The 66377-nt window shown below is 31.8% G+C and overlaps 6 protein-coding genes across 6 annotated transcripts; 2 read left to right on the top strand and 4 right to left on the bottom strand.

Moving 5' to 3' along the window:
* Positions 1 to 11356: 11356 nt before the first annotated feature.
* LOC108330635 (protein TIFY 10A) lies at positions 11357 to 13867 on the bottom strand. Its single transcript, XM_017565126.2, has 5 exons — positions 13462 to 13867; positions 12797 to 12953; positions 12266 to 12564; positions 12106 to 12163; positions 11357 to 11741 (listed from the first exon to the last, which is right to left on the bottom strand). Exons 1-5 carry the CDS (start codon positions 13625 to 13627, stop codon positions 11648 to 11650), a joined length of 774 nt encoding a protein of 257 aa, XP_017420615.2. The 5' UTR covers positions 13628 to 13867; the 3' UTR covers positions 11357 to 11647.
* A 9452-nt stretch (positions 13868 to 23319) lies between these two features.
* LOC128196131 (uncharacterized) lies at positions 23320 to 27620 on the bottom strand. Its single transcript, XM_052876001.1, has 5 exons — positions 27586 to 27620; positions 26639 to 26740; positions 26358 to 26451; positions 25520 to 25817; positions 23320 to 23594 (listed from the first exon to the last, which is right to left on the bottom strand). Exons 1-5 carry the CDS (start codon positions 27618 to 27620, stop codon positions 23536 to 23538), a joined length of 588 nt encoding a protein of 195 aa, XP_052731961.1. The 3' UTR covers positions 23320 to 23535.
* A 1464-nt stretch (positions 27621 to 29084) lies between these two features.
* On the bottom strand, positions 29085 to 35003 carry LOC128196130 (uncharacterized). The gene is made up of 3 exons (XM_052876000.1): positions 34812 to 35003; positions 31165 to 31462; positions 29085 to 29239 (listed from the first exon to the last, which is right to left on the bottom strand). Exons 1-3 carry the CDS (start codon positions 35001 to 35003, stop codon positions 29181 to 29183), a joined length of 549 nt encoding a protein of 182 aa, XP_052731960.1. The 3' UTR covers positions 29085 to 29180.
* A 14094-nt stretch (positions 35004 to 49097) lies between these two features.
* On the bottom strand, positions 49098 to 52217 carry LOC108330878 (probable polygalacturonase). The gene is made up of 5 exons (XM_017565462.2): positions 51544 to 52217; positions 50890 to 51010; positions 50306 to 50554; positions 50007 to 50160; positions 49098 to 49869 (listed from the first exon to the last, which is right to left on the bottom strand). The coding sequence occupies exons 1-5, from the start codon at positions 51952 to 51954 to the stop codon at positions 49344 to 49346; spliced, it is 1461 nt and encodes a 486-aa protein (XP_017420951.2). The 5' UTR covers positions 51955 to 52217; the 3' UTR covers positions 49098 to 49343.
* A 5865-nt stretch (positions 52218 to 58082) lies between these two features.
* Positions 58083 to 59467, top strand: LOC108331146 (photosystem I chlorophyll a/b-binding protein 6, chloroplastic). Its single transcript, XM_017565776.2, has 5 exons — positions 58083 to 58228; positions 58303 to 58473; positions 58548 to 58585; positions 58671 to 59185; positions 59291 to 59467. Exons 1-5 carry the CDS (start codon positions 58182 to 58184, stop codon positions 59303 to 59305), a joined length of 786 nt encoding a protein of 261 aa, XP_017421265.1. The 5' UTR covers positions 58083 to 58181; the 3' UTR covers positions 59306 to 59467.
* Positions 59468 to 61087: 1620 nt separating this feature from the next.
* Positions 61088 to 63051, top strand: LOC108330153 (pollen receptor-like kinase 3). Its single transcript, XM_017564663.2, has one exon. The coding sequence runs from the start codon at positions 61180 to 61182 to the stop codon at positions 62998 to 63000; it is 1821 nt and encodes a 606-aa protein (XP_017420152.1). The 5' UTR covers positions 61088 to 61179; the 3' UTR covers positions 63001 to 63051.
* The last annotated feature ends 3326 nt before the right edge of the window (positions 63052 to 66377 follow it).

The following is a 66377-nucleotide window of genomic DNA, read 5'->3' as shown; positions in this document are numbered from 1 at the left end:
TAGTTACATGATTCTCACATTAAATGACGTATCTACTCTGTTTGTATGGAATAATTTTTTTTGAATGAATTCTTAGACTTTGAACCAGCTTTGAAAACTTTTATGAATTATTTGGGCATAGACTGCATGAGAGATACATCTGAAGTCAAGCAATGTCATGGTTCACACGTAAAACTAAGTTGATTGAGAGACGTATATAACGAGAACCAACAATAAGAGTATGTCGCACAAGCCTATTTATTGCATTTTGTTGAATGCACAATTTTTATGGATAAGGGTGTCACATAGTACATCTGTGTACTTGATGCTCTTTAGAGATATGTAGTCATGTGGCAGATAGGTTTGGGGAATTACTGCACTTACTCACTTGAACGGGCAACTTGGAAATGCTAGCTTTGCAAAAACAAAACAATGAGCTGGATATCTGACTCATTTACAGGTACACATATATCTTGCACTTTGATTTCCTTTATTGTTTCATTATTGAAATACATTTGCATATTTTTGAAGAGTTGGATATATGAGTACTTTCTTGGGATGGAAGGAAGAAGCTGTTGGCTAGTTATGATGAGGCTAGACTTCGAGTCACATGTTTTGTGATGGAGAGGTAGATTTCCAATCTACAAGAGGTTAGGGCACGATTAGATACCTTGACATAAGATGGGGTGATCTAGGCCCCATATGGATCACATCAAATTACTTGTCTGCATATGACAATCAGTTTGTTCTCAGGCTTCGTCAGGGTCGGTGGGATTGTTCACCGTCATTTACCAGAATGTGTGTTAAGACAATTTTTGTATGAGAAGCCAATCACGTGGTCGCCAAATGTTGTTCTAGAGGTTGACTTGACAACCATTGATAATTGTTAGTTACATTTCACCGAGCATGTGTTGGTCAATGTCACAATAACTTCATCTATACTTTCATGTGTTCAGGGATACCTACAATGGTTCTAAAGCGTATCCCATGCTTATGTTATTCGTTCTGTTGAAGGCGACCGACAAATTCTTGTACCCCGACTTCATCCTAGATGACATTCCAGAAGGCAAGAGTTCAAACTCAGGACTTGATTGATTGTTATGTAACCAAACAATGTTTATGTATTTATGTTATGAAACAATGTTAATTAATTAGTTATTTTCATCATTGTAGGGTGTTATCAGACGTGTTGTGATTATCTTTCAAAGAATGATTGATAATCGTGATGTGAGTAAGGACATTGTAGCTTGAGACTAGATGTGGCTAACAGCGTGTTCATTTAATGGTCTTTTAACCTATGTTGATTTACGTGTAATACCAGCGTTTTTATTATGTCTTTTGTTTTGAACTTCAAAGTAATGTTTATAACTAAAGAACTTCATATTTATTATTTCCATATATATAATCTATTTACAATATACAAATATCAGTTCTAATGCAAGTTTACATAACTGGTATTCACGTCCATCAACATTACAAATGTTTGCATCCTTTTGACATAAAAAGATGATCGTGCCCGAGCCTCCAGATAAAAATTAGTATACGATATGATATCCACCATTAGTAAAGGACAATTGTCGTGTAGGTGAACTTGTAAAGATAAAATTATTAAATGAAAATTATTTTATATTAGTACAAAATACTAATCACTTTACATATACAAAATGAAAACAATGAATATGTCTTATACTTATTAGTCGATGTTGTCTTATATTAGAAGATAGTCTAGTATGTAATAGGAAGATTGTGATATTTTGAACCGAGGAAAAACAAACCAAGATGACATTATATAGATAGAAATAATATAGCCTATGTATGGTATAGTCATTCATTTCTCCATATTAACCTATAATTAATGAAACAAAATGTTATGGAAGAAAAATGTAAGACATAATAAGTAAAGTGTAAAGCATAGCAACACGTACCCTTGATTATGTGTCGAATAAAAAAGACTTCCTTAGTTCTTCTAGTTGATCATAGCTTCCCACTAATCTTGCATATTAATCATGTCATTCATTAAGTTCTTTAAAAAATCATATCGGATAAAGGGTAATGACTTTTCATCCATCCCCAATAAACAACAATGCATCTATGTCTACAATGACCATTAACAACGACATCAATAACATCGATAATGCAAGAGTGACAAATTGAATGGAACTGATCTAACATGGATATTTAACTTTGTTGCATAAATCCAAATCTTGCATTAGATTTAGCCTTATATTGAATGTCATAATTAACTGAAGAACTATCATGTTGGGAATGAGAGACATCTATATGCTCGATAATGATGGCTCGTGCTTTGGAGACCTTTGAGATTGATGAAATTTAGTCTTATATGCACCCTACATTTTATCTTCATGTGTTTGAGGTGTCACTGATGTCATTATAAGATAAGCAATATCAAGTAACTTTTGTTTGATTGTCACTTTTCCTATAGTGTCAACTTCTTTAAAACTATTAAGCATCAAATCAAATTCCTTTTGAATGCATAATTTTTTGGATGATTCATTTGTGAACTATTTGAAAAACTCAATTTAATCCGCATTATTGAATTTCAGATAGAGGAATCACCCAAAGTTATACTATGCTAATTCACAAGCACATGATAGACTATATGTTTGTCTCACAACACAACTACAACTTTCACTATCAAATCCTATATGCTAAACTCGATCGAACTCCTGAGAAATAAGTCTTAAAACATATTTTGATACATATCCAACCAATTTTTTTATACTTATTTGGCCTAAAAGCGTCACTCATAAGATTTATATTTTTTTTCAAACGACGCCTTTATTTCATTATACTGCAGGATGATGACGTTATGAATTGCATCCCAACACGAAAAAATGTCTCTTATCCTACTTTCCAATACTTTCTTCAGGCTCTAGTAAGTAAACTCAACCTTGATACAAATGACATGAAGAATATCATAAAACATCTAATAGAAAAAACTAAATAAAATAACATGCAGACATACATGTTTGATGTTGTGTTTCCTAAATACATTAATCGATTTATCCATGCCTTTACAAAATATTTCTTATACGAAATTATCTAAGAGTCATCATATTCATATAATAAAGGCCATGAATTACAAACATGATGAAGGCAATAAACACAATCACTAAAGGTTGAATCATGTTCACAACCCATGACATTTTCTCATGATTCCATGAAAACATACAATGCCTTAACAAAATTGACTAATATTTTGCACTCACAATTTTTTTAATGTGGAAACGACATAGGAGATGATAAAATTCAAGAAATACAATGTCAATGACATTCATCAAAGTTAGGTCTTTGTCGCTAATAATAACTTGTGGACCATTCTCATATGTCATAAATAATCCTCTTATTCTTTCGAAAGTCCAAGTGAAGTTAGTTTGTCATTCACTTGATAAGAATACAAAGGCAGCTAAGAAAGTCACCCTTATTGATGTGACCCCAATATCTCAAGTTATAGCAACTGATATTTGTTGGTTTTGTAGGTGTTATCCATCAAGAAAATAATATTAATTGCACTCAACAACTTTATTGCATTAAGATGTGTCCAAATGATGTCACTTACCACGTCAAATTTGTCTATACATCTACTTTAGTTGATGTATTTATCAGAGTCTAATATTATCATCAGCGACTATAATTAAGTTTTTGAAGTTCTCAATAATCGTTTGTAATTGTATGTTGGATTATATACTTGTTTGACTATTATCACATTACACTCATTATTTTCTTTAAGAATAAGAAGAATGTTTGCAAGTTTAACTTGACTCTTAGTCATATCAACAAGTAATGATTGTTCAGTGGATTTTAACCTCCCAATGAAAGGGTGACCAACTAAAGTCCGTAACAAATCATGGTTATTATATCCACATATCATCATCAATGCACACACTTCTCCATTAGAAATTGGTTTGTCTCTCAATTTAAAAGAACAATTGCATTTTCTTGTGCCGGATAAACTATGTTAAATATCATATTTATATTTCTTGTACTTTCCACCCTTTTAACATCCTAACAATACATACGTCTTTCTCCCAAGTTGATCATTAGCTTTATTAGATCTTATGATGACAAAAACAAAATCAAGGTCAAAAGCAATCTCCCAAACCCACTGAATTAACTCATCACATGTGGGAAAAATCTAATCAGCTGTAAAGTTATTTGTGTAATCTCTCACACACATTTCATTTATAAAAGAAAAGAAATCTAACATGAAAGTATAATTTACTTGTGATTTCATAAAATTTAAAAGACAATTTTCATCTTATATACGAAGACTCGAATCATCTATAACATAACATCATTATAGAATACCTTATTTTTTTCAATAATAATAACTTGAGATCGACAAATTCATTAAACAAAACATACACAAGAAACTTTAAAAAAAAAACAATAAAAAGTAGGCAAAATAAATTTAAAAAATAAATAAAAAGAAAACACGACAAAAATGAAGAAATTTTAAAACAAAGATGAACAAAAGTGAATGAAGAAACACACTATAACGTCGTTGAGAGAAGAAGAAAGATGAAGTTGAAGAAGAGAGAAACACTTTTAGAGTTGGTTGGAGGTGTAAGATAAGTAAATATAGCATACACATGGTTTGGGGGTGTTAGGATCATTAAATATAGCATACAGAGTAAATACGTTTGATAAGTAGTAATTACTGCTTTCCTAATTAATTTAATATTTTATATATTTATATTAGGAAAGACATATTCGGCATCACAGTAAAACTTAAGAGTTCGGAAAGAAATATGGTAGGTGCAAGAAGAAAGCCCTTGCGTAAAACACTCGGAGGATTTGAGGCGAAGTAACACCTAGCCCAAGACGTGGTATGGATTGAGCTGACTACTTAATAGGCCCATCTATTGTTTGATATGGTGCTTCGGCATCAATTTTGTAACACAATAAAACACTCAAGGAAAAACAACTAAATTAAAAGATAAGAAAATAGGTTTTGATATTAATGGCCCCTCTGTAATTAGGAAAATCAAATTATCCTAATGTTCAAATCTATTATCAAGAACAAAATGAAAGTGCACTTGTACAAACACATCAAATTGAGTTTTGCTTCTTTCAACAAAGTTTTCAACAAACGTAAAATAAAAAATTAAACTTCTTATAACATGCTACCAAAACCTACTTATCTAAAGTATGTTGAATATTGCTAATTTATCAATAAAGGGTAGAAGAGATTTCAAGAATTTAAAAAAGAAAAAATGAAATATGTTGTGCAGGTTGGAATCAGTTTATTTAATATTATTAGATTTGCGCATATTCACAAGTTTTCAAATATATAAGCATTCACAACCACTCCAATTAGGCAATATTTACTTTGAATAATCTTATTTATTAAAGTATTTTCTTAAAATATTATTTCAATAAAATGCACATAATCTTAAAAATATTTATTGTATTTGATTGATAATCTATAATTTCTATCTTTAAAAAACTTTTCCAATAATTGGTAAATGAATGAATATGTAAGGTTTGAACACTTTGGATAGTTTTATCATTCAATTTGGTAGATTATGTATTAATAAGTAAGGTTTTGATCCCTTTGACCAATCTCATTGCTGATAAGCCACAAATCTATAAATATTATATTTAACCATGTAACCGAAAAGTATTAGTAACATATAGAGTTGATTTTTACCCTAATTATAAAGGAAATAGCATTCAAATTTAAAATTTATGTAATTTCCCCCGTAATCAAGCAATCATAATTTTTGTTTTATTGTTTGTATTTTCTTTGAATAATTTTGAAGTCATCTTATTTTCTTTAATCAATAATTTTTCAATTTTAATATTCTATTTCGAATCATTCAACTACTAATGAGTAGTACCTCTATGTGGTTCTATTCTATTATCATTATTAATTGATGGTCTAGGTTGGTTATAACTATCATCGTATCCTTTGTTCCTATTTGATAGGGTTGGAGGGGGCAATACAACTATTAAACTAGCATCATAACATTCTTATATAGTTTTGTAGTAAACATGTAGCATGATCATGTCTCATGATGTTGACTAAATTTTGATTAATAAATAAGGGTTCAAAGCAATATTTTCGAAATCATTCAACACAAGCTAGTCAAGAAGGACGTATATGAAAGTGTTTTGGTTGATGATAAGGTATCAACTTTTGATTGTTTAGCTCTTTAAATTTTCCTCCTCAAACATGGTGTACAAATATAAATACCCTTTTGTATCCACTTTTTCACGGAAAAGCTCTACAATTTGATCATCATAAGGGTGTAAGGCATCTTTTTGGAATTTTCAACTTTTTCACATCTTCTAGTAAAAAATCTCAATTTAACTTCCTTGATATACCAAGGTCTTTATGATCACAAAGTTTTCATCCTCTACAGTAATCACCATGGGATCATCTTATAAGGGGTTGATGACCTTGAAGTCTTTATTAGTGAAGGTAGATGAGGATGTTATTCTTTTTAGAGTTGTTGTCATTGTGTGAACTCACTCTATCATTCGTAAACACTTTTTTCAGGCTGAGACAAATGAATCTTCACTTTTAAAACCCCAACAATAGTATTGATCACATCTTAAAGTGGTACATCACATGTTTGCGCTTCTCAAGATGTTTGATATGTTTGTCATGTCACACCTCTTCTCAACTATCATGATTTTCTAACTTCTTTTTGTTTGGTAATCCATCCTCGATGTCTTGATTATCTTTTTATGAATCTTTGTAGGAGTTTCACTTGATTCAACTCTTATATCTATCCTTTAGTATAGTACATTATTCAATGTTGTAATCAAACTTGTGGTGATATTAGAATTGTTTGTTTGTGTCCATGTTGGGAAGTGTAGGGACTTTTTGTGGGGTGGGAACAATCTCAACATTAAGATCTTTTCCCAAGACATGGGTTCTCTTCTCATTCAAGGACGTGTACTATAAGACTCTTGGGATCTAGGCTATTGGGTTTGTATGATGGGTATGTGTCTTTCTAGTCAGTCCTTCTTATGTTATTACTTCTCTAACACTACAGTTTATGTCGGGTTTTGTTTATGAAGCCCGTCAGTTATTCTAGTTGTATAAACATAGTTGTATAAACATGGCAGCTCATGTTCGCAATTCATTAAGGTCTGAGGTTGACATCTTGTATTGGATGTTTGCAAAGGATCCATGTATGAAAGTTCTAATCATGTGATATTATGTTATTTTGGGATTTAAGTTCTTTATACTCAAAGCTCCTTTTTTCAATTTCTCCTAGAATGTCCTTAGAGGCTTACACTTCTCTTGTTAAATATTGACTAGGATGATGGACATTAAATATTGTTGTTGACTTGTTGCAAACCACATACCAAAATTTCTCACAAGTATGTCAAACCAAATCAATGGAATGAAGTAGGAGTCGTGTAAGCTAGCTTAAAGTTGATTTCTATTAGGAAGTGGGGAACACTCAACAAATCATTACATTTTTTTATGGTGTAGAGATTGACTTGTGAGAGAAATGTTTATATGTTGTTTATGTGTCTGTCTAGGTCAATTATCCTATTATATTGATCAAATTGAGAGACTCTTGTAAGTGTAGAAATCACAATTTCCATCAACAAAAGGATGATGCCAAGTCTTACTGATGGTTAGAGAGGAGTGGATTAAGGCATTATATTGTGACATCATTCTAGATTGACTTAAGACTTTCAAGATTTTATGATTTCAATCAACAGTGAAGATATTAACTACAACTAACTTGGAGTTCTTTTTGTGTCATCCTTTATTTGACATCATTTTGGTGTTCACAAGACATATGGCATCTTACCTCTAATTTCTTTTTCATTAATTTATTTTCTTAAGACATGGATTCCTCCAACATTTTCTATTTTAAGTTAATTAGTTATTTTTATAACTCTACAAGTAATGTTATATGCTACATGAGGTGAGGTGTCCTTGGATGTCTAACAATTGTTACTTTTTACTATTTGTCATGTTTCTTCCTGAAGCACCAAAGTCCTTTGAAGCTAATTCAATTCCACAGTGAAAATGTGTTTATATACTTATAAATTTATAAATATATTGTGTAATAAAAATTATTGAATACAATATTGTACCTATAAATTGTTTATTTATATATATAATAAATTGATGAACCTTTCATTTGAATAACCAAATATTAGCATAATAATCTAATGGTAAATAATTTACATTTAAACTGATAATATATCAACTTATTTAGTGCAGTAGTAATTACTCAAAATCAATATTATTAAAAAATAAAATTAGCATAATAATCTAATGGTAAATAATTTACATTTAAACTGATAATATATCAACTTATTTAGTGCAGTAGTAATTACTCAAAATCAATATTATTAAAAAATAAAAAAATATATCTTCGTATTGTTCATTTTAATCAAGTATACCGTTAACGTTACTATGTGTAACATTCCAAAAATACAATCTAAAACTATATAATAGAATATTAACATTTAATAATAATTCAGATCAATCTTACACTAAAGAGTACGTACGCTTATGGCCGAACGACCTTACAAAGCAAAACGAGAAAGTAAAGCTGTACAAAGGTACACTTCTAACCGAACGGTTTACAAAAGAAACTACCGAACGGTCATACAAATAAAAAAAGGGAAGGTGGTCGAACGATCACCTTACAAATCAACTAAGCTACTAACCGAACGTTCTATTGTTCGGTCTTCACTTCAACCTCGACCAGGTTCTCATCCTCCAGCGTCTCTTCTAGTAGTACGTCTCTTTCTGCTCACATCCACACGGATGATCATTGCAATGACAAAGACGGACGTACACAACATGACAAGACAGGAAACACAGGGTAAGCTTATATAATTTAATTCATGTCCAAACATACATTTCACATAATCAAAGAAACAAGATAAATCATCATAAGTTAATACAAAGCCTAATACTAGACTGACTGTCCGGACTGTATGAAATCTGTGTAGCTACAGGCGTTCGTGCACCCGGTGATGTAGTAACTGGGATGCCCTCAACAGTTGCCACCCGAGGTTAGTCCTATCTATCCAAATTAACCATAAGGACTAGGACCTCCTGCCGTTCCCACACATGACCTATCCTCCTCTACGTGAGGACGAGTACTCACGGAACATCAGGATGAACCGCCAGCTTAGCATGCCCACATTCATACTTTACAAATTTTAATATTCATTCATGAGTCGTTCCTCCCCAGAACGCTCGTCCATAAATCAACACATTTCATCCATATCACATTCTCCTCATCTTTCATTATCAATCATCTCAAGTTAACCATTTGTACAAGGATCACTAAGGGTACTAAATGTCGAACGTTCAACCCTAAACTCAAAACGAGACCAGCACTTGGAGCGAGACCGAGGGGTCTCCAGTTCTAGAACGAATTAAGATCAAAGAGGGTTACCATCGGGTTGAGAAAGAAACGAGTAAGATCAAGAACTACTAGAACGAGCGTTACTTACAAAGTGAGTCAATTAAATGAACTGACTCTTGGAAGATCAAAATGAACACTTCAAAGACAATGTCAATTGCTAAGACTCTAGACCGAAACCAATGAATACAGACACTTCAAAGAATAATACTTATAAGAATTTACATGATGAAACCGAACGTTAATAATTATACTTATCCTTTGAAGGAGCTAAACACCAATAATCATCTGAATGCCAGTCAAAGACTAGAGACTATAGTGAGCAAACCCTATTGGCTTGAACGAACGCTCTTATTATGAAGTTAGCTTAAGGAACTAGAACGAGTGTATGGTGTAAGACCAAACACTTGCTTAGTACGAACACTTGGTATAAGACCAAGTGCTACTAAACTTATAGAGAAGAGGCTTGATAATTATAATCAGATACTAATTGAGTAGTGTTTAAGAATAACTAAAATATACAAATACATATATATATATATATATATATACTTAAGTTTATCACAGAATACCAAGACACAACTATACTTGGCCGAACGCTCAAGCACAGTATTACGACACGAAGACGCTCGTCCTCAACTAGGATTCTTCCCAAATGAAAGAATCCAATTCTAACCAAGTTTATTAGAAAAACCAAACGGTCAAGGACCGTTCAGTTACGAATGTACACTATCATAGGAAAATTTCATATTCAAAATCATTTATCTTCCAACTCATTTCTTAACATATAGTTTCATAACTTTATACATTCATATCATAATCAATTTTCATACTTCATACCATCCAAACATAGAGATTTCATATATTTCATGCATCATAACATATCTCAATTATTTTTCATATCCAATCATCAAGTCAACGAACGTTCATACAGCACATAATCATACAAATTAAATTAATAAACTTCCCTTACCTCTGAGCGTGAACGAACGTTCTAGAGGTAGAATTGAGGTTCGCCTGACTACAACTCCTTCTACCCTTACGTTCAATAATTCTTCAAACTAAGTCAAACAACAGGAGACCACAATGGCTCAGACCATATGAAATCATGCAACCAGAATTTGGTTTGCATGTGCCAGAAAACGAACGTCTAACGAGCAGAAAGACTTATCAGTTCAGACTCCGAAACCGTTCGGTTCAAACTGAAGCTCTGGACGCCGGAAGTGCTTCCACGGTACCTGAACAGTGATCGGAGAAGAGAAAAGGTAAGATTTGGTAGAGAAAAGGGAGAGCTTTTAGAGAGAAGGAGGAGAATTTGAGAATTTCAGAGTTTGGAGAAGAAGGTGCATGCAGAGAGTGTGACGTAAACTTTTCAAAACACAGTTTTGCTTCCCACGTCAAACGAACGTCCACTCATCCTGCCTTCCACTATCTGATTTCTGAATTTTCTTCAATTGACACCTGTCGTCCGTTCAGAGAATTTGGATGCGTTTTAAATGTGCTCTGACACTACGGATAAAACAACCATTTTTTTAATTTAAAGATTAGAAAACAGTTTTCAATTTTAAAGAATAAAAGAAAAAGTAATCCAAATTTTACAAATAAAAGTTTATTTAAGCAAAAGCACAAATGATTTTCTTCTTGATGATGTAATATGATACGATACTTCCCCAAGTCCAATTTTACTCCTTAATATTTCATCTTAATAATTGAATCGTACAGAGGCAATTCAAAACCTTATAATTTTCAACGACTCCCTTTATCTTTAATACTATTGCTCCTGCTTTTACACGTCTCAATGTTTGGTTTAGTTGGTCTTTAATGTTTGGTTTAATTTGACCTAATATTTAATTTTATTCCAAAGACAAAAATAAACTTATAATCATCATGTAAATCTAAATAAAACCGTTTTGAATTAATCACATCAAAGTCGATTGGCCACAAGTTCAAAGATAAATTGATTTAGTATTTCCTGATGAGAAAAATTAGAAAAAAGATTAATCTTAATATAACAATGAATATATTGAATCACTGTAATTAGAGCAGCAACAACTAACAAATAGTTAGATCTAGGACATAGCCCAACAGAGCCGAAATTACTATGACAAACAAAGCAAAAAGCCCATAAAGCATTGTAAAACATTACAAAAAAGAAAAAGTAATAATGCTACCTAGTCAGGAAAAAAACATAACCAGAAACTTAGTGAAAGGTTCTGGCAAAAAACTTCTGACTGGTTAACATTTTCACAACAAAAATATGCTTAAATTTATATATTCTGTAGCTGCTCTCAGATTTTAGGTGAAGTAGCATTCAACCCAAGCCATGGCAAGGACTCAGCTGATGGCCCGTTCGGTACTTGATATGGAGCTTTGGAAGCAATTCTGTAAAACAACAGAAGGAAACATTATTGACTGAACAAAAACAAAAGGGTTGCAATTCCACTAATAATATCTATATTATCAAGACAAAAGAAAAAGAAAAACCAGATCTGCAAAGGGTAAATGGAGATTTCTCTTTTTCAAACAAGGAAAAATGAAAAGAATTCACATCTGGGCTAGCTTGTGAATAAATTTATTTGATTTTAAGTTTGCCCACAACTGCAGGATTGTGTTTTGGTTCAACTTATTTAAAACAAAAATGAATGATTTTTGAAAAAATGGAAAGATTATTGTTTCCCTAAAATATTCCTATACTAAACATGCACAAGATGTTTAAAGTTTTCTTTGTTTGGGTGAAAGTGCATACCTATCCTTTCTCTTCAAAAGAAACCGGTGGAGTGAAGCTTTTCTAGCAATTGGTGGATCTGCTCAAAAAGGAAATTCATGATTAGAAAACAAAATAATCCATATAACAAAATTGAATAAAAATATTCATTTCAAAAGTATTAATGATCTTAAGAAATTACCACAAACAACAGGCCTGGATGATGGTTGAGAGTGTTCAAGGATGGAGTTGGTAATAGTCACAGTGGGAATAATTGGAGCACTTGAATCAGCAGAAGTTCTGACCAAATTAGGAGGAAATGAAGGTTGGCTCTGTGTGTAAGTGAAAACAGAATTGTTCTGGCTCTGTGGCTTCCCTCTAGCATAGGACATGATCTCATTTGCTTTATCAGCAGGAAAATCATCAAACACAACAACTTGTCCTCCATAAAAGATTGTCATCTGAGCAGTCTTAGCAACCTTGCTCACAGACTTAATTGCACTGCACACCATGAGTTAATACAAAAATTGTCACATACTAGTTTAAAGGCAATTTTTCTAGTGAGCAAACAGCCATGAAAGAAATTGGAGATTTAAATAGCATATCTAAAGGGTGGAAGCAGTTATGAATTGGTATGCAGTCATTGCTCATTAATATTCTTCAACACCAAGTTGGAACAAAAGGTTACTGTTAATTGACTTGGCAACAAATTAAAGAAGCAAAAGCAACCAACCTGGAATTAATCAAGGTTGGAATCTCCTCTGAAGGACGATAGGAAGCTTGTGGAGAGAGCAAATCCATAGCTGTCAGGTTCTTTGGTGTAACGTTGTTTTCCTTGGTAGGAAACAAGTTCATAGTTGTAGCAGATTGACAAGAAGTCTCAGGTGACCCTGTAAAAAATTTCACATCAGAAAAGAAAAAAGGAAATCTCCAAAACATGCAAAATCTCTGACAATTAATCTTGTTTTCAAACAAAAGAGAACACTAAAATCAAACCCTTTTTTCACTTTTTCTCATTCAAATAAGTGGGGCAAATTTGGAGTCATGAGTTAGATCTAGGAATTTCAAAAGACATGTAGAGCAATAAATTAGCAACAAAACTAGATACCTGAGAATTGAGAGAGAAATTCAAGCCTAAAACTAAAAAAATGTTTCAATTCATAAAAAAAAATAATAAAAAATATTGAAAGACCGATTCCTAAAGATATATTTATCTCAAAACAAACCAAGATGAAAGGAATAAGCAATTGAGTACCCATCAAGATTCCAAATGTTTCTCTTCCTACACTTTCTACAGAACTAAGCAACACCCAAAACTTTCGCTGAAATTGCACATAGAAAAACCCAAAAGAAAAAAAAAAGAAAAAAAAAACATTTCCATAGTTTAAGGAGGCGTACCACATGGTTCAGCGTTGCATGTCATACCGAGGGTGAGATCTCCAAAGCTACCCTTCTCCTTGATGTATTGACTCAACAGACTGCAAGTTTGAGAGAAGCTTGACTTCTCCGGCGACTTGGCCGATTTCTGGCCGGAAAATTCAGAGTACTCCGACGAGCTGGACATGATTAATTGAATCTACTCAGAAAGAGAAACACAAGTTTTCGGTGAGAGAGAGAGAGAGAGAGAGAAAGAGAAGCAGAGAACGCGTGGTTTGACGGTGAGGGTCGTTGGATTACGAAGGAAGAGTCCGAAAATGTAATGATAATCTTTGTCTCCGCCCCTTCATCTTATATATATAAATCAATGATAACCAATTTCAATAGCTCCAATAAAATAATAATAGTATTATTATTATTTAAATTTTGAATAAGGAGGTGGAAGATTGGAGCACGAGGAATATGTGGGGTTTTTCGAAAGCGGTTCTTTTCTTTTCTTGCCGCTGTCTGCTACCATGTCATGCGGTTCCATTTGTTTTGATTTTCCCAAAGTCTCCCTCATAATTTTTTTTTTATTCTTGTCCATAATTATTTATTTACTTGTTTATTATTATTATTATTATTAATATTATTAATGTGGTTTTGTATTTTTCTTTCCACCACGTGTTGTTTGCGTCGGTAAACTAAACGGCGACGAAACGGTTACGTTTGCGCTCCGTTTAGATTTGTTTTTTACGACTGCGTTTTTCACTACCTTAAATGCGCCCACGTTTTTGGTTTTATCTTTTCACGTTTAACTCATTCATTCTTTTACGAACTGTTCATACCATTGATAATTAATGCTTTTGCTTAAATATCACGCGCTTTGGATCATTTACATATCTAAAACACTAATATGGATCTTCTTTTTACATATCTTTTTATTATATTTATAACTAACTTATTAATTTAACTATATATAATAAATTATCTGGCTGTTACTTTCATGAAAGTTACAAAATACGCTGGTTATTATATTATAATATTAATACACAAAATTCAGTTTTTCACTGATTTTTATTGTTTCAATATAAAATTTTATTAATTATTTTTATTTTATTGATTGTTATAATTATTAAATTATTAATTTAGTTTTCTTATTATTGTAAAAAAGTGGACACACAGCACCTGTTTTTACCAATTGTTTTACAAATAGTATTGTTGTATACTGACAAAAATCTATTCATTATCGCGTTTGTCTGTTATTTTATTTTATTAAAATAATATAGAATTTAAAATACGTAACGTTGCAAGAATAAATTAAAAATATTTTTTAAAAGTATTTTATTCATATTTTTATTATATATATAATTATCTTAGCCTCGCAATTGCATGACGAGTTTAATTATTTTACTTTTGTGTATTTAAGTTGGGTGTAGAGAGACATAAAAAAGAAAAACAAATTAGACAACAAACTTAGGAGTAAACATATACATGATTATTCTACAACCAAACATGTGAAGAAGTTGGTGCTAACATTAGATTCAAAATGAAATAATAAACAAGAGTTCTTTATGAATAAATACTTTAAAATATAAATATGTAGTTTTTAAAATAAATATGTAATTTTATTAAAAATTATATATTATCATGTATGAAATATTTTTTTGTTATATATGTGTATGTGTCAATAAAAAATATGATATAGGAATGACCTTTTAATTTTTGGGAAAAAAATGAAACTTAATTAGCTTTATAAATCTTTGATATAAGTTAAAATTTAGGAATTCAAACAGATTTGATGAAACCTACAAAATCAGTTTGTATTTATAGAATCGTGGCAGATCCCAAACGTGAAAGACGTGTCACCAGAACGCAGAGGGATATCATCATGAACACAACTTCGTGATTAGACTAATTCCATTTCGAGAAAAATTATAAGTTTTCACGATTAAAATTTGTTGATGATAGTGCTGGATTATTAATGATCTGTTTTGTAAATGGTAAAAATTGTTATTTTTGTTTGTGTTACGCACAGGATAAATATTTCTAAATATGTAAATTATAGGGATTAATATTTGAGTCTATAATTGTTTTTGAACTTTTAGTTTTGAATCTTTTACTTGTTAACTCTTTTAATATTTATCATGCCAATGTTAAGAGATTATATAACAATAAATTAACATTCCGATAACTTAAGTGATTCAGTAGTTTCACTTTAGTTACGTGTAATTTTTTTACAAAAACATGTTAAATCACTAGTAAAAAAAGTAGGGTATAATCGCGTTTAAGTCCAATCACTGGAAAATCAAAATAAAAAATGAGCGCTGATATTTTTGTAAATAAATGCAATTATTAAAAGTCATTTAAAATTGTAATTCGACATAAAAAGATATAAAACATCAAATGAATTTTAAATTCGACGTCAAAAGGTTAGTGAATTCAATCAAAATTTGAGCGGGAGATTGAAAATTCATTCACTTTATCTTAACGCGCGATAGCCTCTCCTCTTCTCAAACTTTTCTCGAACGAAGTTTGACAGCACATGTAATACAAATGCATGTTAATTAATTACTTTATGTATGATTTTTGTTTGTTTTAACCAATTACTTTCGTGTTCTTGTCCTTCAAAGGCGCATTCTACTTTCTTTCTGTGACGAAACTTTGTTCCGACAAACCTTCATCTTGAAGGTTAGTTTTCGTTTTCGTTTTCGTTTTGAAGAACTTATTTGTTGAACTTGTTTGTTGTTTTTTTGTTGAACTTGTTTGTTGTTGTTGTTTAGTTGAACTTGTTTGTTGTTGTTTGATTGAACTTTTTTGTTGTTGGTTATTATTGTTTGCGGTTGATACTACACTACACGTTCATAGTTGATGCTTTATAAAATACGAAACACTGAAGTTTTTTGTGTTTTGCTTTTCAGGTCTCGTAGAGTTGTAAAAAATTATTAGAATTAATTAAAAAAAACAAAAAAAATTATTAACGTCGAATATTGACAAAATTTGACGTTAAGTTAACGTCGAATTTTTTAAATTCGACGTAAATTTAACATCTCCTGATATGACGTCGTTGGCGAATTCGCCATTAAAAGCTCAAAATATTTGACGTTGTGCGCGATTTTTGTACTAGTGGATAACAAGTTAATATGAAAGTAGTGTCAAAATTATATGTGATATTAAAGTTTTTAGTTTGTTTTAATGGTCGACTTAGACGGTTGTGATAACTTTAATACCATAGCTATAACAATGATGGTTAAGTAAAGGTCAATGTATAAGGGAAAATATATTATATGTAAAATACTTATTCTTGAGGTGGTGTTAAGCTATCTCAAAAACATAATTAAGGGGTGTTAAGTTTACTTAAAAATATGAATTAAAAAAAGACATCCAATTAATAATTTGAGAGACCAAATTAAATCAATATATCTTAGAAACCATATATCAAAATTTAAGGTTAATCTAATGGTTAACAAGGTGGGAATTGAAGATGACTCAAAAATAGAACTAAGGTTATGTTGAGCTCTCTAAAAAATACGAAACTAAATTTTCTAATCACATTAAATTTTCTAAATTTCCCATTAATAATTCAAGCAGTCAAGTTGAATTAATATATCTTAGGAAGCATATCTCAAAAATTTAGGTTAGTCAAACGGTTAAGTAGGTTGGAATTGAGATTTTACCAAAATGACTTGGAAATCAAGTTAAGGTGGTGTTGAGCTTCCTGAAAAATATGAAGTTAATTTCTCTAATCACATACGTCCAATTAATAATCTAAGTAGTCAAATTGAATCAATATATATTAGGAACCATATATCAAAATTTTAGGTTAATCTAAAGACTAACTAGGTGGCATTTGGGATTTTACCGAGTTGATTCAAAAACATAAATAAAGTGGTGATAAGTTCATTCGAAAATGAGAAATTTATTTCTTTAAACATAGACATCCAATTAATAATTTGAGTGATCAAAGCAAATTAATATATCTTATGAACCATCTATCAAAATTTCAGGTTAATATAACGGTTAATTAGGTGAAATTTAAGATTTTACCGATATTACTCAAAAACAGAAATAAAGATGTGATTCATTCACTAAAAAATGCAAAATTAATTTTTCTAAGCACAAACATCAAATTAATAATTTTTATCAATTATGAACCACATATCAAAATTTCTGGTTAATCTAACAGTAAACAAGGTGGACATTGAGGTTTTACCGAGATAACTCAAAAAATAAAAAACAAAAAAAACATAGACAAGAAAATAAAAACTCCATAAGTGGACAAGATAGCTTCCCTTGCTAAAACTTAATATGCTCATATCTCATATATTCAAATTTGTCATCCTAAAACATATAATTATCATGCATAAAGAAAAGAGTTAGCTCCCCTATCTCTTTTTTTTTTTGAGTATTTTCCTTCAATTTCCAAGACAAACTCCAAGCTCTCCTTCACTTCCCTTGTTTCCTTGCTCTTTTCCTATCTTGCACCAAGTATAGTTTGTCCAAAAAGACTCCTTCTCAAAAATTCATGTTGTCTCATTCTATCAAAACTCATGTTGCTGCTTCTCCATTTATAGCCAGGATTCCATTTGTACATGATTTCTATGAGTCCCAGTTTTCCTCATTTTATACATGAATTTATGGAAGGGAAGCTCGCCACACCTTAGTTTTCTGTAGGAGGTCTGGAAAATGTGTTTGTTGGTCTCCAAGGTGCCCTACCAATTCATGGGTCTTATAGTAGGTTTCACTCATTTCACATTTATGTAACTTTAATAGAATTCACCATACTGATTTAAAACATTTCATAATTGATAAAATAAAAATCATTAAACCAACTTATTAATATATAAAATGTATTTACACATCCTTTATGAGAAAAAAAACACTTAAACTTTTGAAAGATAAAAACACTTCATCAACTAGGAGGATCTATATAATACAAAAGTTATATATCTAAGCAACTACTACTCTTTCTTAACAATCATAAACAGGCATATTGCTTTAACTTTTTCATATGTATTATTCTCTACTCATGTATAAGATACAATCATTGTAGATGAACAAACCACAACATAACTTGGGAGTACCTAGCGGTCCGAATGTAGTGTTTGGTGCTCTGAACCTCTTGTGATCACTATCTAGTTTTTACAAATGACATCCAGGAGTTATGTGGTATCACTCAATACTATATCAAATTTTTAACTCTCAATTTGATTTGAGTAGGTTGTCCAACTTGACTGTCTATACACACCAGTTCCTTTTTAGTTTAAAATATCTTGTTTTAGTTCAAAATAACCTTGAGATAGATCAAATTAGACCGTCTTAACCAATTCAAACCAGTTGCACAAAAAACAAAAATTAATTCAGCCAAAACATCAAGTCAAAACAATCACAACAATTTAATACACACTTTTAGCTTCTAACCTAACATACTATATGTCCAATCTTATAGAACCACATCATCACATATCAATATACTACACAAATTTTCAATCAATCAAACCAAATCACTCACTTTCATTTGTGTTACATATAACATATCTATTCCAATTTCAATCATCTAAAAATACAATTTTAAAATATTTTCTACACATCCGATTATAACAGTTTAGCAACACATATAGATCACAACTCATTGTACAACAATATATACTTTTAAATTTAAAATTAGATTTCTTTATTTGAATATACACCTAAACTTCAAAAAATGTTCTCCCAATACTCTACTCTCACAAACTCCATAAACTCTATCTCACACAGGTTGTTATATATAAACATAGAAAATTTTGATAAATGATCTTGACATATCCTAACAATTTTAACTAAACTAATATTCACCTTGAACATTTAAACGTGACATGCAAGTTCAAAACATTCCACATGCAATATATTTATTAAAAGATCAAAAAGATGACACAAGATAAACTTATTATATTTAAGATTTTGATCAGATAAAATGATAAACTTCAAGATGAAAGGTTTTATAACATATTCCAATCTTGAAGTACTTCAATATTCAAACAATTGAAAAATAGAGTCACAAATCTAGAAAAAAATATAGATAAGTTTAGTAAAAATTTAAAAATATAATATTTTTATAAATGAATTTTTTAATAGAAAATTTAATTACAATTTCATCCTTTTATTATTAAAATAATTTAATATTAATTTTTTTAAATCATTAATACTCTTAAATCATTTTTCAAGTTTTCACAAAGAAATCCAATTTATGAAAAAACAAAACGTGATTGTAATGTCAAGACTTTAGATGATGTGACAAATCACTGCAATATGAGCATTATTATTGTGTGATTAATTAACATTATTCCTTAATACTAGAAAAGAAAAAAACATAAAAGATTTAAGATTTGTCAAAGAGAACAAATTAATAGGAACTAAAACCAAAAGTCCAAAAAATGTGTAGACTAAAAAGATAGTTAATCTTAAATTATATTATAGATAAAATTTGTGATAAATAAACATATAAATTGCTTTACGCTTACCATAAATAAATTACATGCGATACAAAAAGAAAATTTGCAGAAGATTATGTTAATATTAATGTTTTAAGATTGAATTTATGCTTTTAGCTGATTAAGAATATTTTTTTATCGTAAACTTAGAAAATATTTTTTTAAACATTCATATTTTTCACGCGAGTTTAATTTGTATAAATATTGAAAAAGAAATGTGTGGGATATGATACTTTATTAAAGTATAGCCCCACATAAAGATACTACGATTATTGTAGATTTATATACTTTCACTACATAAAATATCTTATCACCAATTCCAATTATTAGAGGCTTATACATTTTCACTATGTAGAAGACTTTTTTGTTAAAAAAAAAGAAAGAAAGAAATACAGTCAATTTAGGAACATATGCATTTCCCTCGGTACTTTTATTTTGACAGCTTATCGAGAAGTGAAAACTATCCTCAATGTGAATTTTGGGACAATTTTTACCTATGGTTCTTAAAAAAATCCATAAAGATATTGAGAATTAAAATGGTTAAAATAATCAACTCATGAAAAAAAAATTCTTCTTCGAGATAACACTTTAAAAGCTTATAAATTAGTTTGATCAATTTATAAATTATTTTGATAAAAATAATTTTTTAACATTTATTTTAATATAAATCAAATATATGTATGATTGAATATGTTTTTCATATATCATTAATATTTTTCATCTAAATTTCAGGATTTCAGTTATTCAACTCTTAGTTTATATATATATATATATATATATATATATATATTGATGCTTGTGGGGTTCAAAAATGAAGTTTTATGTTAGTGATGAAAACAAATCTATTTCGATATCTACATGCATATAATAAGAGTTTTTTTACATGTTATTTTCCCCTTCTCTGGAATTTTTTGCCACACATAAAAATCAATTAGTACATTTATATTTTATTATTTTATTTTATATAATTATATTAAACATAGCTATAAATTTGATATTATGTTAACACCATAATAATTAAATTATTTATACCACTTTTTATAAACAAAACATTAATATGGTTTCTTATAAATAAAAACTAAATTAATTAACTTATCAACAATAATTTTCCTCACGAAAAATATGCAAAATCCAAACTTCTCATATATATCTTCTTTATAATAGCTTTTAATTAATAATATAATATATACATTAAGAAATCTTTTTAAATTTGAATTATACATAAACATTTATTTGAATATAGGAATCCCAAAGTTTGAAGGCAAATGTGTTCTAGATAAAGAATTAAATAATCCAATTAAGTGTGCTAGCTTTTATTTGCAAACTCATATATTGTCCACATTCAATCCATACAATTGTTTCAATGGAAGTTAGGTTACAATATACAATTGTTTCAATGTAGTATTATATTGTCACGCGCAATTGACTATTCTTTCTCTTCATTAAATCATGACTATGCACTTGTAATTAGTATTAGTTAATTGTATATAAAAACTATATTATTTCCATTCCAAGATTTCTGACATAAAGTTGTTATTATAATTTTCTTATAAGAATTTTACTATGTTATATTTTTTTTCCGATCTTATGACATTTTCTGCTTATTTTAAACGTCCTTACTTTTAATAATTATTCATTGAACTAATTGATTAAAAGTGACTTCTAAAATAAAAATTATATATTTTTCGTACAAATGGCAATAGTATTGAAATCTTAGACATTAAAATAAAAGAATTTTAAAAAATAATTATCTTAAATTTATAACGTCAATCATGAAAGGACAAACATTATTATTTTACTATTCTGAGTCACGTGTCCACAAATATGCGACAGTGCGTAGAAGGTTACTACACGAAATTTCGCTGTAGCTCTCTGTCTTGACTTCTCGTATTATTCTCATATTTTACTGATAAACAAACAAGACCTAATTTGAGAATGCTTCGTATATAACATCAAAGTTCGACATTTTAAATTGATCAATTCAAAATGGGTCGGCATCTATTATATAGAATGAAAAAGTCAAATATTGTAAAATAAAAAGGTTGGTAAATGCGGTCCAGTGAGACGGATAAGAAAATAGTATAGTATATAAAGAACTTTGACTATTCAACTATCTGCAACACATGTTTAAAACAAGTTCATGTGATAGCTACCACTGAAATAGTTGTAGAATCAAGTTGGACAAACAAGTTCATTTGCTAGAAAAAAAAACAAAGAAATATAGAATGAGAGAGAGAAAAAAAATATGGAAGAAAAGGGAAATAAACCTAAGTAAAAATAAAACTTATTTGGTTGAAGAGAAATAGAAAAAAATATTAAGAAAATAACTTTATTGTTATATTATTTTATTTGTTTTTTATCAATTATTTATTATTATACTACATGATTGTCTGATCATCTCAGGTAGAACAGTCCAAACGATTAAACACTTTGTAAATACAATCATACTGATTATTCCGATATCGAACGATTGAAACATACAAAATAAACGATCACCTTTCAGAATAATTAAACCTAATGTTAATTAATTTACCACAAAATATGATTAATATTAATTGGATCGGACCATCAGTAATTCAAATTCATTTTAAAACCTATGAAATACGAGTTTGATCGAAAGAAATTTCATAATAAACAATATAAAGACAAACATTCACTCAAGACATAATAAACAAATAATATTGACCCATAAGCAAAACAATTATTATTATTATTATTTTATTATGATAAACTATATTTGAAAATTGTTTTGGAAACAAACTCACATAATCAATTATATGATCCGTACTAATTATAAGGTTAAATATAATTTAAAAACATAAAGTAATTAACTGAACCCCTTTTCCCTCCTTTCTTTTCCTCTCCCTTTTGTTTTACTAAGTTACAACTTCGCAGAAAGATGCTCGACAACTTCTCCCCATAATTGCTTAGCTGTTTTTGGTAAACTGTATTTCAATTTATTCAGAACAATTCCTATTGATACGAGTTTAGTTCATTTAATTTAACATTGAACATAATTGATTTAAGTTTAACCGGACTCAAACTAATTTAACTTGATTTAAGTCTAAATTGATTATACTTGACTTTTTAATTTAAATCTGACTTGTTTTAACATTCGATTTTGATTTTTCATAAATTTAAACCTAAACTAATTTATCTCAACCTTTAAAAATATTATTTCAGCTCGACTTTCTCATCGTGCTTATTTTACTGAGCTTCCAATGTGGATCACTCTCTTCATATACTATTAAAAAGAACTACGTTGAAAAGAAAATTAAATGGCTTTTACTTTTATAATTTTAACAGACATGAAGAAAAGATTTTACAATATATATATATATATATATATATATATATATATATATATATATATATATATATATAATACATATCCTATGAACAAATGTTATTATTGTTATGAGAGGAAAATATAAACATTTAACTAAGTATAATTGTAACATCCCGATTATATAATAATCAATATTATATAATAAGAACGTTAGCATTCAAATATAGAGAACAGTCAGAATTTTGACGTGTAATTAAATTACAGTCATTCAGGAACAACAGAAACTGAAAAATTATATACTTGAACAGTTGAAAGGATTAAACACTACAAGTGTTCAATCAAGAAACTCTAAGAAGACTACTCCGCAACATCAGCAACTTCCAGCTCTTGCTCCAAGGGAAACTCCGCGACAACATCTGCTCCCATCCAAGTGGATGATCATCGCCAAAGAAACATACCCCAAATAGCACATAACAAAAACAATGCAAGGGTGAGCTAGATATAGAAGCATGTTATACATATGGCATAGGTAAGTCATATAATCATACTTAGAGCATATTCATTAAACCATAATTCCATCCACTCATATAACATGCAAAAGTCATCCAAACATGGTAAACCAACATTACAATACTTGTTACTTTATACCCCGACTTGTTACGTTATAGACCGACTCGTTACTTCATAGACAGACTCGTCCGGACTAGAATGAATTCTGTGTAGCTTCGATGTTCGTGCACTCGGGTGATGTAGTAACTGGAACTCTCATCAGCTGCCACCCGAGGTTAGTCCTATCTGTCCAGATACCCTAGGACTAGGACCTCCTGCCGTTCCCACACATGATGTACCCCCTCTACGTGAGGACGAGTACTCACGGAACATCAGGATGAACAACCGGCTAAGCTCCCCACATTCATACTTTACAATTCTCAATAATAAAATTCTGAGTCTCTGTGTAGCTTCGGTGTTCGTGCACCCGGGTGATGTAGTAACTGGAACTGTCATCAGCTGCCACCCGAGGTTAGTCCTATCTGTCCAGATACCCTAGGACTAGGACCTCCTGTCGTTCCCACACATGATGTACCCCCTCTACGTGAGGACGAGTACTCACGGAACATCAGGATGAACAACCGGCTAAGCTTCCCACATTATACTTTACAAATCTCAATAGTCAAATTCTGAGTCATTCCTCCTTGGAACGCTCATTTAATCATTCATACTTTCATTTCATCTCATATATAGTTCATCATTCACTTTTGATCATATATTCATAAATTGTAACCGAAATATTTAAATAACATAACTTACTGTTACATTGAACCTTAACCCCAATTATGAATAATCAGATACTACCATATTATCCCAACAATTCCAACATATTTCATACATTCACATAATTCATGTCATAGATAATATTCCAAACATTGGTACACATAATTCAATCTAAAAGCAAAGGAACTTAAAATTCAACATATTTGTAAAATACTATTTGGACGAGCACTATTCACTGGACACTATTGGACGAACGCTCACTCAATTTAAGGACGAACGCTCACTCAATTTAAGGACGAACGATCAAATCAATGTGTTAAGGACGAACGCTCACTTTTTGGACGAACGCTCCACTATTGGACGAACGCCAACTATTTGGACGAACGCTCATATATTCGGACGAACGCTCACTCACTGTTTGGACGAACGCTCAATGCTGATCATTTTGGACGAACGCTCGGTTTGGACAAATGTACGAACGCTCACAGATGAAACCAAGGACGAACGCTAAGAATTGAACTAAGGACGAACGATCACTCACACTCGCTCAAAGGCCGAACGCTCAACACTGAATTTAAGGCCGAACGCTTGGTCAAGCCATTTGGACGAACGCTCACAAGTTGAAGTCATGGACGAACGCTCGTAGTCTGAACGAACGCCAACTAACAGTTTGGACGAACGCTCACACGTACAGAACGAATCACTCAATGTCGAACACTTGGATTTAAGGACGGACGCGCATAGCAAATGGGACGAACGTCCCCTTTTCACTTCACCAACTTTGAACGAGCGTCCACAAACGAACGCTCTCCAACGACTACCGAATAATTTGGACGAACGTCCAAATTCACCTTGACGAACGTTCAACCATTTTGGACGAACGTTAGCTATTTAGGACGAACGTCCAATTTGAAATCAAATTGGACGAACGGTATTTCTGCAGAATTTCTGCAAGTTTTGCAGAAACCCAGAAACTAAACCAGTACCCAAATATTCATCCCATTCTTCCCAGATTTGCATTAAATACAACATACATCATCAACTAAACAAAAGATCTAGCTCCCCTTACCTGGTTTTCTCCAAGCACTATGTCCAGCACCCGCAACCCCATATCCCGGACTAGCACCTTCACCTCTTCCAGCTTCTTCCATCACCATAACCACCCCCTTTTTGCTCCATCTCCGCCAAACCGGCCACCGCGCCACTGAACCATCCACCGCGACCCAACCTCCGATCCTCCTTTCAGCTCTTCTGAATTTGGTGCAACTTCCACGGTGCTCTTTGGTTGGCTGGAAACGGAAGGAAGGAAGGGCTCCCTTCCCCCTGCTGCTCTCCCGCTCCCTCTCCCATGCCAAAATGAAAACCCCCTTTCCTCAGCTTCTTCTCTGCCCTTCAATAATGCTCCCCCAATTTAATGAAAAGGTGGATACCCACCGTGTCCCACCTTCCTAAAATTCACGGGTCTTACATTCTCCCCAACAATAAAAATTTTCGTCCTCGAAAATTAAGCTTACCGGAACAATCCTAGGTAGGTTTCTCCCATATTATCCTTACTTGTTGCACTTGAACGCCGTTTTCTGCACATCATCCGCTTTCACTAAGATTTGATGATAGTCAAACTTCAGATCAATCTTAGAGAATACTGTAGCTCCTTGTAGTTGATCCATCAAATCATCTATTCTCAGCAACGGATACTTATTCTTGATCGTCTGCTAACATAACCTTACCTCTAGATTGCCACTATAACTCAAGACCACAACTCAAATAGTCTCCTTCGCCCATTGACCCACTCTTCTCATTCCAAAGCCATTAACACTTTCTCACTTTAAAGTTGACCCTGTAGCTTGCAACCAAAAGCTCACTTATCTTCCCTGCCTGACACATGTTTCTTTCACCCCTAAACTCACTTCTGGCTCTTGAAGATTACCAAACACCCCCGACTCATGCTCATATAACAACACCAATACTGTTTCAAAGAACTCGCCCCTCACAACCACAAATCTACAATTTTGAAAGTTCTTTATGCATACCTGTTACTGACAATAACATGCTCCCCATCATCCGCTGCGCTACTCTGATACTTATACTTCCTTACTCACCAATTTACTTAAAAGAACACTTCCTTCATGACAACTGTAACCAGCAAAAGATCACCCTCGAAGAACCTGTTTCAGAACTTCTATATAACCTTACAAAACCTTGAAAACTCTTCCCTTGCATAATGGCCTTGTCATTCCATTTCCTCAACACTGTTTTCTTCTCCACAAAGCGACCATGCCCGAAATCACTCCTGATTGATAAGACTTATACTAGACTATGCCAACATGCCCTCTATTTCTCTTCTGCGATTCTTTAACCTTGTAGTTCTCCCTATGATTAAACTGAGTCCAAAATATTATTGCTCTAACTCAACCTTCATCTTCCTCTTGCACTGCACGACTTAAACAGGAACCACTCAAAAATTTCGAACACTGGTGTCGCCTAAGACCCCACTCCAAAGTGAATTCCACTTCTCCAAGTTATAAAATCCCATACTTGTTGCAGAAAACCAACCAGACCTTTACACCATAAAGTTTTATCTTCTTTTTTTTTTTTCACATATCCTTGCTAACCTCTTTTGATTCTCACACCCCTTTTTCTTCACTTTCTAATTTGATCCGCAATTGATATATAACCGGTGCCTTTTCTTCTTGAAATACGAAGCTTCTATTAAAGACTATAAAGCACTAGAGGACTTGTTTGAAACAACAAACCTCCCTTGAATCACACCTCAAACATACGAAAGAACAACATCATCTCTTCTTCATTTGCAATTTACAGACATCTTGAATTCTCATAACACTTGCTTTCATCTTTCGCTCAACTTTACTTGATGCACCACCTTCGTTCTCCTTCCCTATCCAAAAACCACTCCATATAAACTTCAAACTTGAGCCCTTAGATTAACTCCACAAACGCCACATCACTCATAGTTCTTCTTGCACTCATCCCGTCCAGATTAACTTAAAACCTTCTCCTTCAAGAATTGCCCTCTTCAACTCGGAATCGTCAAAATACAAACCATATCTTTAATCCTCTAAACCTCAAGATACTCTTAACCCACAACACCAATCCTCTGACCTTATCTGAACTTACCAACTCACTGCCTTCTGCAATCCATCATTCAACATCCACTTCTCTCTTGATCAAACTCAATCGAACACTGAACATCACCATACAACCATACCCAAAGAAAATTAACTTTATCACAACATGTAACTTCATAACTCTAAACATCTCAACCAACCCAAACTCCTCTGATCATTCTCGATACCCTCTTTAGCAACTTATACTACAGCCACCCTTTATCATCTGTTCTAAAACCCTTCTCCATCCACTGTGCTCTTAATTCTCTGACCTAATACTTTCTTACCAAACTGACATTCTGACGTATTCCTTCCCTCATAATTTGAAATCTCTCATCTCAGTCAATGATCAAACATTTATTCTATACGAACCACTAATCTTGAAACATTCTTCTGAACTTGACTATGCATTATCCAATAGCGATTAATGCTTAACCACTCCATTTGGTTATTCAACTCACAGTCCTATAGTACTCCAATTCTCCTTACACACTTTATGTTCCCTCAACTTGGAGATCCGGCTTCTATTACACCCTCCTTAAATCCGTTCTATGTTTTACACATTGTTCCTACAACCCTTCTTCTTCTATTTCCTATCAAAATAACGATTTCTCGTGGTCCACTTATTTCTTTCTTAACTTAAGCTTCAAACCATCTATCACTTCTCTTATTCAGATTCCAACCATCACTGATATATTGGTCCATGTTACAAATCTCACCCAATGCTACTCCGTCGCTCACCAATACTTCCCTTTCTTCTATCCTCTGACGTTACTGATACACTGGACTAAACTGATCTCTCAAACTTTGTTACACCTGTGCTTACCCAAAGCTCATCTTATTATAACCTTTAAACCCAACTCTTCTTGTGGAATACACGGTATCTGACCTTCTGACTTTGTTTTCTTGAAATTTTCTTCATCCATAACCTTACTCCTAAACTTCAATATCTTCACTCATCCTCCGAAGCTTAACTTTTAGTCTTCAATCTCCTATCTTCAAGGCAAGAACTTGTCTCAAAAGCTTAACCCAATTCCAATAAAGGTACACAACTCAAGTTATCCTCGAATATGCATTCCAATACTACTATAGAGCACATAATGCTACCACAAAACAAGAACAAGACAGGAATTTCTAAGGGAAACAACACTGAAACTCTAACTCTTTCTTACCTCAAACCTTCAGAATTAAGAAAGGAAAATCATCTACGGTAAAAGTCATGAGTGTGCACCCCCATTACTCTTATCAAGACGTTTTCTGTTCTTAAAACTTCTAGTCAGATACACACCTCACAACATAGACTTGAAAGAAATGGTAAATCATACCATCTACACCCAAGTCTTCATAGAGAAGACACGGCCAACCCACAACACAAAGGCCAACCTAAGGACGAACTGCTCTGATACCATTAATGTTACATCCCGATTATATAATAATCAATATTATATAATAAGAACGTTAACATTCAAATATAGAGAACAGTCAGAATTTTGATGTGTAATTAAATTACAGTCATTCAGGAACAACAGAAACTGAAAAATTATATACTTGAACAGTTGAAAGGATTAAACACTACAAGTGTTCAATCAAGAAACTCTAAGAAGACTACTCCGCAACATCAGCAACTTCCAGCTCTTGCTCCAAGGGAAACTCCGCGACAACATCTGCTCCCATACAAGTGGATGATCATCGCCAAAGAAACATACCCCAAATAGCACATAACAAAAACAATGCAAGGGTGAGCTAGATATAGAAGCATGTTATACATATGGCATAGGTAAGTCATATAATCATACTTAGAGCATATTCATTAAACCATAATTCCATCCACTCATATAACATGCAAAAGTCATCCAAACATGGTAAACCAACATTACAATACTTGTTACTTTATACCCCGACTTGTTACGTTATAGACCGACTCGTTACTTCATAGACAGACTCGTCCGGACTAGAATGAATTCTGTGTAGCTTCGATGTTCGTGCACTCGGGTGATGTAGTAACTGGAACTCTCATCAGCTGCCACCCGAGGTTAGTCCTATCTGTCCAGATACCCTAGGACTAGGACCTCCTGCCGTTCCCACACATGATGTACCCCCTCTACGTGAGGACGAGTACTCACGGAACATCAGGATGAACAACCGGCTAAGCTCCCCACATTCATACTTTACAATTCTCAATAATAAAATTCTGAGTCTCTGTGTAGCTTCGGTGTTCGTGCACCCGGGTGATGTAGTAACTGGAACTGTCATCAGCTGCCACCCGAGGTTAGTCCTATCTGTCCAGATACCCTAGGACTAGGACCTCCTGCCGTTCCCACACATGATGTACCCCCTCTACGTGAGGACGAGTACTCACGGAACATCAGGATGAACAACCGGCTAAGCTTCCCACATTATACTTTACAAATCTCAATAGTCAAATTCTGAGTCATTCCTCCTTGGAACGCTCATTTAATCATTCATACTTTCATTTCATCTCATATATAGTTCATCATTCACTTTTGATCATATATTCATAAATTGTAACCGAAATATTTAAATAACATAACTTACTGTTACATTGAACCTTAACCCCAATTATGAATAATCAGATACTACCATATTATCCCAACAATTCCAACATATTTCATACATTCACATAATTCATGTCATAGATAATATTCCAAACATTGGTACACATAATTCAATCTAAAAGCAAAGGAACTTAAAATTCAACATATTTGTAAAATACTATTTGGACGAGCACTATTCACTGGACACTATTGGACGAACGCTCACTCAATTTAAGGACGAACGCTCACTCAATTTAAGGACGAACGATCAAATCAATGTGTTAAGGACGAACGCTCACTTTTTGGACGAACGCTCCACTATTGGACGAACGCCAACTATTTGGACGAACGCTCATATATTCGGACGAACGCTCACTCACTGTTTGGACGAACGCTCAATGCTGATCATTTTGGACGAACGCTCGGTTTGGACAAATGTACGAACGCTCACAGATGAAACCAAGGACGAACGCTAAGAATTGAACTAAGGACGAACGATCACTCACACTCGCTCAAAGGCCGAACGCTCAACACTGAATTTAAGGCCGAACGCTTGGTCAAGCCATTTGGACGAACGCTCACAAGTTGAAGTCATGGACGAACGCTCGTAGTCTGAACGAACGCCAACTAACAGTTTGGACGAACGCTCACACGTACAGAACGAATCACTCAATGTCGAACACTTGGATTTAAGGACGGACGCGCATAGCAAATGGGACGAACGTCCCCTTTTCACTTCACCAACTTTGAACGAGCGTCCACAAACGAACGCTCTCCAACGACTACCGAATAATTTGGACGAACGTCCAAATTCACCTTGACGAACGTTCAACCATTTTGGACGAACGTTAGCTATTTAGGACGAACGTCCAATTTGAAATCAAATTGGACGAACGGTATTTCTGCAGAATTTCTGCAAGTTTTGCAGAAACCCAGAAACTAAACCAGTACCCAAATATTCATCCCATTCTTCCCAGATTTGCATTAAATACAACATACATCATCAACTAAACAAAAGATCTAGCTCCCCTTACCTGGTTTTCTCCAAGCACTATGTCCAGCACCCGCAACCCCATATCCCGGACTAGCACCTTCACCTCTTCCAGCTTCTTCCATCACCATAACCACCCCCTTTTTGCTCCATCTCCGCCAAACCGGCCACCGCGCCACTGAACCATCCACCGCGACCCAACCTCCGATCCTCCTTTCAGCTCTTCTGAATTTGGTGCAACTTCCACGGTGCTCTTTGGTTGGCTGGAAACGGAAGGAAGGAAGGGCTCCCTTCCCCCTGCTGCTCTCCCGCTCCCTCTCCCATGCCAAAATGAAAACCCCCTTTCCTCAGCTTCTTCTCTGCCCTTCAATAATGCTCCCCCAATTTAATGAAAAGGTGGATACCCACCGTGTCCCACCTTCCTAAAATTCACGGGTCTTACAATAATTAATATGAATTATTAATACACAAAAATATCATGTTGAATGTTATCAAGCTCATTCGTTAAAGTTATAAATGATTATTTGATGAAAGAGTCAAATTTAACAAGTGATTTTCATTTTGAAAAGAAACTATAATGTTTTATAAGATGACAATATTTTGTCATCTAATTTTCTGTTAAAATGTGGTTTTATAAAAACTTATATATCCTAATAGTAATTAATTAAGCTAATCAAGAAGGAGTTTGACTTATTCAATACAACTTCAGTATGTCACATATAAGAGAGGATACGAAAAATTCAACCGGAACTAGTTGTTTGACTGATTCAATAGACTGCTTAAATCAAATCATAGTGTATCCATTATTGGAATTTATATCAGAAAATTGTTGAATGAGTGTCCAGTGGCTAAGTGTAGGAAAGAGAAATAAAAAGAAAACGCGGCGTCCCAACAATTAATGAAAAATAAAATTTTAAGATTTTCACAAAAAGAAAAATTGAACTGAAAATGGTTGAGTTGTTTATCCATTATTTCAAATTATTTTTTACGTTACCTTATTTATCAACTCTTTATAATTTTTCATTTCATTATTTATTACTAATATTGGTAGTTTTTAATTTCTTTTCGTAATCCTTTGTTTAACTTTTGCAATATATGTAATATGATGAAATTATTTATTGTATTAGCTATTTTAAAATTAAGATGATTTTAATTTAAATTGTTTCTTAAGAAAATAAATTTAAAGTACTTCAATTAATTAATCTCACTTTGGTAATTTTTTTTACTAGACTATGTTACTATTTTGTTTTGATAAAATAATACATTTGTAATTAAAAATAATTGCATATAAATGTATGTCGTTTTATTAATTAAATTATTATGTTTAAATATTATTTAAAACTGATAAATTTATCATTCAAACTTAATATTTTAAATGATGAGTATGACTATTACTTAATTATGTTATAACTTCTTTGTTATTTTATTTATTTTTTATTTTCTGGTAAATATTTTACACATTATAGAATATTTTTAGTTGATGAAAAAATAAATTTAAATTGAAATTATATATAACAAAATATATATATATATATATATATATATATATATATATATATTATTAAATGATGGCCAAATCATGTAACTTACAAAACAAATTATCAAACATTTTAAAATTAATAACACAATTCATTTAACGAGTCATTCTTTTATCCACTATATTTTTTAACTACTACAATAATCACAATATACAGTGACAAATTCGTTGTGATTAAAACATTTACCAAAAGTTATACATCATAATAAAAAAAATTGTAGTGAAACAAAATTAACAAGTCATTCAATTCAAAACATTTTTAGGGTTTTGATTTCAGGGAGAGAAAATATGTTTATAACATTTTAAATTCAAGTTTTAATTTATTAAAATCTAATCATAAAATGGTTATAATTTTTCAAATATAATATTGTGTTATTTAATTTATACCACAAATTTGGACCAACAATGCAAAAATAAAGACATAATTGATTATATAATATTGCATATTACTTTTCAAGCTTAGTTTGTATGTTCAACTAGATGATCAATTTGTGAGATTTTTAAGCATAAACAATTATGATCCTTAGGTAATAAATTATAGTCTTCTACATGGTTTAATGTATTCCATATTTATGTCTTTTGGTTATCTTGGTTAAGCATATTGAGGACTGAGTATTATTAACACTGCACACCAATTATAGTCATCCAAATAACAACTATAAGTTATTTTTCATTGTGTGAGCCACCTTGTTCTTTAACTATCAGTTAATCTATATAAGTACTTAAAATAACATTTATTTCTTTCACTCTATTACTCGGTTTGTTGTTAATAAATAAACAAATATATATAGGATACATTCATATTTATTTACTAAAATAATTTAACTCTAACATCTCTATCATAGAAATATTTTTCTTTTCATATTTAAAACATTAATAAAAATATACAATGAAATAGAATAAATAGTTAAAGATGGAAATAGATGGTCTTCATCCAATTTAGGATGTGTGAGGTTGGTGTAAAAGAGTTCTTTTAAAGATTTTAGAAAGGGTATTTCTGTAAATGTATAGAGAACTTTGAACTCGGTTCTGACATGTTATCCATATTGCACCGATATGGCATAATCCAAAATCATATTAGGACACCGTTTACCACCGATCACCGATCACCGATAACCATTCATTACAATAATAAAATTAAAAAAAAACAATATTTTCTTTTGTCATAGAAAAAGAAGGAGTAGAAACCCACTTTCCTAGATAAACGAGAAAACAGTATGTCATTATAGGTATATAAATTCGTAAACCTACCAATGCAACTTCTCGTGTTTGATGTTACTGTTTCCTTTATTCATTAAATATGTTCCAAATTTAGCACGTTTTATTTTACTGTCTTTTGAAACTCACAATGCTAGATATAGGTTTAACTACTTCTATTTAATGTGATGAGTTCATAACAAAGTCATGATTACTGTCTTAATTTAATACCCACTTTTCTAAAATAATTATATTAATCATGGATATTATTTTTCAAATATTATTTTTAGGAGATTCCAAAAAATGAAGTTAAACTCATTGATTGAGATTGAATAAAAAAGAGTAAATTCCTACAATTTTTTTTATTACTTGAAATTAAAGTGTGTATTGTTTTAATATTTGATAATGTCATAATTTTAAATTATAATTATTAAATATTCATCACTTACATATGGTAAAGTACATGTATTAGATTGTTAAGATTCTTTGAGTGCACAACCGTGCACATGGTTGAAATACTTGTATAAGTGTATTATTTGAATAAAATAAACAAACACATTTCATACTCAATATTAAGAACAAATACAGAAACAACTTTATACATTTAGAATAAATATACTCAAATACATATTCACGCTCAAGACTTTCCTATTAGTAAATACTATATAACTTACCAAGAGAATAACTTACTTTCAATAATAAGTAGTAAAACTTTTGTATGAATATGAAAAAAATTCAACTGAAAAATGTTAATATCTAAATTGAGACTTCTTTTTCGATGGAAACTTCTTTCTGTTTGCTCTACTTTAACGTACTTCTAAAGGTGACCTATCTCAATTCTTCCATAGTGTGTTCAAGGTTTTGATGGCTTTAACAATGTTTCTTTTCATCAATGTTCCTTAGGGTTGGTTTCTTCTTGATCGGAAGAGGAGATCCGCACTTAACGTCTCATCCACGATTCTTTCCCTTAACGCATTCAAAGGGGTGTACTGGTTAAACTTAGACTCCCAGGAGAGGTCCTTGGGCCTAGACTCGTCCCCTTTATCTCCTCCACCAATCGATTTCTTCTCATCCTTCCTTTCTCCATTAGAGGTTGCAACTTCCTCCTGTTGTCTCTTCCGAAAAGTGTGCACGTCCTCGATGCGCATAAACTTGATGGCCTAACACATAGGCTATCCGCGAACATCCCTCCTTCAAGGTTATCGACAAGTTATTATACCATGAGACTTATAACATGTTAAATATAAATATAAGTGTCCATAGAAAGTAAAATTTTAAGGTTGTTACAAGTATGGAGACGAGGATGAGTGTGTACACACTCTTCCCGTTCCCATTTCTATACCCACTGTAATAATTATCTCGTCTTATTTAAATTAGTAAAGTATCTACAATTTATTTTATATTTATATATATATATATATATATATATATATATATATATATATATATATATATATATATATAACTTTTCTTATTACATTTTTTGTCTTTTAATTGTTTGACTTGTTTTATACTTATGAAATTTACTTACATCTTTAAAATATTTTTCCTCTTATTAAAACAAATTTCATTATCGTAAATAGTTCACTTAAGGACTTTTCATTTTTTTTCATATTTTTAATTATATATATATATTTTTTAAATTTCGTTGTCTAACATCCCAAAAATATAGTGTAAAACCATACAATAGAATAATCACATCTAATAATATTACAGCTCAGTCTTTCAAAAGAGATTCAGTACAGATACGCCGAACGACCTTACAATACAACGGGAAGTTGAAACTGCACACCAGCTACAACTAGGCCGAACGGTTTACAAAAGACCTATACCGAACGGTCCTACAAAAGAAATAGCCAAGAGAGGTACGAACGGTAATACAAAGGAAACCAACAGCTGACCGAACACTTCTACTGTTCGGTCTTAACTTCCACCTCGACCAGATTTTCTTTGGCTAGCGCTCCTTCCAGCAACTCATCTCCTTTTGCTGACATCCACACGGATGATCATTGCAACAGGACAAACAACCGAACATACAAGACAGACAAGACAGAAAAATAGGGTAAGTTTATGTAATTTAATTCATGTATCAGCATATATTACACACAATCAATTAAATCAGATAAAATCATTAACTCTTTCATGCAAAGCCTAATACTAGACTCTGACTATCCGGACTGTATGAATTCTGTGTAGCTACGACGTTCGTGCACCCAGGTGATGTAGTAACTGGGATACCCTCAACAGCTGTCACCCGAGGTTAGTTCTATCTGTCCAAATTAACCATAAGGACTAGGACCTCCTGCCATTCCCACACATGACTTACCTTTCTCTACGTGAGAACGAGTAATAATGGAATATCAGGATGAACCGCCAGTTTAACATGCCCACATTCATACTTTACCAATTCCAATATTCATTCATGAGATATTCCTCCCCGGAATACTCTTTCATAATCAAATACGTCACATCCATCTCATACTCCATCATCTTTCATTGTTAAACCTCAACTGAACCAATTTGAATAAAGATTCCTTAGGATACCAAATACCGAACGTAAATCTTCAACCCCGAACGAGATCGAACACTTGGAGTGAGACCGAGGGGTTTCCAGTTCCAAAACGGATCAAAACCGAGAGAGTGACTATCGGGGTTGGGAAGAGACTGATTACAATAATATTTCACAAGGACTAATAGAAGCGAATGTTATTCACAAAGTGAGCCAATTTAATGAGCTGACTCATGAGCGTTTAGACCGAACACAGTAAAGCCTAGGCCGAGTACTAAGACTCTAGGCCGAAACCAATGGATACAGACACTGTAAAACATCAAATGATAGTACTTAAAGGAATCATATGAAGAAAACGAAAGCTATAAATACTTGGCTTATTTATGAGTTTATCATCAAGAAAACTGAATGTCAGTCGAAGACCGAGCACGATGAAGAGAGAACACTGTTGAGTTTGGACGGACGCTCTTATCATCAAGATAGATTATAGAAAGGAGAACGAGCACTTGGTGTAAGACCTAGCACTTACTTAGTACGAGTACTTGGTGTAAGACCGAGCACTACATAGTACGAGCGCTTGGTGTAAGACCGAGCACTACTTAATTTATAGAATAAAGGCTTGATAAATATAAGATATCATTTAACTAATGTTCAATAACGAATGAACATACAACTACATATAGATATACATAAATTTATAACAGAATACCAAGGAACGAATATCCTTGGTTGAACGCCTATATATAAATATTACTAAACGAAGACGCTCGATCCTCAATTGGAATTCCATCCAAATGAAAGAATCCAGTTCCAACCAAGTCCACGAGAAAACCGAACGGTCAATGACTTTCAGTGACGAACATCAATTTCCACATAGTAATACAGACTTAGAATTCATACTCTTATTAATTCATTCCTCAGCATTATTTATCTTCATACATTCATACAGCCAAAACATGGTACAATCATACTTCATATTTCATCCAACAATCAAACAAGCATGCCAGCATTCAAAAACGAGAAATAAAATCAAATTATATAAGCTTCCCTTACCTCTAACGTGACCGAACGCTCACAGGTATGATTACTGGTTCACCTCTACAAATCCTTATACCCTCAACGCTCAACAAATCTCTAAAACTAAACCAAGTAAAAACCAAAACACTATTAGAACTACTCATTTTTAAAAGAGTGATCAACACATGAAACCAGAACTTGGTTTGCATGTCCAGAAAATCGCACGGCTGAGTGAAAAGAAGAACTTACCAGCTCAGCTTCACAAACCGATCGGTTCAATCGAAAGCCCTTGACACCGGAAGAGTGGAAATGGTGCTTGAGTGATGATCGGAGGAAGAAACGATGAGAATCCTTAGAGAGAAGTAAGAGCTTTTTAGAGATAAGGAGGAGAGAATGAAATTTTCAGAAATCTGGGGAAGAACGGTGCATGCAGAAAGTGGCGTGAAATTTTGAAAACTTAGAGTTTTTCTTCCAACGTCAAAACCGAACGACCACTCAACTGCTCACACCTGCCTTCCACCATCTGATTTTCAGATCCCCTTCCTTGACACATGTAATCCATTAAGACGATTCTTTGATTGGATTTTAATGGTTCTGACACGTTGAATTATATATCAAATTATTTCTAACAAGATACATATTTAATAATTTTTGTTTATTTTATGTTTATTTAGTACTTTAATATGAAATATATACGAATATGAAGATGGATACAATTCATTATCAAACGAGGATAAGATAAAAATGTTTATCTATTAAATATAAATATGTAAATAGGAAGATTGGGATAAGGTTTTTCTTTAAAAATAAATATGAAAGAAATAATGAAATTTTTTACCATCTCGCTGCAATGAAATTCCTCCGTGAAATTTAATGTAAAATGATCATAATCAATTTAAAACAAACAACCAATATAGTATAACGTGTGAAGGAGACAATATTACCATCTTAATGCTAAATAAAATCACTAAGAGGTTAAATGTCTTTTTCTTGAAAATGGGAAAAAGTTATTTATTAGAAACATGAGGACCAAATTCATATTGTTATTTAAAACAAGTTTTGAAATGTTAATTTATCGAATTATTTAAAACCATCATAACTACTCATGATGTTGGGCAATAGCATAACAAAACTCATTTACATTACTAAGAGAAGAGTAGAGTGCTACGAATTTGAAAGTGAAAAGTCGACAATGAAATTCCGTGTGGAAAATGAGGAGACAAGGAAAGTTCTAGGATAGGATGCACGCAGTACACACCACTTCACGCAACCGCAGAATAAAATAACACGTGGCAAGACCAAATGGCTTTTCAGAACGCGCAGTTTTATTTACTTTTTATCGTATCTTCATTATATATTTCATTATAGATGTATATATTTAATAATTTATGTTCTTTTTTAAGAGAATAATCATAATTTATTGAGGAGTGGTTGGAGCATGTGGTTTGCAAGGGGTGTTGAATTTTGTAAAAGAATTATGGAGTCACGGGTTAAGACTGAGTCATTCTAAAGAACAATGAAGAACTTTGTCTCTATTCTCTTTTTAAATTTTTTTTATTTTAAATTATTTTACCTTTTACAAAATTATAACATAAAATAAAACCTTCTATTAAGATGACTAGAAATTAAACATTCTCACCTTTTTATATTGGTAAAAAATGGATTTGATAGAAAATGTTTTGGTTTTCAACGCTTTGTTCCAAGTTGGGACAGGGCAACCTCAATTTAACATTATTAATTCTTGATTTGAATTGGGTGGTGTCCTTTTGTTTACTCTTTTCACCCATCCACGTGAAATTCATGACTTTTTTTTAATATTTTTTTGGTGTTATGCGTGACATTCATAACCACTACAGATGCTCCTTTACTCTTTATAAAACATTGCAACGTCATTACACCCACTTCCATGTTTGTATTTTCTTTTTCACCATTGCTAAACTTCTCATGCTTCTCACCTCTTCAATTTTCTGTTGTGTTAAGCAATATAATATAACATTGAAATAACTAATAAAGAGGCGAGAAACCCGGTTAAGATAGTATAGTATTTGTTCCAAGGAATTTTTACATCTCTCAATATGGCTGCTGTCAAATGATACTCATCATTGTTAGTTAAATTTCAGATCAAGATTACCATTTTCAAAGACTTATAAAACTATATAAATCGTCAAACCACAAAATTTTACTTTCTATATAATATATATATTAATCGAGCTTTATTTTAATTAAAACTTATTCAATTAAGAAAGTAAAGATGTAACATATGAAAGTGAATTTGGAATAAATAAATGTTAATTTTTAATTACATTCATTTTTATTTAAATGTTGTTGTTGTAGTTGACAACACATATAATAAAATAAACATTTAATTATATTTACTTTAAATGAAATTTATTCTTTTACTTAGGTTTAAATCTTATAAATAATAAATCTATAGATTTACTATTATGCCACCGGTCAATTATATACGTTGGGGATTCGTTGGACGGACGTCTATTCGGGGACGTGAAAAGCCGTTTCTGCACTAGTGCTAAAAAGTAAAAATATAGTATTTATACTGTTATTCAACAACAAAAATTCACTTATTACTTGTTCTATTAATTTTCTAATACTCGTTTAAAAAATATTTACATATATTTTAAAACCATAGGTATATGTAGATATACGCATATATTTAAAAAATATTTTATAAATTCTAATATAAAATTATAAAAAAAATATATAATATAATATAAATTAGATATAGATATAAATTTAATTTTAATTAAATTTAATAATTTAATAAAATATAAATTAAATTTTAATAGATTTTAGTAGATACAGGTAATATGATATATGTATCTAATTCATTTATAAACCGAAACTAAAATATCAACTATATGTTACTTACAAATACTAATTATCCATTATGAATTTTATTTGTAAATATTTGTGGACACGAGTATTTTTTTTATTCTTAATATTGTGTGATATTAGAATTGAAAATTTGTGTAAAATCATAATATTTTACGATATTTTGAGTTAAATATATTGGTTTTAATAATAAAGATAGTAATGATATATATTTTCCTTGAATGATGGAAAACGAGAGAGAATGAAAAACAAATTAAGATGATTTAAAGTTTAAAAAAGTGAATTTAAGTTTAATTATTTTTATAAAATTGGATAGAACATTTAATGAAGTAGATAAAATAGACTGAAAATAAATAAGTGTAAAGCAATTTAATTAATAACTTTATTAATTTATTATTATTATTATTGTTATTATTATTAAAAAATAAAAAAATAATCCGTTATGTTATGTATGTAACTAGTCTTTTAAAACAATAATTTTTCAATAATATAATCAATTATATGTGCAATATAATTATACATCTTTACCTATAAGTCATACATTTACATAATTTTTCTTCTTATAAATCTGATTGTTAAGGTTATTATATTTTCACCTATAAGTCATACATTAATTTTTTTTTCTTACCCATAATTTTATTTTTTTAAGGTTTTTTAAGATATTTTTTACTTTGAAGATTATTGACTCTTTCCTAATTTTATCTTATGAAGATACTGAAAGTAAATTGAGAAAGAAAAATGTTTATAAACTATATATTTGACATCAACTGCTCTTAAGTTATGATAATTTAAAATAAACCAAAAGAAATAGTAACTTCAAAACAAATGTACTATAAAACTATTTAGGTTAAATAGCAATTTATTCCTTTTTTATTCATTAGTTATAAGTTTGTATCTTCTTAATTTTTGTGATTTTTTTAACCATAAGAAAATTCCCTAATTTTAGAAATCCATTGTATTGTATGCGTTTTATTTATTTTATTTTGGTGTAATTCAACTTCAAATATAACATATTCAATTGAGACACCATTAAAAACTATTTAATTACTTAAGATGTGAAAAAATAAAAATTGAAAATTGAGAGTTTTCCCTGCTACATCTATAAATGAAAAGTCAAACCTACCACTTAAAACATTATATGCTGCACCATATTAAGTATATAGTTTCACGTCACGTTCACAAAATTTAAATATTATAATATTCAATGCAGTGACCTACATTTCAAATATATAAAGAGGGAGAGAGATTCTCTCAGGTGATTTTTTTTTTAAATAATAATGTATGAATAATAAGTTCTACTTTATCATAACTATTTTAAGAATTAATTTCATAGAAAATTCTTCAAAGTCATTCTATTGATATTTTTTATTGGCCAATTATGCAAAACTACACCTACATATTAGTTTAGCAAAATAAAGTTTTAGAGAATTATTCTCACGTCAGTAAACAACTAAAAAAGAGATATATAATTAAAGGATGCACACATGAATTAAAGAGGTTCTTCAAAACAAGTGTTCGACAAATAATAATTAAATACTCTAATGGTACATGCATGCGTGATTTATGGTTAAGAAATTATTAAACAACAACGCGTCATTTATGGTTAAGAAATTCTTAAAACAACAGGCGTCTTTTGTTTCAATGATAACTTTGTGTTAAGCAATTCTTCTTATAAAAAACTAATTAACCACCGCAAATAAAATTAAACTACAACCACAATACATGTTAAGAAAATTTTTATTAATCATAGTTCTTGATACCAAAATCACATCACCTTTATCTTCAGGAATCACTCTACTATTAAAAAAATAAGATAAAAACAATATAGTAAGAAAATCTTAAAAATGAAAAAAAAATCATGACTGTTATCTAATGATAACAAAATAATAACACTATGTAAAAATTTGTAGAACATATATACCACTCTGTCATATCCTTTAAACTTCAAGTATACTTAGACTTCAAAACAAGAATATAACCAAAATCTCATAGTGAAAGTATAAGAAAAGTCAAATATAAACTTAAAAGTATCTTGATTGATTGGAACAAGAAACGTTATAGACTTATAGTCTATTATACCCTATTATACCGTGATCAACACTCACTTTCTAACTTAACATAAATGATATTTAAGACATTATTTTCATCAGTCACAATTGTACTCACAAACAATAATAAAACATGAAGTACAATATTAATAGTTATTTCTTAAACAGAATCATTCTAGCTTGAATGTATATCTATTTTACAAAATAAATTAACAAACCATGAAGCAAAACATCATAGTTTACTAAGAATTTCAATTGCTATAAGATGTGAGTTTCGTTCATGAGTAGTTTTAGTTTTATTTTGTAATTTTCTAAAAATATGATGAATTATAGAACATAAGATGAATCGAAACATCTATAGCAATATTAGTTCCTATACAAACAACTAATCAAATGACTATAATATATTATGAATAATTACATGTTTTATCCATTCTATTTCCAACATTTTTCTGTAACCTTTTTATTTTATCTAGAACTCTTATAGCTCTTTATATACTTTCTATGCACCTTATTATTACTTTTAAATTATGAGTGTTATAACATGTTTGTGAAGTTTAATTTATAAGTATGTTGAACATAATAGTTTTATTTTCATATTCTCAACTCAACACTTATACATAAGATTAGTTTATTCAATACATACTTCATTTTGAATTAAGTTTATGTATATATTACAATATCCAAAGTTTTAATCTTGAAATTGATAATATGATTTAATGTTTCTAATTTATTATTAATTAAGATTAAAAAATTTTAAAGTATTTTAAACCAGCACATCATTCTCTTTCTTCTTTCTTTTAAGGTGTTTCATTTAAAACAATATATTTTCATTGAGAACACTCTAATTGTGAAATATGAGATCTTGCCGTTAACATATTGTGAATTTCAGAACTGTGCAGACATGTTTTTCTTTTTTTTTTATAACAAATTAATTAAAAATAAGTAATTTTATTTTAATATTGATTTCTTTACGCTAAAGTAATGAATCATAACAAGTACAACTAATACTAATACTAATACTACTACTACTACTACTAATAATAATAATAATAATAATAAACATTCATCTATACACTAGTACAAAATTAGTCTTTTAACACGCTTGATAGGTTTTGTTTAGATAAAACTATAACATAAAATGAGTGATGACATTTTTGTAAATTTCGCAAACATATAGGTCTTATTTCTAAAAAAAATGAAGTCATATATACTTTTTTGACATAGTTAACAAATAACCGAAGCATAAAAGTTCACAAAATTTTCAAAATATTTTAAAACTTTTTTTTTTAAAAAGGAATATGGATTCAGTTATACAACTAACCAAAACTATATGTTGATTTTGCTTTAGTTGTAACATGAACGTCACCGTCACTGCTTCGACGTTGCCAACCTTTTCGTTCGTCATTGTCACCACTGTGCCACACATTCATTTGTTATTCGGTTTCGTCGTTCTTCTTCTTCGTCGTGGTAAGCGTGATGCTTTTCATTTTCTTGTGCATTTTTTACTAACGTTTGTTCCTGAGACTAATATATGTTATTTGTGTCCAAGTACTACATCTTTATGGTGAAATTGTGGACCTTTCCAAAATGCAATTAGTTGCATCCTTCTGCAGTATTGTCTACTTTTCACACTCCTAGATTCTTATTATTATCTTTAAAATTTATTTTTAAAAAGAGCCTATAATTTTATAATAGGTTATTTTTTTTATGTTGAATATGTGATTAATTGTATGCTTAAATATATTGTTGAATTGAGTTAGCCTTAGTTTCCCGTTTGAGATTCAATACAAAAATTATTTATTATCTCTAAATTTGAAGAAATGTAGTTTTTAAAAAATGAATATAAGAGTTTGCAGTACTAACAATTTATAAATATTGAATCTTCAATTGTTAGTTGGGATGTTTAAGAAGATTAATCACTTATCATAGTTTATTACTATATATAAATTTTAATATAAATGTTTTAAAATTCATGAATATTTGCAACTGTGTTTTGTATTGATCTTTGGGTGCATATTTGATTGTGGTTTATAATCACCTTCATTTTGTGTAACGTGAAGACCAATGCGAAATATTGATAAAATTTTGTGAAATTTAAGATATGTTATGTACAATAAACTAAATAAAGTGAATCTTATTGAATGAGACATGATCAAACCTTGAATACAAAAACAATCAAAGTGATCATTCAATATTACTAAAATTGTGTGAACAATTTCAGTATATATACGTATAGATTGAGATTGGACTAATTCATCATGCATCAGTGCTAGGTTATTGAAATGAGTAAGAGAGTTTATATAATTTGTGCAACATAATGAGGGTAAAGTGATGAAGCAAAATTTAGATGTCCTTGTGTCAACTGTTTGAATAGAGAAATTTGAACACAATCAAAATTAGGGAACATATTATATATTGGTATAAGCAAGATGTCTTAGGGCTTATGTCGAAGATAAATGTGTTGAGAGAATATGGTAGTTTTCTTTGTTGGAACAATGGTAAGCATCACAAACATCAATATTATCATTGGTAATGTACTAATATTTAGATCGCAAAACTTGTAATCTATACTATTATATGGATGTCCTAGGTGAGAATGCCATATGTTACGAATAGGAATATTACAAGAATTATTTTAACATAAACAATTGAAGGTGCAGAAAAATGTATAAACTGCCTCGAGGTTTAATCAAACCAATCCTCTCTTTGGTTTGAACATCTTGTGTCTCAAGACCATAAGAAGATAAAATGAGATGACAATTGAAATTGGTGATAGTCTTGGATACTAATAAGATTAAAAATGACAGTACCAAAATAATGAGCTTTGATGATGTGTGCATTATGTGAAGTAATGGAAATAAGATGAATTTTATTAGGGCTGGGCAAACTGAATTGCACTGAATTATATTGATGAAAACTGTACTGAAGTACAAACTATTTCTTTTGAACTGAACTAAACTTAAAAGTAGTTCAGATAAACTGAACTGAACTTCTTAAACTATAGTAAAAACTAAACCGCACTGCTAACTACACAAAATTTAACTGATAAGGTTTAAGTTTTCCTGCATTCCTTACTTTGGATTCTCATTCAAAGCCCTTTGTCGTTGCCTGTCAATTGAACTCAAACAAAGATAACTCTGAAGAAAGAAGAAAGAGTGCTAGTTGTAATACAATAGCTGCCAATGCAAAATTCAGGAAATGAGAGAAATTGGCTTCGGCCCCGTTGGCGGCCTACATTATTGCCTTCAACTTTGACATGTCTGTCCTTGTTGATCTCAACAAATTTGAGGCTGAAATGAGGGGTGAATTTTGGATAGGATCGACTGCACAATCTGGTTCTGTAGATCTCGGGTTGGTTTATTTCATTCCATTTTATCTTTGCGGATTCATAAATAACACTTTCGGACTAAGTTTTAGGCAAAAACGAAACTGAATTATCTTCGCTAATTGTTTTGCAGGAAAGCCGTGCATGTGAATGAAAATTTCAGAGGTAATTTTTTATTATAATTGGTCATGCGTTATAAAGAAATTAGAAATAAACATGATGCAATTTCGCGGTTGTATACAATGGACAAAATCAGTATTAATAAGACAAGCAGTTCATACAATTAACTATACTAAACTGATATAAAGTTCAGTTTTTCTAACTGAACTAAAAAATAGTTTAATTAGTTTTTAGTATACATCAGTTTAGTTTTTTTTAAATATATTATAGTATAGATAACTGTAGTTTAGTACAGTTTATTAAACTATACCCAACCCTAAATTTTATGATATGAAGAGAAATTATCTAAAGAAATGCATATGTGGTCTGTTGTTCTAGAATCTAAAATTTAAAGATTAATCCTAGTTTAAGAAAAATAGAAACAATATTACTTATCGTGGACTGCAAGCTGTCACAAACTCAGCTTGATTGATTTGGGCCTTGGGAACTCGATCATTGGATTATTTGAACAAAGGATTTGATACTGTTGTGAAGTGAGACTTGTGAGTTGAAGTTGATTATGGTGTGAAATCGTTGTTTTCTTACACAACAGTGTTGTGAACATGTCTACTTTGTTGTTGTGAAACTTATGTCTAGGGAGTATCCGTGTTTTTTATAACAGATATTGATAATATGACCATATTTGTTACAATAGGTGCAAACTTTTCGTGATAAGAGATGTGTTGTTGATTTTGAAAGATTTATTTTCTTGATCGACGTGAAACATTCAAAATTAATTACAAAATTTCATTTTCTTTAACACGTGAAGAAATGATAAGATGATGAGATAATAACCATCACAGTATAACCTCAATTGACAAATATAAAACTTGCTATTACTCAAATTTATGAAAAAATTAAATATTAATCAGTGTAGAAAAAGTCTACAAAATTTTATTTATAGAAAAATTAATTTTGAACTTTTATTATTTTTTGAAGATACATAGTTGAGAAGGTGATGTGAAACCCTAGAAGATCCAAAGTAATAGATTATCTGCAAATGGACTGAGTCCACTGCATGGTTGTGTGGAGAGGGAATTTAATTAGGTCAACTTGAAACAAAGCCAGAATAGGGTGCCGTCTAAGTTGGGTTGGTTTAGGTGTTGGCAGCCACAACCACAACGCAACCAAGTCAAAGGCTGTAGTTTCAATCAACATTGCATTTTGCATCACGTGCCAATTATCATCTATTGGCTTTTAACACATGCTATATCAAACCCTTCTTTAATCTTATCTTCAAAACTAATCATAACTCTCACTCAACTACTTCCTTCGATTGGAAGCCACCAGAATATACAAATGCACTTAATGTGTCCAGACCCTCCTAAAAACATTTTCTTACTATGTCTTTCTACAGAACAAGTCCTTACTAGAATCTTGTATCATGTGCAACTTCTTTTATCCCTCATGTCTACCTTTTATAATATTTTATTTGTGGAAAATTTCCTTAATTTTTAAATATGTTTAATGGCAAAAGTATCTTCTTTTAGTTAAATAATTTAACAAATTAATTTTTTTAAAACTTATAAGAATATTTGATTAGTTAAAACTAAAAAAAGGTCAAATTTAATTTTAAAAAATAAAGATTTAAAATTTTCGTAGTTTCTTGTTCCACAAATTTATTTATCTTTTTTACATTTTTTTAGCTCGATCACAGTTAGTATAACATAAATTCAACTTTAGTAATTAAACTAGTTTAAAAAAAATTACAATTAGTCTCTGCATTGACCTCTAATTACGAAATTGGTTTCTAAACATATTTTTAGTCACTAAAATTTATCATTATTTAAGAATTTTCTTGTATATTTTGATAATTATTTTTTAGTTGATATTATTAAGATTATTTACCTAACGATGTATACTAAATGATTTAAAGGTTAGTATTTATTAGAGTTTTCTTAACCAATATTATCTGGTCATCAAGACAAATCATCGACTCTTTACTATTGGGTCTATCAAGAGGACGTTAATTAGGGAGACACAAACACCAATGAGATCTGAGTTCAATCATATAAGGAATTGACATCACTCTCTATCTAAAACCTTAAGACAATGAATTAATAAGTCTTTCATCTGTATAAAGTGTTTTACTTTCTCATTTTTATCCAATATAGAACTTAGACTCACACTTGCATTCCCAACAATTTGCACTACTGAACTATTAAGTTTTCTATTTGGTGTGATAATTAAATCCAAATAAAAAAAAATCAATAAATTTAAACTGTCTTATATAAATTAAAATAAAAAATTCAACTTTAACATATTTTTTTTTTAATTTTAAAATTCTTTACCAAACATAAAATTATTGTTCGTGTTTTAGACATGATTTGATCGTGACTAATACTTCTAAGCAAATGTTCAACTGATCCGTAAAGTGAGAGTATATACCTAACCCATTAGAGATTACCATTTTTTTTTCATATTATTTTTATTCAGTTCTCGTCTGATTTTATATAATTTTCAACATGGCTTCTTGAATTTGGTAGGTGTGTAGTTAAAGATAGGCAAGTAAGGCTTCATCAAGTAGTCAAGAGTTTTTGGTAAGAAAAACATGTTGTCAAAGACATTTATAATTTAGAAGATTTAAAACTAAAATTAATATAAAGTGGTACGTACTATTAGAACTTTTTATATTTAATGAGATTTTTCTTACAAGTCTGTTATAAAAGTTTAAAACAAAAAACATTTTTTTGTTATTTTTCTTAAAAATTTTAATTGATAAATATTTTTTGTTGGATAATTATTTTTCTAAAATTATAAAATTCGTAGGTATTTTCTACAATAAATGAAATATTTGTTTTTTACAAAATAAAGTAGTTTTTGGTAAGTCATTATAAACAAACATGTGGAACAGAATTGATGTTAGGTATGAAAACATTTATTGAAATAAGCAACATTTCTTCAGAGATGAAATGGAGTCTCGTTGGAGGAAAAAACTATGGAGGTATGCAAATAAGGTAGGGTTTGTTTTTTGAAATTCTTCAATAGTAGTTAATCATTGTATAAGAAGATATGTGGAGTGTATTTGGAAAGTATGAGGTGCAAGAAGAAAAAGCCTTTTAAGCATTGGATTGTACGGGTCCAAACACCTGAATTCTTATCTTTCTGTTCTCCTTCAAAGTGTAAAAAAAAAAAGTAGCATGCTAATTATGGTTTCTTTATTCAGAATCATAAGGAAATAATCATATGATTTTGAATATAATTAATTAACATATAATTGTTTAATTTAAAACTGTTCACTGATAAAACATTTTTAAGCTATCGATTATGGTTATAATCTGACTCAAAAAGTTATGATTTAAGAATTAGTTATAACTTTCAATCAAATGCATCCGTCTAACTTCCATGACTTCTGGAAGGTATAATCACTTGCATTTCATAGAACATTATCTCAGAAACGATTTTGAAATTCTGGAAAATTTATATAAGCGTCTGAAAATTTTCCTATATACAACTCATCACCTAAGAAAAGTAACTAACAACTTCCTTCCTCTCATGCTTTCATTGAACAAACTCTTTATATACATGCACGCACACGAGAGGTATGATATTATTTGAGTTTGGAGCTGAAGACACCTCAAATTTCATAATCTATGTCTGTGACATTCTGCGAAGCAGCATGCTTAACAAGCTGCCCTTGCTCATCGTACCGATCAAAGCTGTCACAGGGAGCGGGAGAGATGGTCCCTATTACCTGACCTTGGACAAAGGCACACTGGAAGATATGCTTCTTCTTGTAGGTTGTGCCAACCTTCATGTTCTGGAATGTCACATTTCTTATTGGAATCTGTTCACTGCCTTGAATTCGAACTGGCACACGAACTCCTTGGCCACGGATATTGATGAACCTTACGTCTCTCAGTATTGGAAGTGCTTTTGGATCGTATCCAGCACCAGGGTGTTCATTGTAATCTGTCTTTATCACAATTCCAACACGCACGTTTTTGAAAACTAGGTTCCTGTAAGTTATTTGGCGCACGTAGCCACCTCTTCCTGGTGCTGTCTTGATTCTCATGGCACGTCTTGATTCCCATACCAGAATGTTCTCCACCAGCACGTTTGATACCCCACCAGACATCTCACTGCCTATTGAGATCCCAGCACTGTTGCATTTCACACACAGAATTTTCCAAACTATTTAAATATCAAGACAACATGAGATTCCGAATGACTTGCAATAACACAAGATATGCTATGCTTTGTTTCCTATTTGTTGGCTTGAGTTAGGAATTCACTTTACCTGACATTAGATCGAACAACAAGGTTTCGAATAACTATATTCTTGGAAGGCCTTCCATAAGTAATTCCATATTGATCCCATCCACTTTTTATTGCAATTGCATCATCCCCCACACTTATGTAACAGTCCTCTATCAACATATCCTCACAAGAATCTGTTCATAGAAACCGAGACTTGTGAATATTATTCATACAACAATAAAACAAACTGAACGTGTAATCAAACAGAGGATAGAAATGACCAGCACATCACATGTTAAGATATGAAATATGTTGTAGCTTTTAGTAGAAGACACTTGCCAGGATCTATGCCATCAGTATTTGGAGCGTGATATACAGGAGCCAATATAGTGACATTTTTCACTGTAACATTTTTGCAGTCATACGGATGAAGTGTCCAAAAAGGAGAGTCACGCAAAGTAATATTTGAGATCACAATGTCACTAGACCATAATATCTGAACAAGTGGCCCCCTAGTGTGGTTCAGAAGCTTTTGCCGATATTTTGTCCACCACGTTTGTCCCTGTCCATTTATGGTACCATTATGCCCTGTAAACAACAGAAACATAGAGAGCAAGTATAACAAAAATAAAAGAAATCAGTATTGTATCAGAAAATTTTGTTTATCCTGATCAGTATATGATGAGTTAAAAAACACTAAAACTGGTTTCCCACAATATATCTAAACAGTGTACATTGGTATCCAAAAGCAGAAGTTATAAAATACAGTGATCCATTAACTAAAACCTTCAAACTATTTGGCATCACAAAAAGTTGGACAATATTATTTTCTTATTCTCCTTAACATATAACGATTTGGTTATATTTTGATACTATGTATAAGTGTTGTTCGAAAGAGAAGATGATGACTTGTTTATCCTGACCTGTTATGACAACATCTCTAAGATTTTGACCGTGGATCAAACTGGTATATCGAGGCCCGGGATGCTCCCTTCCATACCCATATGAAGGCAATGCAGGCATCAGTGGCCAATACTTTTCGTCCTGTTAATCATCACACAAAATCACATATATAAAAGTAAGTAAAAAGTTTTAATTTAATCAAGTGAGTGAGGAACAGTAGGACTGAAAAGGTCAATCATAAAAATGCAGCAGAATGTATATCATATGACGAGAATGTGGCTAAACTGCCCTAGTCATAGTAACAGCTTCTATGGTAAAATTACAATTGTATACTCACTTTCTTTTCTATCTCATTTTCAGCTTACTTTCTTTTCCACCTCGTCTCCTTTTTTTCTTTGATCAATTTCTGTCTAATTTTTTTTTTGTTTTCTCCTTTTCAGTCTCAATCCACCACAAAATGGGTGGGGATTTATGACAGTTCTTCTCTTTTTCAGACACAAACCAGTTCGAAACACATTACATCACGCGGATTAACTCTTTCCATCAATATCAAGTATAATTTATCTTGATCTTTAACAAGTACAAAACCGTTTCAGTGTTGTTATCATGGTATCAAGGTTATACTATTACTATTGAATTGAGATTTGAAAGAAAAAGAACATAAAAAACCCCACCTGAATTGCAAGTATAACCGCATCAGGAGCAAGAAAAAGAGTCATGTGACTGGTGAGGTTGAAGGGTGCTGTGAGCCAACGTCCAGGTGGCACAGTGAGTTGGCCGCCACCCTTATTCCCCAACTTGGAAATGGCCCTAACACCTCTCTCAAACGCCTCAGTGTTGAGAGTAACCCCGTCACCGACCCCACCAAACTCAGTCAAACAGAAAACCACCGGCCGCAGCTTCGGCGGTGGCTGCACAGGAACACCACCCAGCACCAGAAAGCCGCTGATGGTGTTCCTCTGCCAGACGAAAAGCGAGGCCAGCGCCGCCACCCAAAGGAACGCGAAGAGGGTCTTGTGAGAAGCGAAAGGTGGCGTTTTGGGGTTGAGGAGGAACCACCCGAGTACCCCTGAATTCTCCACCATTGTTGGCAACTGGTTACGTTACGTGGGTTGCTTCGAAAACTGTCGAGGGCTTTGAATAAGGAAGTGGGGTTCGCGTTAAGTTGCTTACGTGGGTTGGTTTTGGAGGGAAGTTTGTAGAAGTAGTAGTCAGAATTGGGTGATGATAGATGAAGTGCATTCAAAGCCAAGTACTGCACACTGATAGAACAATTGCAACTGAAACTGAAAGATGTTTCTTAGGACAATAATACAACAATTGCAATTTTCTGGTTCAGGATTTTTGAAAGTCATCGTTGTCAAACAATTACGATAATACATACCTTTGTATAAAATTAAAACATCATGCTTCGCAATTAATAATCATAATATAGTATTGATTACTTATTTAGCTAAGATATTAATAACAATTATCTTATTGTTAATAGAAAATGTTGTCACGTTTTAATGATGATGGTACCGGTTATTTAGTAGAATATCAATGACTAGGTTTAACACATTTTTTATATATGTCAATTATAGTTATCACATTAACAATGAGTTAAAACAGCTAATTTTTCTTTCATAAAGTTTAATTTTGCAAAATTAAAAATTTAAGTTACGATTGGCAAATATTTATGTGAAGTAACTGTATGAAATTCTACCGTACATAAATTATATATTAAATGATAAAACAAAATATATCTAGAAAGGAGTTTTAATCAAAATATTAGTTATTTGTTCATAAATTAAAGAAAATAAAAGATTATGTATATATACCATTATCTTCTCCATTTTCTAGGTAGAGGATGTTGGAGAAGTTCGTCCAACACATTTTCATGCAGGTTAGTTCACCAAATTCGTGAATGTCTTGTTCATAAGAAATGTAGTTTATTTTATTTAGAAAGTCAAATCGAGTTTTACATGATGGAATCGTTGGAACCACTTATATAAATACGTCGATATGTACATATATACTGAATATAAAATCTTAAATAAAAGAGTTTTCTTGCAACATGTTATATATAAGACACTTGGTGACATTATAAGAAAACTTCGATGTTGTAATGGTGAAAGTGACAAAGCAACTTGGTTTTCTTAGAGAGCTATTTGTTTGCGTCATGTGATCGAGACCGATTAGTATTATTAGATACATTTTTACAGTTAAACACTTCTTTTGAAGATTCAATTCTTGTAAGCTGAATTTAAGTTAGAACATAAAATATATTTATAATCGCTATTTTAAAATTAATAACTAGTATAGAATAAATTACACTTGTACTTTATAGTACATCTCTATTGTAATCCACATGTATAATTATTTAGCACATTTACACCATGTATTCCTAAGTTCTAAAAAACATCCAAGTCTTTGTGGAAAAAAATGTTTATGATATAGATGTGATGGTTAATGAGTGTTTTCTTCTAAACACGTTTTCATCTACTTTGTTAACCTAACATATTGAGGATGGGAAAAATAATAATAATTGCAACCACTTAATAAGTTCTTTTTGTGCTTTCGTTAGTTTCCGTCTTTTTATCTTCAATTTTGGAATGTTGAGTGAAAATTTCGTGTTGTTAATTGTGTTAGTATAGTGTTTAATTAATGAAATGTGACGATTAAGAGTAATGCCTTCTTCCATTTTCAATGTGAGAAAAATTAGTAAAATAAATATAACGTTGTCATGGAAGGCTAGTAAAAAATATATATAGTGAAAAAACAAAAAATTAAGTGTTTCGGTTGATATTTTGCGGGACTGAGAGACTAACCTGCTGATGTGTTTGAACCGCTCGCTCGCTTCCAAACTCCTGCTATTGGCCGATCGGTGTTAGCATAAACCGATCGGTCTCCTTCTTGATGAGGGAGGATGTACCTGCAAAAGATACTCCGACGCTCAAGTTAGGCGTGTGATTTGAATAGCCTCGGCTCTTGGTTGAATATTTACTGAATGGTTATCACTATTGAGTATTTGAGAGTAACGTAGAGTAAATAATGCGTAAGTGGAACGTACCTCGCTTTCGGCCTTGGCTTTGTATTTATAATTTACTTCATGGATCCTGAGCTGATATAAGCCTGATAAAATATAAACAGAATAAGATATAAACAGATTACCTAGAAATCCGATTGGTTGTTTATAACCACTCGGTCAATATTTTATATGATACATTATGCCCCCCAAGTCCGAGTTAAGCGTTTGGCTTTAGCCGTGGTTAACTATAGGACTTATGAGTTTGAGGGAGGCTGTGTTTGCCGAACTGAGAGCGTTTTACCGCTCGACCTTCAACATTAACCGAGAAGGATTTACCGCTCGTCCTTCAACATTAACCGAGAGGGATTTACCGCTCGTCCTTCAACATGAACCGAGAGGGATTTATCGCTCGTCCGTCAACATGAACCGAGAGCGTTTTACCGCTCGACCTTCAACATTAACCGAGAGGGATTTACCGCTCGTCCTTCAACATGAACCGAGAGGGATTTACCGCTCATCCGTCAACATGAACCGAGAGGGATTTACCTCTCGTCCTTCAACATTAATCGAGAGGGATTTACCGCTCGTCCTTCAATATGAATCGAGAAGGATTTACTGCTCGGTCTTTGACCTAGGAGTGCTTCCTAGGGAACGGGCTTTACCGTTCAGCTTTGAGAGGGTTTTACCTCTCTGCTTTGAGCTAGGAGTGTTTCCTAGTGAACGGGTTTTACCGTTCGGCTTTGAGAGGGCTTTACCTCTCTCCCGAGAGGGATTTACCGCTCGGTCTTTGACCTAGGAGTGCTTCCTAGGGAACGGGCTTTACCGTTCAGCTTTGAGAGGTCTTTACCTCTCTTCTTTGAGCTAGGAGTGTTTCCTAGTGAACGGGATTTACCGTTCGGCTTTGAGAGGGCTTTACCTCTCTCCCGAGAGGGATTTACCGCTCGGTCTTTGACCTAGGAGTGTTTCCTAGGGAACAGGCTTTACCGTTCAGCTTTGAGAGGGCTTTACCTCTCTGCTTTGAGCTAGGAGTGTTTCCTAGTGAACGGGATTTACCGTTCGGCTTTGAGAGGGCTTTACCTCTCTTCCGAGAGGGATTTACCGCTCGGTCTTTGACCTAGGAGTGCTGCCTAGGGAATGGGCTTTACCGTTCAGCTTTGGGTGGGCTTTAGTGTGGACTATGAAATTCTTGATCGAAATTGGTAATCGATGATCGAGCGTGAATTGCTCGGTTTTATTTATTTCATAATGAAAGTTTAAGAAAATAACAAAAGTCTAAATCAAGAATTTAAACATGACATTAAATAGAGATTTGGATTCCTCTCTTCAGTTTATAACTCCGCGAACCGATCGTTCACGATGACGACCAGGATTGCGGCTATGGTTTCGCCTCCGTTCGTTATTCCGATACGTCCGTTCGGGACTTCTTCTTGTTTCCTGTATGTACATACGGAGATGTCCTGCCCGAATGAGACTTTCTATTTCATTTTTCAGCGTTATGCATTCTTCTGTAGTATGTCCATGATTCTGATGGAAATGACAACTCTTCCTTTCATCTGCATTTCTTGGAGATGGTTTCGTTTGGAGTGTGAGAAGTTCAGCATTTAGTGCTTCTTCAAGAACTTCTGCCCTAGGTGCGTTGAGGGTTGTATAATGATTAAACTTAAATGTTCGGGAAAACTCCCCGCTTTTACCATTATGTCCGAATGGTCGTTTACCGTCCTTTCTACCTCCACTTGCCTCAGCTTCTTGTTGTCGCTTTCTTTGTGAGATTCGCATATCCTCCATGCGGATGAATTCAGCTACTCGTTCTTGGAGCTCCTCCATAGTTTTTGGCGGTCGTGCATACAATTTTTCAGCAAAATACCCTGGTTTTAGACATGAAGACAAATTGGTGATGATAAAAGATTGACTTACCTCTTTAACTCGTCGTGCAGTTTCCATATACCTTTTCATAAAGGTCTTCAAAGTTTCTCCCTTTTCCTGTTTAGTATTTACCAATTTCGCTGGTGTTACTTCCTGATTACGATTGGAGGCGTATTGCTTTCTAAAAAGGTTTTCCACAATGGCGAAGCAATCCACTGTGTTTGGGGGAAGAGTGTTATACCACTCTAATGCTTCGTCCTTGAGTGATAAGGAAAAGGCTCTGCATATAACCGGATCACTGTCCGTGTAGAACACCATTGCATTGGTGAAAATCCTGAGATGATTGTCGGGATCTGTCGAGCCATCATACTTATCCAATACAGGAGGGTTCTTCTCTGGCATTGGAGTTTGCATGATGACCCTCGTAAAAGGGAGTAGACTTGAGGGCCGATTGGTTTGCCGGGGTGACGATTCTCTCCTTCCCCGATCGTTCGGGTCAATATGCTGAGATGACTGCCGATTACGACTTCCATCATTATCATTTTGATGGTTGTTATCCCGATCGGTAGTGGACTCTGAGTGTTGAGCTAACCGTTCGGCATGGCCTCGCTCTGCTCTCAATGTTGCAATCTCCTCAGCGTGCCTTCGCTGCATCTCTTGTTGCGCTTGCGTCTGTGCATGTATGGTTCTTGCTTGTGCTTGTATCTGCGCTTGCATCTGCGTTATCAAATCTTTGGTGTTCTGTTCTTCCTCCATGCTCCTCGTGGTCACCATTGGGTTTGACGTTCGACCCCACGGTGGGCGCCAAAATGTTTCGGTTGATATTTTGCGGGACCGAGAGACTAACCTGCTGATGTGTCTGAACCGCTCGCTCGCTTCCAAACTCCTGCTATTGGCCGATCGGTGTTGGCATACACCGATCGGTCTCCTTCTTGACGAGGGAGGATGTACCTGCAAAAGATACTTCGACGCTCAAGTTAGGCGTGTGATTTGAAGAGCCTCGGCTCTTGGTTGAATATTTAGTGAATGGTTATCACTATTGAGTATTTGAGAGTAACGTAGAGTAAATAATGTGAAAGTGGAACGTACCTGGCTTTCAGCCTTGGCTTTGTATTTATAATTTACTTCATGGATCCTGAACTAATATAAGTTCAATAAAATATAAACAGAATAAGATATAAACAGATTACTTGGAAATCTGGTTGATTGTTTATAACCACTCGGTCAATATTTTATACGATACATTAAGTAATCTCTTTTTCATTTGGAGTTTCATCATTAATGATTATTTGAGTGATCTGAAAAAGATGATTGAGAATGAGTATTGAAGATAAACGTAAAAAAGTAGAAGTTGTTAAAACGAATACAAACTTGAAAGTGATGGATAGAATTGCTAGCGATTGAAAAACATATATATCATTCACAATTTTAATTGTACTAATTGTTGTTTAAATTTTATTTCCTGCAATTGTATTTTGTGGGAAGTCAAATGCACAATTCTTATTTTAATTGCACTTGCTATTAATTAACAGACTTACGTATACTTTTTAAATTAAAATATTTAATTTCAACTTGTTTATTTTTTTAAAGTTCAATCAAATCCTTTATATTTTAAAAGTGAATCACTAATATATATGAAGAATGTTCCGTTAATTTATTGTCTTAAAATTTTATATTAGAAATAATATTATGATATCTTGTATGAACATGTTCACATCTTATGTTTTCCCTCCTAAAAACCTCACATATATAGAAATCGATGTTATCATTATTAAGAAGTAAATTTTCTTCCTCTGAATTTAAATAAAAAATTAGAGTTTGTTACCTATGTCTCAATTCTACGAAGATATGGCTGTCTAACTGCTACCCACACCCCCTTTCGTTCAAGTTAGACCCAGCCTTAACCAACAATCAAATCACTCTTCATTGTTCTACCCACTTTTAAGCCCAACACTTCATCCAAATATTGAGGACAAGGTTCAATAATTAAATTCAATAGTTCAGGAATGGGTTGGTCCAATACCTCGCATTATATGAATTTGTCTTGAAATATGTTTATATTATGATATATATGAGTATTATATAGATTTGTTATTAATTAAGTTTGTTTTTGAAAGATTTTTTCATTAATTCTTAGTTTTATTTGATAACTTTAATTATTTGAAATTTAGTTTTAGTTGATATTTTAGTTATATAAATATGTTTTTTGTAGAAAATATCAAGTTAAATAATGAAATATCTGTCTAGAAAATTATAGTTTTATTATCTATCTTACGATGAAACTCTTGTATACGCGCCACGTGTGGGTTTCATATACCATTGGCCATGGTTTCATGTTTTATCCATCATCTGGATATAGCAGATAAAGCCTGAGAAAACAAAACGTGACCCTTGTATTGTATTGTTCCATTTCACACAACACTTTCTCTCATCTGATTCATGGCTTTAGCAGTTTCCTCCACTGCATTGTCAAGTCTTCCAAACAGGTCTTTCCCTTTATGCTCAACCACTCGAACCACCATTCTATTGCTCATGTGTGAGTATTTTTCTTTGGATGCAGAGAAATACGTCAAAAGGTTAATTTGGCCGAAAGAACAGGGACATGGTTGGGTTTGAGCAGAAGAACAGCTGCAAATGCAACAAAAGGAGTGTCAGCTGTGTGTGAGCCACTTCCTCCAGATAGACCATTGTGGTTCCCTGGTAGTTCACCTCCTGAGTGGCTCGATGGCAGGTATGCATACCAAAGTTTCTAATTTCTAATAAATAGAATTTCACTTAATTGCTTCAATTTTCTGTCTGCTGCAGTCTTCCCGGTGATTTCGGTTTTGATCCTCTTGGATTAGGTATGCTCTACAATGTTGTCTTGTGTTTAACTGAAACCCATGTGGTTGTTTTATGTTTGTGTCTGTGTCTGCTGCGTCTTGTCAGGGTCTGATCCAGAGTTGCTAAAGTGGTTCGCTCAAGCGGAACTAGTGCATGGAAGATGGGCGATGCTTGCAGTGTTTGGAATTCTGGTTCCGGAGTTGCTGGAAAGACTTGGTTACGTTGACAACTTCAACTGGTACGATGCTGGAGCGCGAGAGTACTTCACAGACCACACAACGCTGTTCGTGGCGCAAATGGGCCTGATGGGCTGGGTGGAGGGTCGAAGATGGGCCGACATGCTTAACCCAGGATGCGTTGACATTGAGCCCAAAGTGCCTCACATTACGAACCCGAAGCCCGATGTCGGGTACCCGGGTGGGCTGTGGTTTGACCCGATGGACTGGGGTCGTGGGTCACCTGAACCAGTGATGGTGTTGAGGACGAAGGAGATAAAGAATGGAAGACTTGCAATGCTGGCATTTGTAGGGTTCTGGTTTCAAGCTATTTACGTTGGAGCTGATCCCGTTGAAAATTTGATGGCTCACCTTGCTGACCCTGGCCACTGCAACGTTTTCTCGGTAATTTCATTTTCTCTTCCTTTATTAATTTCCTAAAACAAAAGCTAAATACAATTTCCGAGTATTTTATAAGCATTGTAAAATTTGTTTAACTTGAAAATGCAGGCTTTCACGCGGTAATGCTATTATCTATAGTTTGAAGAAAAGAGGATATGGATCTGGATGAACATATGGTATTACATTATCAGTTTACTTTAAATATGTACTTCTTTTTTTTAAATGTAAACTTTACAATTGACACCAAGTTTTTATTCTTTTAAAGAAAGTATTTTTTATTTTTTATTGCTTTTCTGTTTCCTAACTAAATTAAAATTAGTCATTTAAATATTACTATATTGTTTATTATTTTACTTACTACTATCATGTATTGGAAATATCACACAAGAAGAAAGTTTAATGTGTTTAATTTAGTTTATGTTTATAAATATGAGAGAGGAAACATATGAATGAAAAGATCCTTATATAAAAAAGGTAAAATATTACTGAAAAAGAAATAATACAAAGTAATTAATTTTTTAATATTTATATTTTGAATTTGATGTAATATTGATTGTCTTACGTTCTATCACATATTGTGCTATTATATTTCTTTTTATTCTTTTTCAAATAAAAAAGAAAGAAAAGAAAGTTGTTAATGTGCGTAAATTAATTATAAATTCTTTAATAATATGCAAAAAAATTGAATAGAATAAGTTTTTAATTATATTGAAATATGAAAGGAAATTATTATATAGCATTAGATTCTCGTAAGGCAAAACATATGTACTGATAAAAAATTATAAATAAAATTGCAAAATTGATCCCAATCAAATAAACAAAATTAGTTATGTTTATTTTCTTTATATATTTAAATTTAACCAAACTTAATTACATACATGATTTAGAGAAAAGACGAGTATAAATTAATTTAAACTGAGAAAAACATAAATATCCTAAAATTTATCATGGATTTGAATGAATTTTTAAATTGAAACAAACCCTACTAAATGCATTATTAATTTCATCTTGAATGATATTTTCTTCCTTAAATGATGATTTAAACAAGTTTATACAAGACGAGAAGTTAAGAATTATATATATATATATATATATATATATATATATATATATATATATATATATATATATATATATATATATATATATATATATATATATATATATATATATAAAGACATTTATATTTGTTTTTTAATTTTACTTTTTAAATAATTTTTTAAAATTAAAATAATTATTTTACTAATTTGAGTGTTTAAGAAAATGTTTTTAAAAATTTTAATTATTTTTTTACTCAACAGATTTTTCTAAATTTAATTATTATTTTTAATTAAAAATTACGTACAAAATAAATAAAAACTATTTATAACAAAATTATAAAAATTCTTTATGTTCAATTTTGTAATAATAATAATAATTTGTTATCGTAAAAAAAAGTAAACACATAATTCAAACCTTAATATTGTCCCAAAACAATCTAAAATAGAAATTGAAGTTAGAAAGTGTTGTAAATGGTAAATTTCATCCAAGATGTGTTAGAAATCTTGTTTTCTTTTATAAGCCAATGGTTGTTTTTTAATATTATTTTTAAATTTTTAAAAAGTATATTAAGTTAAAATAATATAATTATAGATACCAAACTATTGAAATAAGTTGTAGAGAAAGATATGTGGCAAGTTTGGGTTTCCATGCCCCAAACCAATAGTATATGAACTCCAAACATATCGGAAGGAACCAAAGGAGCACCATGTCCAGTGCAACATCCATCTATTCTTAGAATCTCCGACGGCATTTCTGGCAAAAACACACCATCATCACTCATCCCCCTCTCTTCTCTCTTCTCTCCTCTCTCTCACCCCCAAACACCAAAACAACACTAACCCAACCTCCAACATGACACCCCGCCTCACTTTCCCTTCCCAATACCAACCTCCCTCTCAAAAAACAAACAACCTTAGTCTCTACGAGCAGCGGTCCATTGTTCCGACAACCACCCAATGGCCGCTGTTCGCTTCCACAACCACCTCCTTCTCCTCTTCTTCCACCTCTTCTTCACTCTCTCTTCTTCAACCGAAACCCAATCCCTCCTCCGTCTCAAGCAGTCCCTTGTCAACGGCGATCGCTCTCTCTCCTCATGGATCCCCAACGTATCGCCTTGCTCTGGCACTTGGCTAGGCGTTGTTTGCTTCAACGGAGTCATCACGGGCCTGCATCTCTCCGACTTGGACCTCTCGGGACCAATCGACGTCGACGCCCTGGCGGAGATTCGCGGCCTCAGAACTCTCAGCTTCATCAACAACTCCTTCTCGGGACCAATCCCGGCGTTCAACAAACTGGGCTCAATCAAGTCCCTCCTTTTAACCCAAAACGATTTCTCCGGACCAATCCCAAACGACTTTTTCGCCCCGTTGAACTCCCTCAAGAAACTCTGGCTCTCCGGCAACCGCTTCAACGGCACCATCCCCCAATCCCTAACCCAGCTCGACCTCCTCAAAGAACTCCACCTCGAGTACAACTCCTTCTCGGGCTTGATCCCTAACTTCAGCCAACGGCTAAAATCGCTGGACCTCTCCTTCAACAAACTCGAAGGGCCCATTCCCGAGAGTCTGGCGACGTTCACCGTGGACTCGTTCGTAGGAAACGAAGGTCTGTGCGGTAGGCCGTTGGTGAAGACGTGCGAGGTTTCCGACACGTCGTACTCGATGGCGAGCAGCGTGGGAGAGGAGGAGTACGGGAGCGGGTGGGGGAGGAAGGTGATCGTGGTGCTGGTGGTGGCGTCGGTGGCGGCGTTGTTATTTCTGCTTTTGACGCGGAAGCGGCGGGTGGAGTTCACGGCGGTGAGCAGGAACAGCAACGCGGAGGAGGCTGTGGAGGTGCAGGTGGCGAGCGTGAGGGGGAGCGTGGGCGAGAGGAGGGAGAACAAGAGGGGGGACATAGTGATGGTGAACGAGATGAGGGGGGTGTTTGGGCTGCAGGACATGATGAAGGCGGCAGCGGAGGTGCTGGGGAACGGTGGGCTGGGATCGGCGTACAAGGCGGCGATGACGAACGGACTGTGCGTGGTGGTGAAGAGGATGAGGGAGGTGAATAAGATAGGGAAGGAGGTGTTCGACGCCGAGATGAGGCAGTTCGGCAGGATACGACACCGTAACATCATCACTCCCCTGGCTTACCACTACAGGAGGGAGGAGAAGCTCCTGATCACCGAGTACATGCCGAAAGGAAGCTTGTTCTATGTATTGCATGGTGATAGAGGTCTATCACATTCTGAATTGACATGGCCAATTCGTTTGAGGATTGTGAAGGGAATAGCAAGAGGGTTGGGATTTCTGTACACTGAATTTTCCACATACGATTTGCCTCATGGGAACCTTAAATCTTGCAATGTTCTACTAAGTGATGAGTATGAGCCTCTTTTGAGTGACTATGCATTTCACCCACTGGTGAACCCGAATGTTGCAGTGCAGGCATTGTTTGCCTTCAAAACCCCAGACTATGTGCAAAACCAAAAAGTTTCACAGAAGACAGATGTTTACTGCCTCGGAATCATCATTCTTGAAGTTATCACTGGGAAGTTCCCTGCCCAGTATCACAGCAATGGGAAGGGTGGTACTGATGTTGTGCAATGGGCTCATTCTGCTGTTTCCGAAGGAATGGAAGTAGAGTTGATCGATCCAGAGTTGTCATCAAACGACACAAATTCACGCAATCAGATGCTAAAACTTCTCCGTATTGGTGTTGCTTGCACTGAAAATAACTCTGATGAAAGACCAAAGATGAAGGAAGCTATTAGAAGGATAGAGGAGGTACAGGTTTAAAGATATGCATGCCAATAACCTAGCTTAGTTCAACTTTCTTTTTTAGATGACAAATGCAGGCTTTAGCCTCTTTAAGCCAACATCTGTCCTTGTAAGCTTATACAAATCTCATGCTAAAATAAATTCATTTTTCCTCATTATCCCTCAATTTTCTAATTTCACCCAAATAAAACATAATTTAATATATCAAAACACCTTCATTATGTCACATACCTTGCATATCATCACTCATCAACTTAGAATCCTTCAGATGCCAAACATTGTAATATTAACAAACACAAATACTGAGTTTATTACATCCCTTCAAAGAGATAATCTTTCTTCATCAATCTTTAAGCATTCCTCTTCAGAGCCACTCCATCTTTATCACATGACTGTAAATACATATATATATATATATATATATATATATATATATATATATATATATATATATATTTTTTTTTTTTAATATACATACGTAATTTCAATACAAAAATATTTAAGAAAGATATTATAATCTACATAAGAAGAATCACTTGTTAATACCTCTAAAGCAAACATTTAATCAAATTAATACAATATGGTCAACATAATTTAGAAGAATAGCTGTATATACTATATTTATTCTGACTTTAGGCCCAACTCTTGAGTAATGTTGTTACACATGTATGCATGTTTATTGTGTTTGATACAATAAAATAATTGTTTTTCTGTTTTGAAGTTATTTTTTTCCTCTGTTCTTCACCTTTTTCATATTGTTGTTGTTAGTGGAATTACTATCAATATTGACAATATAATTTAGAAGGATAGCTGAAATAATGGATTAGTTTTGACTTTAGGGACAATCCTCCACTTATGTACGCATGTATTTATATATAACCTTGCATGTTTGTTGTGTCTGATACAAAATACATATATATATTTCCTTTGAAGTTTTTTTTCTCTCTGTTTTTGCCTATTCATCCTGTGCACGTTCTACATTCTTCTTTTTTTTTTTCGCAAAATGTATGAGTTTAGTTGTACTTTGTTTTCTTCAAATTCATAAAGGTATAAGGAATTATTGTTGTTGTTTAAGATCATTGATGTTATTAATGGAATCTCTGTTGTCAATATATATATATATATATATCACAAACTTGAGTGATGATATATTTATAACTTTGAGTTTGCCTAAACAATATAACAATATATTTTTGTAGTTTTAGAATTAATCCAAAAGTCTACAAATATACGCTAGTATCACAAGAAGTAGTCATTCAATTTTTTCTTTTTACTAACTATTGTCATTATTATTTTAAAATTCATATAAAAAAGTTTTCTTATAGGCAAAATTTTCATAGATGTTCAACAACTTCTGTAACGGTAATTCATCACTATCACCGTTGAGTGTTTGCAAAATTTTGTTTGTAGAATAGTTGGTGGAGGGTTACTTCATGCACCACCCGTATTGTTTCGTGTATCATCATATTTTTTTAAATTTTAAAATTATTATTTATATTTTAAAATATTCTATATCCTCACTTTTTTCTCTTAAATGATGTCGACATCTGTTAAAGAAAAAATTCTTCAATGAATGATTTTTTTTTTTAATTTTTAGTTTTTTAATTTATTGTCTTTTAAATTAATATATAAATATTATTTAATTTTTTAAATTATTACTTAATTATTTATAAATTAATTTTATTTTATTTAATAAAATAATAATAATTAATTTAATTTATATATTATTATTTAAATAGTAATTAAAATATTTTTTAAAAGTTTATTAAAACGGATATGTAACGTCCGCAAATGAATATAACGATAGTTTCTTTTCTTTTCTTTTTAGTTTTTAGTTTTTTAATTTATTTATTTTAAATTAATATATAAATATTATTTAATTTTTTTAAAATTATTATTTAATTATTTATAAATTAATTTTATTTTATTTAATAAAATCATTATTATTAATTTAATTTATATATTATTATTTAAATAATAATTAAAATACTTTTTAAAAGTTTATTAAAACGGAGTGTCACATTCTCTTTTTTTTTCTTTTTAGTTTTTTAATTTATTTATTTTAAATTAATATATAAATATTATTTAATTTTTTAAATTATTACTTAATTATTTATAAATTAATTTTATTTTATTTAATAAATTAACTATTATTAATTTAATTTATGTATTATTATTTAAATAATAATTAAAATATTTTTTAAAAGTTTATTAAAACGGATGTGTCACAGATATGACGATCAGTTAAAGTTTGTTTTTTTTTTTATTTTTTTTAATTTTTTGTATTTTAATTTAATATATAAATATTATTTAATATTTTTAAACTTATTACTTAATTATTTATAAATTAATTTTATTTTATTTAATAAAATAATTAGTATTAATTTAATTTATATATTATTATTTAAATAATAATTAAAATATTTTTTAAAAATTTATTAAACGGATGTCTCACATTCGTTTGTTAAAGTTTTTCTTTAAAACAAAAATAATAAAATAAGATATAAAATATGTAAATAGATGACAACATCCATTCATTCACGGATGTTAACATCGTTGAAAGAGAAATGGAGGTTGACATCCATTTTATAACAATAACAAATTAGAAATGGAATGGTGCACGAAGCGGTTGAGAAAACAACATGCTAGCTCGATTCAAGCCCAAAATGGATTATTGATACCATATTGTATAGTATACCTGGACAATTTTTTCCTGCATGTGCATAATTTCAACCTTCACTCCATAAATTCTTATATTTGGAATTATACTAGGATAAATGACATCAAGATAAAATAGGGACAAATTTTATTATCTTTTATTATCTGATCTCCACTATGTAACAAAAACACTCATACGTATTTTTTATGGTTTCAATATTAATTAATTATTTTTATAAAAATTTAAATTTAAATAAATAAAATATGATATTGTTAAATAATCAATATAAAAAATATATTTTTTTTAATGTCAAATATTTAGAAAATATTATAAATATCGATATCAAATAAAAATTGAATTTAAGTAAAAAAAATTATGTAAAGTAATACATAAGTATAAATAAATAAAATTTTATGATAATAAAAATCTATTAATTTTGTAAATGTTAACGAAACAAAATTGGTACAGTTATTTTTTTTAAAAATAAAATAAATATTTAAGTAAAAAATATTTTAAATTTTTATTTATTTTCTTTCTCTAAATTATAATAAAATATATTTTTTATGTATTAATAAATACTATAATAAATTATTTGAACCAAACAAAATAAATTAATTAGTAATAATTCAAATTTAAACTTCAATCTAATACGGATGGTGATAAATAATATTCAAAACAATAATATTATTATTATATTATAGTAAATGAAATGTCGCTGTATAATTGTCATAATAAA

The sequence above is a fragment of the Vigna angularis genome, chromosome 4 (genome assembly GCF_016808095.1).
Source record: "Vigna angularis cultivar LongXiaoDou No.4 chromosome 4, ASM1680809v1, whole genome shotgun sequence".
In the NCBI taxonomy this organism is placed as follows: domain Eukaryota; kingdom Viridiplantae; phylum Streptophyta; class Magnoliopsida; order Fabales; family Fabaceae; genus Vigna; species Vigna angularis.
The sequence above is the reverse complement of the archived record's forward strand: the minus strand, read 5'-3'. Positions and strand labels throughout refer to the sequence as shown.

Coding starts and splice junctions, on each gene's coding strand:
- LOC108330878 (XM_017565462.2), bottom strand. CDS start 51,954: ATGGTGGAGAATTCAGGGGTACTCGGGTGGTTCCTCCTCAACCCCAAA. Junction 51,011..51,543: donor CGGTTATACTTGCAATTCAG/GTGGGGTTTTTT, acceptor GATGATTAACAG/GACGAAAAGTATTGGCCACT. Junction 49,870..50,006: donor GTTGTTCGATCTAATGTCAG/GTAAAGTGAATT, acceptor GAAATGCAACAG/TGCTGGGATCTCAATAGGCA.
- LOC108330635 (XM_017565126.2), bottom strand. CDS start 13,627: ATGTCCAGCTCGTCGGAGTACTCTGAATTTTCCGGCCAGAAATCGGCC. Junction 12,954..13,461: donor ATGCAACGCTGAACCATGTG/GTACGCCTCCTT, acceptor AATTTTTTACAG/GGTCACCTGAGACTTCTTGT. Junction 12,565..12,796: donor CCAACCTTGATTAATTCCAG/GTTGGTTGCTTT, acceptor CATGGTGTGCAG/TGCAATTAAGTCTGTGAGCA.
- LOC108330153 (XM_017564663.2), top strand. CDS start 61,180: ATGGCCGCTGTTCGCTTCCACAACCACCTCCTTCTCCTCTTCTTCCAC.
- LOC128196131 (XM_052876001.1), bottom strand. CDS start 27,620: ATGTTGAATGATGGATTGCAGAAGGCAGTGAGTTG. Junction 26,741..27,585: donor TTGCAGAAGGCAGTGAGTTG/GTAAGTTCAGAT, acceptor CTTATCAATCAG/GAGTGATTTCGGGCATGGTC. Junction 25,818..26,357: donor GTAATCTTCAAGAGCCAGAA/GTGAGTTTAGGG, acceptor AGCTGAGGAAAG/GGGGTTTTCATTTTGGCATG.
- LOC128196130 (XM_052876000.1), bottom strand. CDS start 35,003: ATGCGCATCGAGGACGTGCACACTTTTCGGAAGAGACAACAGGAGGAA. Junction 31,463..34,811: donor ATGCGTTAAGGGAAAGAATC/GTGGATGAGACG, acceptor AGCTGAGGAAAG/GGGGTTTTCATTTTGGCATG. Junction 29,240..31,164: donor TAGTGCTTGGAGAAAACCAG/GTAAGGGGAGCT, acceptor GTATGGGAGCAG/ATGTTGTCGCGGAGTTTCCC.
- LOC108331146 (XM_017565776.2), top strand. CDS start 58,182: ATGGCTTTAGCAGTTTCCTCCACTGCATTGTCAAGTCTTCCAAACAG. Junction 58,229..58,302: donor TTGTCAAGTCTTCCAAACAG/GTCTTTCCCTTT, acceptor CTTTGGATGCAG/AGAAATACGTCAAAAGGTTA. Junction 58,474..58,547: donor CCTGAGTGGCTCGATGGCAG/GTATGCATACCA, acceptor TGTCTGCTGCAG/TCTTCCCGGTGATTTCGGTT.